The sequence below is a fragment of the Phlebotomus papatasi genome, chromosome 1 (assembly GCF_024763615.1).
Source record: "Phlebotomus papatasi isolate M1 chromosome 1, Ppap_2.1, whole genome shotgun sequence".
In the NCBI taxonomy this organism is placed as follows: Eukaryota; Metazoa; Arthropoda; class Insecta; order Diptera; family Psychodidae; genus Phlebotomus; species Phlebotomus papatasi.
The window spans coordinates 82,367,705-82,439,793 of NC_077222.1; the positions used below are offsets into that span (position 1 = coordinate 82,367,705).

General features: G+C 34.1%; 2 protein-coding genes across 5 annotated transcripts; one reads left to right on the forward strand and one right to left on the reverse strand.

Annotated features, from left to right (window-relative positions):
- The first annotated feature begins 15,286 nt into the window (after window positions 1–15,286).
- On the forward strand, window positions 15,287–27,963 carry LOC129810384 (neural/ectodermal development factor IMP-L2). Of its 2 annotated transcripts, none has more exons than XM_055860821.1 (4): window positions 15,287–15,603; window positions 24,273–24,542; window positions 27,137–27,658; window positions 27,746–27,963. In XM_055860821.1, exons 2-4 carry the CDS (start codon window positions 24,276–24,278, stop codon window positions 27,755–27,757), a joined length of 801 nt encoding a protein of 266 aa, XP_055716796.1. In that variant the 5' UTR covers window positions 15,287–15,603; window positions 24,273–24,275; the 3' UTR covers window positions 27,758–27,963. The 2 variants fall into 2 exon arrangements, with proteins under 2 accessions (XP_055716796.1, XP_055716795.1); XM_055860820.1 differs by lacking the exon at window positions 15,287–15,603 and adding an exon at window positions 21,992–22,913.
- A 1,586-nt stretch (window positions 27,964–29,549) lies between these two features.
- LOC129810387 (transmembrane GTPase Marf) lies at window positions 29,550–55,993 on the reverse strand. 3 transcript variants are annotated; one of them, XM_055860829.1, is made up of 9 exons: window positions 55,711–55,974; window positions 55,102–55,555; window positions 54,736–55,025; window positions 54,441–54,671; window positions 54,259–54,366; window positions 50,844–50,864; window positions 49,736–50,665; window positions 45,765–46,129; window positions 39,591–40,232 (listed from the first exon to the last, which is right to left on the reverse strand). In XM_055860829.1, the coding sequence occupies exons 2-9, from the start codon at window positions 55,316–55,318 to the stop codon at window positions 40,031–40,033; spliced, it is 2,364 nt and encodes a 787-aa protein (XP_055716804.1). In that variant the 5' UTR covers window positions 55,319–55,555; window positions 55,711–55,974; the 3' UTR covers window positions 39,591–40,030. The 3 variants fall into 3 exon arrangements, 2 of the variants coding, with proteins under 2 accessions (XP_055716804.1, XP_055716805.1); XM_055860830.1 differs by lacking the exon at window positions 50,844–50,864 and having other exon boundaries at window positions 55,711–55,993; XR_008752730.1 differs by lacking the exons at window positions 39,591–40,232; window positions 45,765–46,129; window positions 50,844–50,864 and adding an exon at window positions 29,550–29,584 and having other exon boundaries at window positions 48,973–50,665; window positions 55,711–55,958.
- Window positions 55,994–72,089: the final 16,096 nt, after the last annotated feature.

Genomic DNA, 72,089 nt, shown 5'->3' on the forward strand with positions numbered 1-72,089 from the left:
TATGTCATATTTCTAGATAATTTTAGTTAAATTAAGTGCTAATCTTTATTGTTAACGGTAAGTAAAGTTTTCAAATGAAATAATTACCTATTTCGTGAACAAAAAGGGTTTTTCTGTAGTGTCTGCAGATGCTTCAATACGAAACCCGGGAAATATGAAATATCTTTTTTCAATTTCTTTTAGAGAGATTTAGGTAAATTTTATATTGAATGTTGAATAGGGTAAGTTAAGCTAATTCAAAACCTGCTCCAAATGGAAATTTTTCTCTACTCCGAATGGAAACGGCATTGTTTTCATGATAAATACAGTACTAAATTATTATATTTATATATTTTCTATACCATAGTTTCATTATTTAGTTAATTTTGCTCCAAATAAAGCGAAAACCCATTCATATTCACAAATTTTAATTTGTTAATTTCTCAGAAAAATTAAAAATGTACCTTTTCACCATCAAATTTTTCATCGATCGACCATTTTTTTCAATGAAAAACACAATGAGGTGACTGTTGTTTATGCGTTTTGTTTAACATTTATGTCATATGTCTAGCTAATTTTAGTTAAATTAAGTGCCAATCTTTATTGTTACCGATAAGTGAAGTTTTCAAATGAAATAATTACCTATTTCGTGAACAAAAAGGGTTTTTCTGAAGTGTCTGCAAATGCTTCAATAGGAAACCCCGGAAAAATGATTTTTTTGGAGAGATTTTCTTATTGTTTTAGATAGGAAAGGAGAAAAGACCAGGAATAAGAACAAATCCTGCACTCAGGAGCAACTCAACAAGGTTTTGGAAGCCTTTCGTCGCGGTTTCATTTACAATGTTTGTCTCCAATTAGAAAATTTCCCTTGTCTCCATTTGGATTAATATGTTTCCAATAGAAGCATTTTACGCTCGCGTATTTTTCTTGTATTTAAGAAGTTTTCAAATTATATTTAAAGGATTTTCAATAAACAGTAAGATTCTAAAAGAGTCAAGGAGCAAATTTATGTAATTCACTTCAGAAAAAAATATGTAGGGGAAAGTCGTCTGCCTTCAAACGAAAAATGGAGTTCCAAATTTAAGATTTTTTCCTGAAGAATCCACAAAATGGATTTTATTTTCTACTACACCAAAAAATTCTCTTGTTGATTCGGCGTATATGATTACCTCATTTAGCACTTGCAAGTCCTCAGTTTTTCCTTCTGAGGAAATTAAAAAAGTGATGACGATTTGTATGAAGGCAGCTGGCATAGTCTGCCTTTAAACGCGAGGCAGCTACCTTTAAATGTTTTTTTTTCACTGAGAATATTGAATCAATAAAACTAAATGGGCTATAAATGATTAGGTTGAAGCCTAACGCACTCACTAAAATCATCGCTACAGTCAAAAGACATTACACAATAACTTTTCTTCACATTTTTCTGAACTTGACTTCTTCTGAACCTGTTTTGCACTTGAAAATTTGGAAGAAAAAGCCATTGAAGTTGAAAATTGTCAACTTGAAACATCCCGGCCGGAGCAAGATAGCAGGTTATAAGTATTTGTATGACGTTCGTCAGAGAAAAGTAGGAGTTCGATTTCACATGTTTTGATGTATGGAAAGATAGGATTTAAAGGCACACGACATTAGCATTTAAAGGCTGCTGCAGGGTGATATTTGCAAATTTTTGCCACCCACAAAAATTGTGTCATCTGAACCAAAATGTATTAACAGAAATATTAAGCCTGATTAACCTTCTATGTGTCACAATGGAAGATTTATTTGTAAAATGATTTTTACTATGAAAAATCACATGATTTGTGGAACATGAAAATTACAGTTTAGAGCTCATTTTCATTTTTTTTGATCTAGCATCTAGGAAATAGGAGCTAGGCTCTCCATTTTTTGATGATTTGTGAGGATGATGGATAGCTACCTAATAGTCAATAGAATATAATTTATGCTTTTGAGAACAACGAAAAAATCGCAACATTTGAAGGCTGCTGCATTTAAAGGCAGACGACTTTCCCCTAGTTAATGTGTTGAATCTTCTGTCAAAGTTAAAGCGTCTGGAAATGGTTTTGAATTAGGATATTTACCCTACACCAAAAAATTCTCTTGTTTGCTTCTATATTTATTCTTACCCCATTTAGCACTCACATCTTCAGTTTTTCCTGGTGAGGAAATTGAAAATTTGATGTCGATTTCTTTGAAGGCAGCCTGCATGGTGCCTTCGAATGTAGTTGAGGCAGCCTTTGAATCCTAATTTTGCACTGATAATATTCATGTAATAGCATCAAGCGGGAAGCTGTCAGATGTTTTAAGGAAAGATTCAAAGGCTGCCGCATGGTATTTGCAAATTTTTACCACACACAAGAAATATTATCCCTGATTATTCACCTTTAACGAGATGGTTTTGTCGTCCACCAAAATACAGCCTTGAAATCCTTTGAGAAGGTGATCGTTGAATTTCCTCGACCTCGTTTTAGCACTTTGACGTTATTTGTCGGTCCGATGGCGAGCAATCTGGGCTTTGTAGATTATCAGACCATTCCTCTTCTTGATTTTTTTGATAAAATTCAATCCTTTGCCACTTTTTACTGATCAATTTTCATATTTTTCGATTAATTAGCATTTTTAGTGACAAATTAGTGACCAAATTTCTTTACATTGATTTTTTGATAAAAATTTTTGCCATTATCACGTCTATAAAATGTTATCCATATGTTATTATATATAATTCTAAAGCCCGTAAAATATTTTAGTCATTTTAGTCTTGTCGTTCTCTCTGCAATTATAGCTAAAGTTAAAACTGAACTTGGCTAAAGTTTTGAAAGCTTTCAAGCTTTTAATAACAAGACGAGATGATACTAAAACATTTTAGCCCTAACCAAATTGTGTTTCTTTCCAATATATACCTATTAATAGCACATTTTAAAACTTTACAAGTGAATCTATAAAAGCATCACTGCATAGGACCTTCGAAGATCTATATCATTGGTGGTATCTCTTGGATATTTTCTAAGGATTCAATCAAGTCAGCAGACAGTTAAAATAGAGCGACGCCTAAAATGAGGATAACTGTAGGGCTTCACTTTGAAGAAAACAGGCTAGAAAATCTCATTTCCAATTCATCAAAAGTCTCATTCTCCAACATTATTCCAATTTGTTTTTGGTAGCAAAAAGGACAGAAAAAAATATAAGATTGATGGAGCAAAAAACCCAAAAGACCTTCATATCTAAAAATATCCCCAAAAGGAATTGTAATTCCCATGAATGAAGAATTGGTCGTAAAATTAATCCACGTGAATTTCTTTCATTAAATTCCCAATAAAAATCGTGCTCATTTTCCCGCGTAATTCCTACGTCGTGTATTCATGGGTATTTCTTTAAAATTCTTGAGTGTTTTGCACCTTTTGGCACCCCAAAAAATGCACAACGCCCCCAATTTTGGGGTTGAGGAGATGAATGTTTGTCAACACGAAACGCCACGCCTGGGCGGAAAAATGTGCGGGGGCGGCGATATAAACAGTCTAATCAAACGCAATAATTAATTTAATAATCGAATATATTCAGTTAAATTGGGAATGTTGGTAGAAGAAATCGCGCTGCTGCGATCCGATTGAAATACTCATCATGTGCCCTTGGGGTTGGCGGAAAATATCCTGGGAAACAACAATAACGCGTGAAAGTTCTTATTGAATTCTTTCTCGTATATGGCTTAAAGTCCTCGTTATTTAATAAACTTTGAAATGAAAGGTTAAACTGGCATTTTATTTCCAGTGAAATCCAACATAAGTGTCAAAGATCTTTGACACTTAGATTTATCAAGAAGCTGTCATGCTTGGGAAGTTACAAAAAAAATGGAAATATTACGTGATTCTTTGCACATTTTCAAATTTTGTTTTCCCGAGACACAATATGAATTCTAGGATTTAAACTTGACAATCTTGTCAACGTGATGCTGTCAAAATTTATAAATTCTATAAGATATTTTCTTTATTTTTTTTGTTTGTTTTCTGAAGTAAGAATTTTTTTGCCAAAATGCAAGCCAAAATGTCATTTAATATTAAACCTAATAAATTTATTCCTTGAAATTTTATCATTTTCTCAGGAGATTCAGTCATTGTCATTTCCAAAAACAAATATTGCCATTTCATAATGATTTAGAGGTACATTTTCTAAGATTTCTTTTTTGAAAGGCCAAGATCTGAATATCTGCGAAAGTTTTACTTTTCGAATTCAAATTCTTGTCTTACTGTCGTTACGTGCGGGTAACTGCGCTATACTCCGGGGGTGACTTTGCACTTTGCTGTCCGTAAGACTTTTATTAATTCTAGGACTTATTGATGGTCTTCGCCGACCTGGTCTACCATGTCAAAGTACACAACAGGGATGTGTTATTGGTACTACCAAGTATGTATAAAAAAAATACTTGGAGTTTCAGTAACAGTCAATTAAATGCAAATATACTTATTTATTTATTTGAAAGTCTAATAATTATAAAAGCGGTTTAGAGTTAGTAAGTTGCCTAAATCGATTCTAAATTGTAGACCTCGAGCATCTTACCCTTTTATGTTAAGATCTTCAATGTCATTTCTTACTAGAAAGTATTAATTCTTTAGAAAAAGAAAAAAACTGAAAATATCTCGGATATTAGGCACAAAAACTTAACCAATCATGATTCAAACATATTATTTTTTATTTAAATTTTGTATAAAAGTGGTAAAATGTGACTAGTGGTGTTATTTCAATGAAATATGAACACGTTTTTTTGCACTTCACTGTTCTCAAGTGCTCTTACCTATATAAGCGACTATTTTTTATATTGGTTCCTGTTTCGATTGCTTTCCTCACACGCCGTGTTCTAAAAGCATAAAAAAATCGTGACAGGAATCGAAACAAAGAAAAGTCGATAATGTAGAAGCACTTGAGAACAGTAAAGTGCTAAAAAAAACTTGTTCATTTTTCATTGGAATAGCACCATAAAGCATGTTCAAAACAGGGCTTTCAGATATAAGAAAAATACTTATCGAATTTTAACCTTTGAAAGGGTAATAATGAATTTAGCAAGTCAATTATTATTAAAAAAAACACACACACATTTAGTGTAATTTGCAATCAAAATGTAGCTTTGTAAGGTAGTGTGTCCATGCGGGATAGCCCATTGCCTGGAGTCATGATCGAGAAGTAGTAGGCTACAACATGGGCCACATCTAATAATCCAGTCACTTCTTCAGAACCCCGCGACGTTTCCTGCCCATACAAGAAGTGTTGTGGAAGAATCTCTTTTTTGTGACAGAGAAGGGACTATACAGAGATAATTTTCTTAAAGCACTACTGTATCTTATGCACACTTCCAAAATCAGTAAAAGGTGAAGTTAATTTTCACTTTAATCCTTTAAGGACGATAGGGACATCGGTGTCACAAAAAAATTCTCCTAAAGCCTTCTTAAGTTATATTTTGCTCTAAGAAGACAGAAAAGGTGATTTTTTTCTGACCCTCGTTTTTGACTATCTCGTCATTAAAAAGGGTTAATAAAGTCTCTCTTCTGATCCTTGATTTGAATTAGTTATAAAATACAAAAAATATTCTTTAAAGTTAATAGAGGACAATTAATTTGTTATACACAAAGCTATTTACTTTTCTCCAGGTTTATAAAATTTAAAAAGTTTATGTTTGGATATTTAGTCTTTTTTCCAAGTCTTTGTCTTTTCAATTATTCTTTAACTTTATGAACCAGAATTTAATGTGAAAAATTATAAGATTATACTTTGCAATATGATTCATTTTCTTTGCAAAGGCTAACCATAAAGTATAAGATACATTTCTTATAAAGGAATCTTCAATAACTGGTCTTAGGGTAAGATGGGGTAATTTGGAATCATGTCTAATTTGGAACTTTGAGATTTCATAACAGTTTTAAATGACAAAAGGGAAAAACAACGGAAAAGCATTCCCGAGTGTAAGTCTTGTACTTCTTTGTTATTATCTTTTCTTATTTGATCATCAGAAATAGTGTGAAAATCTCAGAATTCCAAAATAGACATGATTTTGAATTATCCCATCTTACCCTACATGAACAAATTTTCAAATGATAATTTATTGACAACCATCTATTTTTATAAACCCTATTAATTTAAATTCTAGTTTTAATACTAAACTTAAAGGTATTAAACTGTTTGGACCACAGTTTTATTCGAAAATCTTTATTAAAGATATGCTGATTATGCCGTATTCAACCTGAAATTTTTTTTTGGAAAATGGTATACTAGCAAGGGGTAACTCATTTCCATTTTTTCTTACAAGGGTTCCTGGTTTCTCGGGTTTCGCGATGCAAAAAGAGGGTTTTTCGGATCCTTTGGATACTGGTTAATATTAGGGGAGACTGGGGCAAAAAGTCACAAAACGGATATTTTATATTTTTACAAACTACTCGAACACCCCAGAAATTTCTAATTAGCGCAGTTTTATAGGAAATTTACCGCTCTACAACTTTGTGAAAGTCATTTTCCTCTATTTTGTAAGGAAATACATTTATCGAGTCGTTTTCTAAAAGGTAATTTTGTGACTATTCTCAAAAATGCTGGGGAAAATTGTATCAGGCATGGGATATTATCACATTTTGATTCGCTTTATTACGGGATTCCGTAAATTAAAAAAAAAAATACCTAGATAACATATTTTCAAAGGAAATTTATTCCTCTATACCTTTGTAAAACACCGTTTTCTCTATCTGAACGATAAAACGCTTTTCAAGCTATTTTAGAAAAAAAAAACACACACAAAAGACTGCAAATCGTTTGACCAATGCAAACAACAAGCGGCGACACATAGCATTGACGTTTTTTTGCCGTGAGACATCATAAATTGTTTCGGTTTTTCTTTATTTTTGCTCCATACCTTTTGTTACTTTTTACCCCAAATGGTTGTTTTTAATAAAAAGATTTCTTGAGAAAAGAATTTCGGCTTCGTATTCAAAGAATCCTGCTCATTTAGGAAATAATCATCAGTGCATAAATTTTGAATAATATAAGTACGTAATAATTGATATATTCTAAAAATTTGCAAATTTCTAAAAATTTTCATATTTATTATTTTCTAAATTTCTTGATCGAATTCTAAGAAGCATACAACACCGAAGAAGGTCTATGGAAGCTATCTATGGAAAAAAATTTAAGCCGCTATCTTATTTATCTTGGAAGATATTGAATTTTGAAATTTTTGATTTGTGACTTTTTGCCCCAGTTTCCCCTATACTTTCCTGAAAAATGATTTTTTGAAAAATAATTGCAATATCCGTCAAAAATTTCTGTAAAACACTATTAGGAAGCCCATATTAATTTAAATATTAAAGGTGATAAAGTTTGATTTGTATTGTTTTAAAATCAAAGTTTAATTTTATAATCATAATTTTATGGTAGGGGGAAATGGGGCACCTTTGAATTGGGGTACCTTTGAAATAAAGTTTTTTCGTCAATTTTTAAATGGAACTGGACGCTACCACGATATAATTTAAGTTTCATAAATAAATTGTGAAGCTAAATTACATGATAAGCCTTTCCCAGGTTGTAGAAATTTTAATAAGCAGAATTTTACTAATACAATATTGTACAATGAGATACAACAGTATAGCTGATCAATTAGATCTTGAAAAATTAAATATTTATATATTGAAAAAAAAATTAGATGGGCTTAAATGTGTAAAGTAGTTATTAACATTTTAAATAAGAAAAGCACTCAGAATAAGAAAACATTATTCTGTGACTATATTACCTTAAATCATTAGGCCTTCGTTATCTCAGAATAGAAGAGTAAATTTGAGAATTTGCAATATTTTGCGGAAAACTTTCAAAGTTGTCCAATTTGAAACCATTATGATAACTTCCAGAGCTGAGAAATCTGTCCAATAATTGACTCTGTTTTTTACAATTTTATTTTCAATAGGACTTTTACTTTATTGCATAGAACTAAGATGTTTTACATTTACAGATGTTGTATAAAAAATGCATTAGAGATGTGAATAAATATACGATGGAACACATCTTGATGAATTCAATGTCAATGTGAAGGTTGAACGTGTTTGAAGGTAAAAGCAGAAGTTCAAACACGTGGATTTTAAGTGAAGGGTTTCCCATCCCAGAGGACCGGGGAACTCTTTCATTCGAGTACAAACCAAAAATTTGTTTAAGGTTTGCAGCGAAACGATGTAAAAGTCTTTAAATCAATCTTGTTTGGGGAAATCCCAGGCTTAAATTTCTTTCGATACGATCCAGAAATGAGGCTGAAAATTATTTTCTTCATTTGAAACTTATTCAAGCAACTGTTTAATCCATTAAATTTGAATAAATGAATATTTCGTGGGATTTTACGTATAGACTTGGTAAATTAGATTAAAATTCTAGACAAACAAGTAAAGAATTCGATCGATATTGATTGCATGGGTACAATTGGGTGACATTTTTTCCACCTGAAAAATAATACTTTTTTGTGCGAAATCGCTGTAGAATTGCACATATATTAGCATTATCTAGAATTTTACGAAACATAGAAGATATTCTCGTTACAATTGGAATTCCGCAATTGTCATCTCAAGGAGGATTATTTCCTTAGTCTAACCCCAGTGGAAAAATTTCTCCTTGTAAAGCTGATCGAGAGCAATTTCCTGCAGATGTTACGTAAACTTCTTGAATAAAAACTATCGACACGCGAGAAAATTGATGAATCACGAGACCAATGGAAAGATAAAAAAAAAAGATCCAATTTAATTCGATGCAATTGACAGAGAGAGAGAGTGAGAAAGAGATGCAGTTTAAATTCCACGAAGTGATAATTGATGCAAGAATGTCGTCAATAATTAAGCCATTGATTGATGTTGGCATTCGCTTTGAGAGACTTGGAGGAGCCTACGTGACACTCAACATGATCTCCGCATAAGAAACGGCCGGAAAAACCACGATAGTGTTGCACTGTTCCACCAAGAAAATTTCACAGATTTCCTCTTTTTCACTTCGTCTCGTGAAACTGCTTCTCCGAGAAAGAGGTTGATTGTGCAAATTGGCTTATACGTGATCTTTTACTCGTTGGCTCATCCACGATGATTGCCATCGTGACGATCTTCACGTGAAGTTAAATTTACATTCACAATTCATCATAAAGTCAATGGGAAAATCATAAGTTAATTGGGGTGATTAACTTTTTGTCGAGCTAGAAAATTTCCCAAGGCAATGACTCAGAATTGGAACTGCAAGACAAAATCTTAAGAGATTGTAGAAAAATTTCCATCATAAGTAGACAAATTGGTCAAATAGGTAGGGAATTAAAATTGATATACTCAAGTAGCTAAATTATTATAGATTCATAGAGTTCTGAAGAATTAATTTTGATGCATAATATTTTATTAAATATTCAGTTTCCTAAATTTTTTTTAGTAAGATCATCTTAAGCTTTGAATAATTAGAATACTTTTAAACCTTGGAATCGGACAACGTGATATATAAATAAATCTATTTAAATATATGTTTGACACTTCATCTCCTTATTCTGAGATAAAGAAGATTTAAAAGTTTAAGTTTAAAGTTTAAATTTAAATTTAAAGATTTCATATTCTCAGTTAAAGGCTAATGAGGTTCATCTTTCATCTATTCCAATACTGTCTCAATATTTTCTGCAAGGGGAAGTGGGGCATCTTTGAATTGGGACACCTTAAAAATTAGGCTTTTTTCTTCCTTAGCAATGCATAGTATTTGTAGAAGTCTAGCATAAGATTGGTCATAATTTAGTGCCATGTTCCAATTAACGCTACCTTGAATAAATTAATATTTTGTATTGAAATTCTGAAATAGGGTATCGTGTGGTATTTCTGGACAACGTGCTTTTTGGGACATAATATGGGTATTTTTGGACACATCAAAAATCCTATAAATATTTGTTTTCTTATTATTTCTAAATTGTATATTAAATATTAAATATTAAGCTCTTTACGTATCAGATAAACATAAAACTTCTGAATTTTTATTTAATTTAAAGCGTGAAATACGCGTGAGATGTGAGTGTTACATTCAACTTTTTACAAAACCTTCAGTGTGGTCAATTTCGCAGATGTACACAAACAGTTCTGAGTTTTTTTTCGATTTAAATCACTTTATAAGTGAAATTTAAACAAAATTTTCATGAAAGTGTGAAGTTTAGACCTTATTTTTAGAGGTAAATAATCAGGCTCAGTGAAATTTATTTGCATAATAGCCACTTTGGCTGTCCCGAAATACCCAACTGTCCCAAAATATGCCATTTTTACTGCTTTATAAATATTTTTTGCTATTTTGAATAAAAAATGATGCATTTTTCAACATTTTTCGGTAAGAATCTTATTCTGGATAGATACTCCGGTCTTCGATGACCCCCCTCCATAAGTCAATATTATCTACCCTGAAAAAAATATCTTGTTAAACGAACAAATGGATTTTGATGAAATTTTGTCAAAAAGACGTTGTTTACGAATTTGACAAAACTTTTTCTTGCATTTTATTTGGAAAAACATCCTTTTGACAAACTTTTAACAAGATCCAGTTGGACGCCGATTTGACAAAACTTTTCCATATTCTGTCTGGAAGAACATCCTTTTTACAAACTTATCTTGATAATTTTGCAAAACATTTTTTTCAGAGTGGATAGTCTTTTTTTCTTTTTCCTTCCACGCCCTCCTTTCCTTCCAAAACCATGTTTTCTGGTTTATTTCGAAAACAGCTAATACTATTTCTTTAATTTTCAAATATGATTTGTAGGTGGTCAAGGCGAATATTTCGTCCTTGGACTTGGACATCCATGTTCAAAAACCATTTTGATATCGAATTTTCGAAGATCAAAGTTTATCCACTTTGGAGGGCCTATTTTTCAACCGATTTGCTTAAATTTTGATTTTTTGAAAGATCTTGAAATTTCCAATCCGACTGCTTCGGACTTAAATCGGTAGTGGATCGGTAATATACCCGTAAATAATTTATGTTTCTCGTATTTACTTTTTCATTAGTTCGAGAACTTGTTACCCATGCTAAAATATTCTAAAACCTAGTTTTCTTAAGAAATTTCTTATTGTAGACCTGACCCAACCGAAATGACATTTAAACTGACGATTTGACGGACTTTCCGCGAGGCGGCGCACCACGACGGACGAGGACTGACGAACCAACGGACGGCGACACAACAAGAGTGGACGTGGACGCGTTCAGACCTAATAAAACAGAGAGTCCAAAGTATTGAACGATTTTTTTTAATTGAGTTAGTCGAGTGAAAAATGAGGAGGACTACATTATTTCGGAATGGTTTTTCAAATTTATAAGTAAAGCGGTTTTGGATTTTTTAAATTTTTAAGTAAAGCGGTATGCACCAAAAAAGCATGCGAAAAGATAATACAGGGATAACTCTTTCTCGTCAGTTCGAGAGCACTCCGCAAAGCTGAGACGCTTTGCCATGTCTTTTTGTTTTTGATTTTTAGTTATCGCTTGACACCCTCTATCTTTTTTGTGAATATTACACTTGAAAATTAATCATTTTCAAATTTATAGGCTTTTTGAATCCTTAAAACCCCTATCCTCAGCATATAAAATCTCACCTTAACCCTTTAACGACGAGAAGGTCAAAAATCGAGGGTCAGAAAAAATCATTTTTTCTAACTTTTTTGTGCAAGCATTAGAAGGCCGTAGGAAAAATTTCATTTTCGGGTAACGGGTGACTCTATCGTCCTTAAAGGGTTAAAATCACTCTCCCGTAAAGCTGATTTATTTGCGAGTTGTGCGTGTCCTATTCCGAGTCATCGAATTTATTTAAGATAGTGCAAACTTAGGCATGGCACTAAGGGATGCCATTACCCTATATACGTATAGGGACTGCGCGGAAAGTCAGGGTAAATGAGAGATTGACGGCGGGAAGTATGTTTTTACTCCCTCTGTGTTCCACTCAAGGAACGTCTATTGACCATCAAAAACCAAAATAAACCGCATATTTGTGAAATCCATTGTCACATGATCTTAAAGAGCTACCGATGATTCGCACAGAAGAGAAGTCGGAACTGGTTTTCAAGACACGGATCCTACGTAGGATTTTTGGGAACCCTAAAATGAGTTGTACGGGAAACTCAACATTATGACTTCTATCCAGGCGAGAAGAATGAGCTGGCTGGATGCCTAATGAAAGAATATTCAGAGAACTTTGGGATTTGGAACTGGAGGGAAATGCTTGAGAGCCAAGTCATGATTCCATTCCAGAAGGAGATGAAAAGACGTAGTGGTAGATGTACTTGAAGAAGTGGATGTGATTTGATAATGGTGAGCGATTGCTGTGGATGTCCGACAGTGGAGCGGTACGGTGGCAGAGGCCTTGTCCCTCGCGATATGCGGGCTTTAGACCTAATGCCGAAAATAGACACAGGCTGATCCTCGAGATTACTCAGCTCGAAAAATTTGGCGGTAAAGGATCAGCCCAAACTATCATACACTGATTAATTAGATGATACAATGATTAATTAGAGATTACCCAAGAAGCAAAATAGCTGCCTTATAAAACCAAGTATTATACAAGTCTTTTAGTGCACTCTTAATATATATATAGATATTCTCAGTATACTCAGAAAAAATCAATTCAAAATCATATAACATTGTAAAACAATCAACAGTTTTTTTTAAAATAATGTTTGTGACTTTGCTTATGAACCGATCAATATAAAATTTTCAGGGTTTATTATGTTTTGAGGGACACAAAATATTATTTATTTCAATATTTCTTAATTGTCCTATGTACTTTTCTCTGTATTCATCTACCTTGAAAATTTCAAGAAAATCGAATAAAAATTTTATTCGAGTTCTGCTGCAAGTTACGGTTGAAAACATAGTTTAGAGAAAAGCATATTGAAAGTTCGGCAATATTTAGAAAACACATAGGGGAGGGTAGGGTGGTTACACGTATGAATGACTTTCGAAAGTACATATTTTTGAGATAATAAATAATTATATAGGAATTATTCTGCTTATCTTTAAACTTCAAATACTCAAGAGAAACGAAACTAGTTACAATTAGGGGAGACTGCGGTAAAATTTGTCAAAACAAAAATTTCAATATACACTATATTCTAAAAAAAAAGAGACTGAGGCTTGAAATTTTTTATTATAGAAAGCCTTCATGAACCTTCTTAAAGTTACAAAGTATCAAGGGATTCGAGGAAGGATTATGTAAAATATAAAATATTGAAATTTTGATCCCTATTTTCGGAATATTTGGCTTACAGAAAATATCAATACTGATTAGCTCAATTTAAGCACATTTCTCGTTAAGATAGAGAAAAATTATCTTCGACAAAGTTGTAGAGGAATAAATTTCCTACAAAAATATGTCTATTTGATATTTTTAACGATTGCGAGAGTAAAATATTACAAATTATCCGAAGACTGACAAAATTTGCCCCGGCAATTTTGAGAATCTCCACAAAATCGACTTTTTAAAAATGATTCGAAAATCACATTTCTTTCGAAATAGAGGAAAATTGTCTTCTGCAATGTTGTAGAGCAGTAATTTTCCTAAAAGAATATGCTCATTATAAAACGTTTAAGTTTTCTCAGAGCTCGTGAAAGAATTAAATATGCGTTTTGACAAGTTTTGCCCCAGCCTCCCCTAATTTAAATATAGTTCATATTCGTTTGACAAATAAATTTTGCAAAAAAAGTTTAACCTTCCCCTATGCATTCATTCGGAGTGCTTGAAAAATTCATTGTTTCCGGAAAAAAGTCGATTTTAGTTGTTTGGCTAAATTCGGTTTTCAAAGCTATAATAAATCGAAAGAATAAGATCGCGAATGCAAGTTGTCGAGATGAAGAAATATCGTCGAGAAAAGCGCTGTGAATTATTATGTATGTGGTTGACTTTGCCTCCCGAGCATGTACCCTCTGCTATTCGTAAGTTTTTCTTTAATTTTATAGAGCTTTAGGGCGGTCTCCATAGATTGGACATGGTATATATCGGATTGCTGAAGACCTTAAGTTCTAATTACCTTATTGAGCTTACAAAAAGCTTACCAAAAGCAGGAGGTACAGTTACTTCCGGAGGTTAAAGTCACCCGGCGCATCTACACTGAGAAAAAAGGGGGTGCGATTAACTTTTTTTCCTCGTAACTTTAGCACTTTTTAGGTGTAAAAATATATCAACATTTTTAATGTTAATTTTACACCTTTTTAAGGGTAAAATTAACATATAAAAGGGTAACTTTAACCCCTAATACACCTAAAGAGCATAATATTTACACCGATTTCGGATCAATACTGCAGGGTAAAATAAACATTTCCGGAATGTTATTTTAACTGTTTCGGATTTCTCTCAGTGTACGGTACCAAGGTAAAGTTCAGTTCGGTATTTTTGTTTTTACAAAAATACCAAATGACAAAGGATCAACTTGCTTGAGTTAGTCCATGTTTCACAAAAATTTGAACGATTTTAGAACAATGCATCGTGGATTCGTTGAAATTTTATCAAAGTTCCTATTTGAGTAATGTCATTAATAATGTAGTCAATTATCGTATCCATGCTCGCTGGGATAGAAGACGTTACTTGAGGTGTTGACGTCTTGAGGGGAGCTGTGCGCACATCCTTTTCTATCAGTCAGTCTATCGTTGCCTTTTGTTAAGTGCAGTGGATTTGTGCAGAAGTGCAGCTCTCCAATGGGTAATGATAATTCTCCCGCGAGTATCGGAATTTGCGTGGTGGTACATCGCGATTTAATGGATAAAATTGTCTCAATTAATTATCCCTGTTTCACGATAAATTTATTTTGTGCCCCTTTAATCCAAATTTTGCAAGCAATCACAAAGAGTAAAATTTTGAAAAACTTGTTTAATAACGAAATTTAATGACTTTATATGATTTGAAAATTTATTAAATTATCTTTCTAAATATGTATGAAAATTTCAAAATCGCAATAAAATGAGTATTTATTTTTGTAATTTCCAAGGAGCGATATTAATGATAAGGCAGATATTCAAGTTTATAAATTATGTATAGGGTATCTTTTTTGGGAAAGTCTCTCCTTGCGATAGTATCTAAGGAATTTTCCACAATAAGAATCATATTTCCAGGAAAGTAGCGGGTGAGAATCGATGCAAAATTGCCGGCTCCCTATTGACCACCCGTAGCTACCCACCCTCATCACCCACTGATCTGCGCGCGATGTTGGATGCTAATTGGTCATTGCAAATGCTTCTCTCAGCGACTCCCCGGATGGCCAAACAATTCCGCAGTATATCTTCAAAGCAGACACCAGAGCGTATCATCTTCGATTTCAACCGACTCCTGGGCGACAATCGCCGGCGTTGCGTATATAAAAGGAGTTGAGCTTTCCGCCACCAGCGGAAGTTCTTTTCGCAGTGTCCAGCAAACACCACACCAAGTTCAAGTGACTGTGCTCAAGAGTTGTACCCCAGGAGACTTTTCCTACTAAAGGATTTTTCTACCATCTTCTGGATACTTTTGTTTTATCTTTAATTTATTTTCCTCACAAAGTGATTTAACTGAAGACATTTTCTGTGTAATTTTCCCTGTTTTTTCCTCCATCTGTTTGCATCCTTCTACTCTACGTTCACAAATAATTTTCACACTTCAAGGTAAGTACATTTCAGAGGGATGCCCTTTTTGGCGGGAGTTTGTCATGCCACATGATTAAAGATAATATCCGTGAATTTCGTGCGCAAATTTCTTGGCATTCAGGCAAAATACAATTTTCTTACCCAAGTGAAAATCGTGACGGATGAAGTTGAAGAGACGCTTGGTGCCTTTTAGTCTCTGTCGGCAAAACTTGCATTATGTGTGGATTGTCTCAATGACTCGCGGACTTACATCAATAGAATTAAGCGTGAAAAATCATCGCGAAAGAGACCGCAATTCAAGTCAGACACTGACCACTTCTGGCACCATGTCAGAAATTTCCTCACATTTCTTTCAAAGATGAAAGGGAGGCAATGTGACGAGACAGACCGCAGATCTCATGACATCTACCAAGTGAGATGGTATAGAGGGGAAAAAAAAGTTAGCATCTGGTGACGGTCAAAGATGATCGCCCAAAATAGAAATCTCTTGTTCCCAAGGAGTATAATTTAATCAATTTTTCTTGCCAGACGATCAGGTAGCTATACCAAAAAATGAATTATATATTGCTTCAGTCTGAGCCAGTGTGAGCAGGTTCCAACTGAGCTATCGAAATCTCCAATAAATCGTCTTTCATTTCAATACAATGTGTTTTTCCACCATGTGATTAGTCGTGGAATTTTATAAAGTTACAGAAAGGATTATTTTAACTGAAAAAATAACTCTTATTATAATTCATGGTGTCGAATTCGCAACCATACTCAGACAAAACGAAAAAAAACTGTTAACTGGTTATTGTCTATTCATTTTTGCGCGTATATTTAGGGGGAAGTGGGGCACTTTTGAAAGTAGGGCGCCTTTGCAATTAGGATTTTTCTTCTACTCTAAAAAATAATTTTTTGTCAAATTAACAAGACAAGTTTGTAAAAAGGATGTTCTTCCATAAAGGATATGGAAAAGTTTTGTCAAATCGGCAGCCAACTGGATCTTGCTAAAAGTATGTCAAAAGGGTGTTTTTCCATATAAAATGCAAGGAAAAGTCTTGTCAAATTGGAAAAAACATCCTTTTGACAAAATTTCAACAAAATCCGTTTGTTCGTTTAACAAGACATTTTTTCAGAGTATGTTTAAGTGGATCTGAGCCATATCGTAATGTAATTTAGCTTCTCAATCTGTTTGTGCAGTTAAATTATATCACGGTAAGGCTCAACTTTATTTAAAAATAGGTGAAAATCCCAATTTCAAAGGTACCCCATTTTCAAAGGTCCCCCACTTTCCCCTAGTTGTATAAGTTTAGCAACGGACACCACCAATTATTGTGCACAATACACAATTTCTCATTTATCCAAGACACTTTTCCATTTTTCTAAGATCAAAACAATATTTACCCTAAAAATACATAAACAGTAAGGGATCTTGAGGCAAAATATAAGAAATATTTTATAATTAAATATAAAAGAGAAATAAAAAACAATTAAAATAAGTACACGGTGTCTTATGCCCTCATTCTTCTTGTCTCCAGTTCGCTTTTTCCGATTTTCTTAAGCCAGCAAAAGACGAATGTGGTTTCTTTAAAAAAAATCTTTTGGACACTAGCTTAAAAAGAATACTTATTGTTATTGGATTGCAGTCCTACTCCGATTTTGGAAATTTTTGAGAAATCTATGGTTCAAATTGATTAAATAGTTTCATCCGATTACAGTCGTTGGGCTTGCAGATCGGCACCCTGAATCGTTTTTGGTCTTTCGATCCTCAATGTCGAAATTGTCTTTTTTAAAGTTCTTTCTTAATTTTATTTATTTTTTTTCTTAATTTCTTAATTTTCAAATGCATTGTTTTTTTTTAATGTAAATGGTTTTTTTTGTTACTTCTTTTTAAGGAGTGTTGCTTGGAACCTTCTAGATACTTTATTGTCTTTGTTTTTTCTAAAATCAGTATTGGTGATACTTCGGTCACCTTGATATTCATAGTTCCTTGCCCATCAGGAATTCTTCTAAAGTCTTTTTCACATCACATCGTTCGTCAAAACGACAATTTTATGTTTTTTTTCATTGTATATTATCGGTATAATCTCTGGAGTATGCAAAAATTAAAAATTCATAGAAATTTGAGGAACAAAAGAAGTGGTCAAAAGTAAAAGCTGACCGAAATTTTGAACAATTTCCCTATAGCAGAAAAATAAAACATTCAGCAGTAATTAAAATAACTGCAATTGAAGAGGCTTTTACTAGTTAATACTTTCCTTTAAGGAAAAAGGGAGAAGAAACGCACTATACAAAGGCTAACGACATTCGATTCGAAAGTTGGGGTGACATGATAACTGCTTTTCGATAGTATCGATTGTCGATCCTGAAAAACTGTAATGATAGCTGCACTTCTTGTAGCGTGTATAAATATTTATCAACAGTCACATTCTTTTAAGAATGGTACAAGAATGGTCCGATACTGCTAAAAAATTTGTCATTCACTACATCTAAGAGATACAGATTTATCGATACTATAGAAAAGTTATCATTCCATCCCTGATTAACTTCATCTAAATAAACTAAATTGTTTTGCTATTATTATAGTACTGTATTGCAAATGAGTAATAAAAATTTGGTCAGTAATGACATCGGCACACCATTTAGATCAGAAAAATTTCATAAAGTCGTAATTCACATACCTTTCTTTCTTAAAGGCTTTGCATATGTCTATCCTACTCTTTCGCACTCTCTTTCTTCTATTGAACATAATGCGAAAGAATAAGATAAACAAATGCAAAACATTTGAGAATAAAAGAGATGTTAACTTTGATTTCAAGAAATTTTCCCGATCTAAAAGGTGTGCCTGAGACTTAAAAAAAAAACAAATTTGAGAAGTACTTAATAAGACCTATAAAAGGGATTTTTTTTTTTAATTTTACCTGCAACCATATTAAAAGCTTTTTTTTGTAAGAATTTGGATTTTTTATTAAACCAAATTTGATATTTTATGCCTCTGACACACCTTTTAGATTGGTAAAATCTTATAAAATGCAAATTCACGTCCCTTCTCAAAAGATTTGCGTAAGTCTGTTCCACTCTTTCGGCCTCAAAATTGGATTGAACTAAATTGAATTTGCTATGACATTCAAAAGAAGAAATAGAATCCGAAAGAGTGAGATAGACAAATGAAAAGCTTCTAAGAAAGAAAGAGATGTGAATTTCATTTATGCGAAATTTTCCTGATCTAAAAGGTGTGCCAGAGCCATTACTAATCATTTTTTTCAAAATAATTGTTTTCTAATTTATTTTGTTGCTGTTCAAATGTTTTTACTTATTGTATATATTCATAACGTACTCTACGTAATTGGACAAAGGATCGAACCCAGGGTTATACGATACAAAGGCAGCGTTTTGCCCAAGTTGTTAATTGTAACGGTTACCCTCAGAACCCGCATAAGTTTCAAGTGAATTTCCCTTAGTTATTTTTCTATACTACATTTTATTATGCAGATTAACCATAAAATATCACAATCTGTGATTTTGTTAGTGACTTTAGAAAAGACAGTTCTTTTGCAGTTTTTATCCCCGAAAGCCATCAAATAGAAAAAATGGCGTCTTTCCGTTTGCTCTGCCTTTTCGCATGAATATTTCATTTCTTGCAAAAAAATACCTCCTTGTCAATTGACTTGTAAATCCTATGTGTCTCCCGCGATATTTCGGACTGTCTTTAGAGTCAGGAAATTGAGATTCAGCCACGACCAATCTTTCCAAGTGTCTCGACGACAGAGTCAAAATTAGATGTGCATAGTATTTAAATTTATAAATAAATCAATCACCACAACCAATATTTCATGTTGTCGCTCGATCATGATCGAGACATCCATTGGCTGATGTAAGACATCCATGTGAATCAGTAAGATTCCTTTTTCTGTGTCGACATCTTTTCACACCTCATTTTCAGCATTATGTCTGTGGAAAAATGTCCTCATATTGTCCGAAAAAACAGAACGCTGTTTTTAACAGTGAGTTTTTTTCATCGACTGTCGACGATTCACCGTTTTAATCGATAAGCAACCAAATTTGGATTTTCTAGCAGTTCTATGTCAACTTTTTGAGCACTTGAAATTATAAGTTATGGCCATTGTTAAGTGTATCGCGTATCGCAATTTGAGGGACAATTTTGAGAATCGTGACGATAAGCACGAAAGCACAAAGACAAAAAATCTATTTCTCCTTCGTGAGCAAACCAAGCCTTGACATTGATGGTCTCAAATTTTCCGTCTATACCCCACATTTTGCCACATATTAGCAAGACGCTATGTTGGAGTGCTTATAAGTGTCATTTCTTTTCTGAGAGGAAAAACTTTAGAAACTGTCACTCAATTTTTCGTCTAACTGAAAAATCTGTGTTGTGAAATACCAAAAAAAAATTGTAGTGAAAAGTTCCATTCGAGAACAATCTTCGAGAATAGATTTAAAAACCAAATTGACCCATTTTAACATATAAATTTGCAATAGCCTGTCCGCCACCACCGCACGTCAACCTATATATGTAGATATTAGTAACAGTATAACTGCATTTACAAGATTTTGTATATAATTTGAAATGATAATGATGGGGGAAAAAAGTGCAATAAAATCCAATTTGTCTAATTTAAATACCATGGGACAGAATATGAATTTTTCACTGTTGGACGCATTTGAGATGTAAGGTGCTCCTTTGCAATTCTTATTGAGTGCGTGATTGATTTTCAGAATCAGGCTAAGTCACAAAGTTGAACTGTGCGAAAGAGTTGAGAAAAAGGCATAAGAAAAGCTGTGAAAAAGAACTGATATTCTTTAATTATCGGCATTTTTCACTCAACCAGCCAAACCACACACACGCACACACATATCACCAAGTTAATATTGAAAATATAGGGGGAGGCTTTGAACTTTCGCACACAAAAATGATGTTCAAGTTCAGTGATTTTTTCTGACTACCATGCAAACCGTATGGATTCTCCAACTATGCCAAAAAAATGTCTTACTTATAAGGTTCATAATTCCACCAAACAAAATCCCAGGAAATCCTTAGATTTTCCTCCAGAGGAAAATGAAAATTTAATGGCGATTTGTCCGATAGATGAATCAAGTTTCTATTATCGCACACGATTCACGCCATCATTGAACACCCCATTTTCACCGTAAATTTTGCACCGGACACTAAAAGTTGCACATCATTGTTTAAAGGGAACTCTAATCTACTTGATTAAACCATTTTTATAAGGAATAAAACATTTTAATATCACTTTTTTGGAACTTTTCTGAGAGATGTTTTATTGACATTAAAAACCATTTTTTTGCTTGATTCTACGAGAATTTCACTCCGGAAACGGTTAAATCTGATGAATACTTTCTTGAAAAGTCCAAATATCACCAAATTTACACGAATCAATAAGTTTTTAAAGCTAAAAATTGACTAAAACTCTGCAAGCGAGAAGACCACACAAGATTCCACCATTCCTCCACGGAGCCGGATATGCACAAAAACGTTTGAATGCGCATCATTGAAGATTTCTCTGTTCCTGCAGCTGCAGGAATCGGGATTTAGCACAGATATTGAGCTTCAGCAGGTGAACAAGCTAAAATTTTCACAAAACATCTTCTTACGGACAATTTCTTTTCTTTGTCATGCAAAACAACACAATAGTGAGGTTATGTCAAAGATTGTCAAAAACCAGTTGTAAACTGTATGAGCTTATTGCAGATGTGATTCTTTCATTGCACATTCAGTTTGTGCAAGCTTGAAAAATATTTTTATATCAAAGAAATGCAAAATTGCTTAATAATTACTCAACTGCAACCTATTTGAGTCAAATTACTTCTTGTTTATCAACTTTAATTTTTGTAAGTTTTATTTTTTAGTGGTAGATTAAATCGGTAGATTACAATAGATGTGAATATGAGGGATCGTATCTAAAATGAAGTTTCCTGGAAAATGTCTGAAAGAAGCAGTCTTCTATGTGCGATCGATGAATCTGAGTCAAATTTGTGAATTTTGTTCCACCCACAAAAAGTGCCTGTTCAGCCTAAAAGATTTTTACTTAAATCTGATTCCTAATAACCCTTCTACCCTCTGTGATAGTAGTTTTTCAGAAAAGTGATATTAATTCTGCACAATCGTATGAAATATTGCACAGCAAAATTACAGTTTTGGACCTGTTTTTAATTTTTGTTTCCTAAAACTAGGGGAAAAGGATTAGACTCCCAATTTTTTCAGGAAAGGTGTGATTTAAGACTAGCTACTAAAATATATAGCCATCAGTGAAAGTTATAAAGTAATACCGGAGAAATTCGAAGTGTCCGATGGTAGCGTATGTGCGAAACATCAAAGCCTCCCCCTACACTCAATCTCTGTACAATTTATTTATCACTGCCATGCGAGGCGAATGAATATAAATAATAAAATCGAAGCCGCTTCATTCATTTAGTTTCTGACCGTCTTACGATCTTCTCAGCCAAAACGTCTCAGTCTCGTGAGAGGGAAGGAATAAGTGAGTCGCGCAGCAATATAAAGTATTCAAAGAATATTAAAAAAAAAACCGTGCAAAGTATCAAAAAAAAATCCGTTTTCGGTAAATTTTTCCACTCTTTATGTAGAAAATAATCAGTGTACATAAAACAGCGTATTTCATGACCAAAGTGTATCTGCAGCAAAAAATAGGTTCAACGAGAGGAAAAATTAATTTAAAAAAAAATCATTGCAATAATATCTGGTGTTAATTGCCGAAATAATCACTGCAATAACTCAATGATAAGCAATAGCGGCAGAAATTAATCAAGAAAGAAAGAATCACGTGTAATTGGTGTGTCGGAAAGTCGCGAAATAAAATAAAAAATCTCAAAAATCCGAAAGAAGTGCTTAAAATAGCCTGCAGCAGTTGGAAATAAATTATAACAGCAAAAAAAAAGTCTCAAAATTGGAGTTAAAGATTACTTGAAATAGTGACCAAAGTCAGAGACTACCATACTTATGTTGATTAAAAAATCTGCTTCAACCTGCACGCGAAATTGCATCAAAGTCATTGCTGAACTTGATAACTGCAAGAACTGTGTGAATTTTGTGACATAACATTTAGCCCTGTGGAACAGTCCACTGGTTTTTCCCCCTTTCCAATTTTAACTCTTACAACAAATTGCATTTGTTACCAATTAAGTAACTGGTCGAGGAAGAAAAGTTTAAAGAAAATTGTAAAAGGACCAAAAAAATTATAGCAGTTGTGAGGGACTCTGTTGTCCAATCTGCTAGAAATTACCAAGGACATTTTCGAGTAGTTTCAGAGGAAATTAGCAATCTTGCCGAATCAACTATGAGAGAGATGGTGAGTCTCTTAATTTAAGATGATCATACATTTTAATTTACAGCGCAATTAAGTTGTGGGATTTTTTTTTGCCCTATTGCAATCTCTCCCGATGTTATCAAATTGCGTAATTTTAGCATATTTGAGATGTAGTACTCGTACTTCCGCTCCAAACCATCTCACTGGAGGGAAGAGTCTTTTGAGGGCGACAGAAGCAAAAAAAAAAAAAACGAGGCCGTAAAGACAAATCACCTTATAAATGTGCAATCATTTCACATTTCTTTGCAATATCCATGCAAAATAGTTTAATAAATGCTGAAATACTCAGATTACCCATTGGATAGATTGAACGACACGTGATACAATGCGGCTTTTGCTAGTAAATTAATCGGATACATCGATGTCTCACGTCCCGATCACATACTGTATGGCTGAGAGACACCGAAAGTGGAACTTTAAATCTCTTGCCTCACGATAATCTCACGTGAATTCCCACGCATGGTACACATACAGCATCTCGTCGGCTGATGTGACGGAGGAGAATTTATACTTTGGATTTCCTGTCGCGAGTCCACGGAACTTGGTCTTTTTCCTTTACTTTTCTTTTTTGCTCCCGCGCACATGCAGCTGACGACAAATCGATCAATCAAATAGAAATGGAGACAGGCAAATGGCATGATCGATAAATTGCCAATTTCCATACTTAATGGGGATCTCAGGCGTATGGTTGTTGTGGGGTTCATTTGCTCAAGATTATAGCTATTTCGCCTCGGAGACAGGCCTCCAGAGAAAATTTCTGTGCTACAATTTTTTTGTTCTTTCGTTTGGTGACTTGTCGGTGGGCACATACTGTAATGGCTGTTAGCGCCGCCATTAATTTTCTCAATGAAAATTTTCGACAAGGGAAAAATGATAAAGGAGTCACATTAGAGATAGGGAACAAAAATAGAAAATTGCCGAGATGACGTCTAGGGAGTGTGACCTCTTTTGATTTTATTGGACAATCACAAAACACCATGTCAGAATGGAAGAAAAAAAAATCATACTCCTCTGTCATCCATTATCAGTATGGATGACCGGACTTGAGTATCTTGCCACGAACTAAAAAGAGAGAAGAAAGAAAAGAAAAGATCCGCTCTTCAATATTTATAAACAGACTTAATCGAAGGATGATGGCAAAAAAAGATGCTCACGTCGTACGAGCTTTTCATAGAAATTAAATAATTTTACACAACAAGAGTATACGATAAGATTGCTTCTCATCTTAAACATAAACATCTCATATGGAGATGTTGATATCGTGAAAGACAAGCCTCACAATTGAATGAAAAGACAATTATTTTTGAATGAAACAAAAAAAAAATTATCTACTCTCCGTAGGAAATGGGTTCATCGCTCCTGTTTGCGATTGGGATTTTTCTGGTGTGCGGCCTAACCAGTGCCCGAAGTATTAGTGAGCCTAATAACTCACTTCAGTCCAATGGGGACTCGGGCAAGTTCATCGAGGCTCAGGACTGGGTGAAGGTGACGGCTGCACCACCAGTTCGTATTACTCATGAGGTTGGAGCTACGGTTGAACTAGAATGTGAAGTTGCAGGATCACCACCACCTACAATCCATTGGGTTCGAGGCAATACACCCCTTAATTTGGTGAGTAATCTTAATTTTTTTGAATTTTTGCTACACAGAAATATTTGCATTTCTCAAAATTTCAACTCTCCTTGATTCACACCTGTCTGATACTGAGTAAGCATGTTTTCACTCTAAGGCCTTAATTAAGTCCTTACTCTTCAGGTGTTTAAATTCTAGCCCATACCTGAACAACAAATTAAATTGCTTTTTTTGGTAAACGACAAGAGCACTATGAATAGGGGAGGGTGGTCAGCCTTCGAATATCGTTAGCTATTTGAATTTCGAATATTTTACATTTTTCCTAAAGCAAAAAAACAAAAAAAAACTATTCTATCAATAGAACAAAAAAGATTAGGATGAAAAGTAAACAAAAGAATAGTTAGAGTAGATTTTTTGCATTGAGAACAACTTACAATATTCAAAAGCTGCTAACATTAGAGAGATCACCACCTTCCCCTATTCGGAAACATATGAGCGAAAGCATGCTAGTTTCTTTTAGTTTCGGTAATGTCCGTTGCGAAGATAAAACAGTGTCCCTTACATATATAGGGAAAGGGTTGATTGCTAAGTTTTTAACACTTACCCTTAACTCTTTCGTCTCTTTTGGGACTCTGAGTGAGTACCCAAAGAAGCATGAAAAACAATGTTTTTTAATTATTCAGAACTGATAAAAACCCAATTCTTATGGATGATTACAAACTATAAGGATGTCCAAATGTAAGATATTTTTTGTAGGACCTCAATTGATTCCTGAGCTTAGATATTTTTGATTAAAAAATGATGAAATTGGCTTGCAGCATATGCTACGGTCCGAAAAGAGTTAAATACTTAGTGTCTACTCTACTCTTAGTTTAAGGGTAATCGGTTTCATCTATTCTAATTTTACCTCAAAATTTTCTGTTCATAAAAGTTCAAAAGGTACTACCGACCATCTTTAAAATTAAAAAAATCTTAAAGTAGTTTGACCGTGGTGTCACATATAAGATAAATATTTATTAATATTAAGAAAAGCCGGAAAGAGAGATATATAGTATGCAAAACTTCAAATGGAAAATCACGTGTGTTAGAAAGAGTACACTCTAGTGGAGTAATACGTTGAGAAAGATATTACTGTTCGTATTAATTGCTTTGTGAATCGTATTACAGGCAATTCGAGCAATTTTCCATGTATGCCAACTGTGATTCGGTCAGTTTTCGAACGAAACGCGAGAGAGAGGCAAAATAAAACACTTGCTATCTTTTTTTGGCATTCTCGCAGTTTAGAAAGTATTAATCTTATATGTGACATGATCATGAATCGTATTACAGGCAATTCGAGCAATTTTCCATGTATGCCAACTGTGATTCGGTCAGTTTTCGAACGAAACGCGAGAGAGAGGCAAGATAAAACACTTGCTATCTTTTTTTGACATTCTCGCAGTTCAGAAAGTATTAATCTTATATGTGACAGAAATTTGAAATTTGAAGAAATTTGACAGTATGAAATTAAAGAATTGGAGAATATAAGTCAGCCTGGAAAGACCGATTTAACACTGAAAGATTATTCACAGAATAGAGGGGATAGTTCCTTAACTCTTTCCTGACTATTAACAGTTTATTTTTATCATTATAAAGGAAGAGCACTCCGGATCAGAATGTTAAGAGATTTGCTCGATATTTAATTGAAATTATAAGCCTCAAAATACTATTTGGTATTTTTGTGTATGTTAATCGATATATTAGTGATCCATTTAACTCTGTACCTCGGATCGTCACGAATTTAATCATATATCTCACGGAAAATTGGTTTTATAAATTAAATCTGAGCTGATACACTGCATTCTTGTGAGAGTTAAATGGTAAAAAGTAGCTAATAATTTTTTAAAATTTGATTTGAATTGGTGCAATAATATTGTAATAACCTGACGATCCGAGGAACACTGCCGATCGCTGGTGCTCTTTCCTTAAATAAGGCATAAAATATAGGGTTAATTGAATCTTCAATAAGGTCCTCCTGATCAGACGGGTACTTCTTTTTCAAAAAATAGACGTTAAAGCAGCCATTTTTCCAAACTCCTAGAATGAAAGCTTCTTATTTAAGAGACTTTCTCTACATCCGCGATCAAAGTATTACGGCATTTCCCATGTTTAGAAACCTTGAGAAAGTGCCAAAAAAAGAGTATTTGGACTTCTTGAGAAACCACACGTTGTGGAATTCCAAGAAAATAACGCTATATCTCTTATTAAATTTGGATGAGCATGCAAAAACTATGACTATGTTTTATTTTAAACAAAAAAAAAAGCCTAAAAAGCCATACAATGAGTTCATTCTGAGAAAGTGTTAATTAATGAAGACACTTGAGTGATAGTGTCTTCCGTTGGGGAAAGATTAGGATTTCTAATGGTCCGAAAATAGTCTGTGCAAAAAGTCACTGATTTCTCAGAAAAGCACCATGAAGAGATATTTCTTTGTTCGGCCTCTTGTACCCTGAGCTGTTATGACAAAAAAAGGGATTGACGTCAGTGATTCGGGGATTTCTTTCTTCATAATAAATTCAATTGCTAATTAAGAAGTTGTTTAAGTTGTATGGTGAGAATCAATTGAATGAGGACGTTCTCTTTTCTCCCAACAGCTCAATGAAATTGAAGCAAATGTTGTGTCAGAGGCGAGTCCCAATGCTTTGGCACGTGTTCGATCGCGTCTGATACTGGAGCACGCTGCACCCACGGAACGGACATATACTTGTGTTGGACGTTCAGGGAGTCAGACAGCATTTGCCAGCACCACTGTCATCGCTTCACCTCATCACGGACGCCCAAAGCACAATCTCACATCGGACATTATTAACACACTTCTGAGCCCAGGAGGTGGTGCCCAGAAACCACGGATTGTGCTGTATTACACAGTTGTGCTCGAATTATTGGGATCAGACATAGTGCTTCCATGCAACACAATTGGACGCCCAAGGCCTGACATTTACTGGCTGGACGGCAATGATAATCTCATCAGTGGTCAGGAGCCACGTTACAGAGTTCTCCCCACGGGAGAACTAATCATCACTAATCTCAAGTGGAGCGATATGGGTGGCTTCACCTGTGTCGCCCGAAATGCCCTCGCCAAAGACACCATCACCACATTCGTTTACCCCGTACTTGTAAGTATCTTTACACCGTTTCTAGCAGTTACTGCTAGAATGGCTAGAACGAAAACAAACTAATCACCGCCATTTTTTTTCTTACAGAATGAAGAGTGAATCTCTCGAGAGACCCTGTCAAAAAAGGACACAACGAGAAACCTAGGCACATTTTTTTCAATTACAAGACGTAAACTACTAGAAATTCACAAAAGTGAATTTTATAAATGGAAAAAAAGAGTTCAAAGAAATAATTGAAAAAAAAATTATACGTATGTGTATATAATTTAAGAACATTAAATGTATAACATCCCTATTTATTGTCACTTGAATGGCTTTTATTTCACATCTACACCATGTTAACATTTTCTCTTTCACTGGAAAAAGACATTTCCACAGACCGACACTTGTGTCAACAACTGTTATAACTGCATATTGTGTATTGTCGCGGAAAATGTTTCTATTATCATTATAGAACAACTCATTTCTCTGACATTTTCCTGCATTATTATTACCATTTTTTCTTTCAATTTTTTTATATCCCTACCTATCCCTCTCTATAACCAGGGTAGGAATTCTCTAACTCTGTGAACGTTTTACTAGTGAACGATTCACTAGTGATAGGTTCACGAGCTTTCTTTCACGACTGCTAGAAAAGTTATTCTGTAATTTTTCGTGAAGCACAGAGGGGAAGTGTGTTGAAATTTTCATTAAATTTAAGATTTTCATCAATATTTGAACTAAATAACTATGGAAAACACTAGAATTGAGTATTAGAAATGATGTAGGGTAAGTGTGCCTAATTCCGGCCAGCTTGCAATTTCGGCCACCTTTTTTGTTCCTCGAATTTCCATGAACTTTTAGATTTTACGTACACTAGATATTATACAATGCAAAAGAATAACAAAAAGTGTAGCTTCGACAAACGAGATGACGTGAAAAAGATATTGGAAGAATTCCCGAAGGGCAAGGAACTATGAGAATGAAGGTGGCCGAAATAGGGTACTAAAGCTGTGTCTATATTTTTATTAATTTTAAAATGTATTAAGAATGATTTTAGAGTAAATAAACACGATAAACTCTTTACAAGGTTCCAAGTAACACTCTTTCAGAAGAAAGAAAAAAATCAATTTGTATTTAAAATATTATATTTCAAACTTGAGACTTTGACGCTTGCATGCAACTATGCCTAAATTTGGCACACTTACCCTAGTGTTATTTTTCAAGCTGAGTAAGGAAAAATTTTCACTGGCTTCACCGAGTGATAACATCATCTTCACTGAAAAATTGACAAGTGAAACACATAACCTCAAAGTGACTCTTTCACGTGAAGCTATCGCAAGTTACAGAATCTCTTTTGCTATCACTTCAGTGAAGCGTTAACCAATTTTGACAGGTGATCACTTCACAGAGTTACAGAATTCCTACCCAGGTCTCAGGCCCTAGGCCTATCATGACCGAAAACTTACACGGATAAACAACTGTTACTAACTCACAGTCACTTATATAAAAATAAGTAAATAAATAACATAAATCTGTAACCTGCACGCACACTTTTAAGCACTCCTATGAGTGATACAGCCAGCCCGGGAATTCTGTAACGATTTGACAATGTCATGTGACAAATTTTCGTGATGGATTTGGGAATAGGACAACATTAAAGGGTCAGTAAGCTTCGAATAGACATTGCAAGGATCTCTGTGAAGTTTTTAGCAAGTAGTATGAATCTGATTTTTAATTAATTTTTCCTTATTTTCTACGTAAAAATTCTCAAATTTGTCATATGACATTGCCACACTGTTACAGAATTCCCGGGCAGGCTTCTTTTAGAAATATCAAATTTGAATGCCATTTTTCTTTCAATATTTAGTTAATTTTATTTTGGCTAAAATTATTTATTCTTTTGGTATTTTTGTGATTTAAAATATCGCATTCCGAGTTCACTTACTATTAAAAAAAATGTTTAATGAAAAAAAGTTAGTTAGCACGATTGTTGATACAAGCGACGATATACAGCAAAAATATGTGCTAGGAAGAATGTCACGTTCGTAATGAGACCAATCGAAATATTTGTGTTTTTTGCTGTCGTTCACCTCCTGATTACATTGAAATCAATATAACGTGTTCTTCGTTGGAAATTAAAAAAAAAAACATAATTAGTGAATGGTGGGGCAGGTTCATGCATGCATTACTTTCGAAAATTCATATTTTTGGGATGATGAGTATTACCTAGGAATGTCTTACATATTTTTAGATAGCCAATACTGAAGAGGTACTAACGACGTTAAATTTTATTTGAATATGGTTCATTTTCGTTTATCAAATGAGTCTTGAAAAAACTTTAACTGCGTGAAACTGCCCCATCCTTTCCTATTAAAGGAGCAAGAGAGATAATCGGAAGAACATTCAACAGGGAAATCATGTGGATGTCACTATCACCCACACTTGAAGCATCTCTGATGACATGATAACTCTTTATCTCTAATTACCAAAATAAATCAACAGAGTATTATTAATAATGTGCTTCGTAAGTGTCAGATAATTAGCCAGTTAATTTTAATTAATCCCAAGAATGCACAAGTAATCACGCTGTAAATTTATTGAAATGGGAAAAAAAAATTGAACTATTCCTATCTAAACTAATCTAAGCAAAATCTTAGAGATAAATCACGCGCGTCGTGAGGCACAAGGGGTTAATTTTATTTATAAAACACAGCCGATTAATTTCGCACACACCACACATCGCAGTCTAATTGGTAGATTGATTGGGAACCTCACAAATTTGTCTCATTCAAACAATAAATTAAACTGCTATTGTCGCGTCAATTTTGGGGGTAAGAGTCCGCTGATTTTGAAAATCCTCTTAGACATTTCTATACCCCTTTTATTTATTAGTTTTTTGATAATTATCACTTATGTACTCTTGTATTTTTTTTAATACCTTCTACCTTGACTTTCATTCAGTGAACGTAGGAATTTCGCGTCAAAAAAGAGATTGATGAGACTTTTTGCACATCACGTATGCGATAAATGAGCAATTTGTATGCCAATTGAAGAAGAATTATCTTTTATGATACCCATAATTTATATATAGAATGACATGTTAAAGTTAGTAACAAGTGTGATGCTATCGTCAATCAAGAATAGTTAGGATCAGTTTAAATTTTTGATGGTAATTTTATAAATATTATTAGTGGAGAATTCCTCTGGATGCCTTCCGCGGAAGCTCAAGTTGATAGGAATGCAACTAATAATTAAATTATATCATGAAATCGCTTTTAACATGATTTAGTAGAAAAAACTGCATTCTAAAAACCCTAAAAATTATTGTTGGATCTCATGTTGAGTTGTGTAACTCAACTTCCTTAATTTCTTATCAGGCAAGATTTCTTGGAAATTTTTAGCTTAGGCTTGGATTAAGGGCAACCGATTTATTATATTTAAAAAAAAACTTAAAGACCAAACGGTAAGAGATATCATCTTCGTGTCGTCAGCGATCCCCTCTTAATGAACTTTCTTTTCTCTTCGATGCATGTAAATTTCAAAATTTAAAAATTACTTTATGTACAGATTTGCTATCGCTAAAAATTATGCTAGATTAGGGAAGCGCATCATCGTTTACGTCGACTGTTATCTGTATTTATTCGCATGGAAGACGAAGATATGTCATCTTCCGGGTGGAAGTGATTGCCGAATTGTGATTTTAAATTAATCAGGGTACAGAGTCTTAACCTCTTGCTATCACACTGCCCATTAAAATTTTATGTTGTTACTCGGTAATTGTCGCTAATATATACGTTAAGACATGATATATAGTGCTTTCGTTTTTAATCTCACTTAAAATTTTGCATCATTTAAAGTAAAATGTCGAACTTGGCCCACAAAACATTGGATTAGACGAATTTAGTCCATTCAGACAATGTATTAGAAAAATTCTTTGAAATTTCTCTTATTATTTATCGTTTCGCGGCAATTTCAAAAGTAAAATTTAGACATGCCAGAGTCGGGTCACGTTAATCGCATTTGAGTTTGCGTTTAAAAAATTACCAACTCCACAGGGACAATGGACCATTGGACAAATGTTAGATGGTCCGTACTTCCTCACAGTCACTTTCTCATGTTATCTTTCGTTTGCGCCGCGCTACTCCTCAAACGGTTGAGCATTCTCTATGGCTTTCAATTCAGGTCGTTCCCGGGAGGAAGGTCTTCTTTTCTCTTCTCTGCACAAGTCGAATCTTTCGTTATGCCCTAAAGACACCCTTACGACTTAAGCTAAGAGACGGCTTAACGCAATTATAATCAGACTAATGATTTGACTAAATTCCCATTAGTTTCCCACCTACTAAACCGTTTCTTGACTTAAGCCAAGGAGATGGATTAGTCAGAAAGAGATGGAAATGTAATCTGATCATTATTTTAATTATAATTACATCCAGCCGTTTCTCGGCTTAAATTGTAAGTGTGTCTAAGGAATTATGGATATTATAATAAGCGGTTTGCTGAGATTCTTTACAATCTAAGCTTTTGTGGTCCTAGGTGAAATCCGACCTCGTCAGATTGGGCCCAAATTTTGGATGTACACGTTTTGACACTCATAGATCACGAAAATCATGTGTGCTAAAAACCGATTTTCGTGGACGTCCGTCCCGTCCGCCCCGTCCGGAGTACAAACGCTTCTGGAGAGAGAAGGGAAAGAGATATCGACAAGAGGTTTTCGGCACAGGTTAAATATCGATGGGCCGCTAAAAGTAGGTGATGTCAGATCCACCCCCCCCCACCCCGCCTTCCGTCATTTTTGAACATCCCCAAATTTTGTTTTCTCAATAACTCAGCCCTTATGGCAACAATTGGGCTCAAATTTTAGTATGTTATAGATGGGCCTAAGAGCTTTCGATCAATACCAAACTTAAGGTCCCCGACCCCCCTGACCCGAGCTAGAGGGTCAAAAATTCAATTTTCAAATGGTCATATCTCCGCTTCTATTATCTCTATTCGATAAACGGTGAGCAAAAAAAAACTGTACGAGAAGATAATCGTTTAGTTTTGTTGCTCACCGTTTATCGCATTTTCGTTTGATTTTTTCAATTTTCTTATATTATTTTCACCTAGTGCCACCGTGTATGAGATAAGATAATACGGTAATAGAAAATTTACGTAATGCCGAAAATAGACACAGGCTGATCCTCGAGAATTCTCAGCTCGAAAAATTTTGCGGTAAAGGATCAACCCAAACTATCATACAGTGAGGATTTAGGATCAAGGATTAGCGTTTTCAGCGTAAATTTCTATTAAATCTCCACACTTTAATTGCTGAAAGACTTCTTGAGCGCATATGAATGGATTTTTCGTACAGGAAGGAGCACTTTGACCTTCCCATCACTCCAATTAGTGCATTTTAAGATTTTGCGACATTGCGTACCATTACTCTCCATGTTTTTTCACCCAATTTACATTTCGAAAAACATCCAAAAATACCCAAAGTGAAGCTATTTATTTTCAGCACTGGCGCTGATGTCGTCTAATGTCCGTAATTTCACTAGACCTCACGAATTTAGAAGATCAGCCTGATCCTCCAAATTTTAGGCTGATCCGTGAGTGTATCGACACCAATCCTTATTTTTCGGGCTGATCACTAAGCCGATCCCTGTGTCTATATTGGGAATAAGAATTGCAATGAAAATGCGTAAATTAACGAAATAAGGCGCGGCTACGGCGAGCATTTTACTGTAAATGTGATTCTGCCCTAAATGATACGTAATTACTTTTTTGACGTAAGTGTCTAAGCTAAGGGCAGAATCACATTGACAATTAAATGCTCGTCGTAGCCTCACCGTATTTCGTTAATTTACGCATTTTCATTGCAATTCTTACGCAAATTTTCCATTGCCGTATTACCTTATCTCATACACGGTGGCACTAGGTGAAAATAATATAAGAAAATTGAAAAAATAAAACGAAAATTCGATTAATGGGAACCAAAAAAGCTGTAAGAGAAATTAATCGTACAGTTTTTTTGTTCATGGTTTATCGCATTTTCTTTTTATTTCTTCAATGTTCTTATATTATTTTCACCTAGTGCCACCGAGTATGAGATAAGGTAATACGGTAATCGAGAATTTACGTAAGAATCGCAATGAAAATGCGTAAATTAACGAAATACGGTGAGCATTTAACTGTCAATGTGATTCTGCTCTAATTCGTAAGATCCCGCATCCTGCAAAGCTGGGACATATACCACCCTTTTTTTTTAATACAAGCAACAAAAAAAGTTATTAAAATAGTAGTTCAAATCCCATGAAATTCCAGCCCTCTCTGCAATCAAGTCTTTTAAAATAGCATTCAGCATCTAAATCTAAATGGATTTGAAAGTGATGCAAAGTGAAAACGGGAAAAAATGTAGAATAGTATTAGTGGAAACTGGATGTAGTTGAACAGAGCGCAAAAGTCACATTTTAAAATTTGGAGGGTAATTACTGTTTCAAAACAGCAAGTTGTTACTTGAAAATTTTCTGTATAAACTGCCCCTAAAGAATTCCAACTCGCTCTTCACGTATATGGCAGAGATATGAAATTCTCAAATACAAGATAAAAACTCGAGCAATGAAAAAGAATGGGGAACGTAAGTGAAATTTCTGAGAGCTGAAAGAATGATTCTCTGGCAAATCCAGTCGTTTCCCGATTCAGCTCGACATAACTTGGGAGACTTCAATAAAAAAAAAATAAATGTGTGAATGTGAAGGAGCTTTTCTTGCTGTTGCAATCAATTTTGCTGAATATTTCCAACATATATATTGAGACAGAATAACGTCAAGAGTTTCAAGTGGAGATCCCTCTAGTTGCATGGGAGATCGACGTATTTTTTTTTGGACTTTTGTCGCGACAGAAAAATTTCGTCTCAACGTACTTTCAATATTTGCTATGGAATTTAACACTTATGCTTCTCTATTTGATCAATATCTATCAACAGTCAATCATGATTGTGACTCATGATCGATAGTAGCAGGAAATTTGTATTTTTTCTTCGACATTCTTAATACCACTTTGAAACATTGACTTTGGCTCCAGTCTCGCAGTCTTTTACACTAGACTGATGCAATATATTCGAGTCATTTCACCGAATGCGGCACTATATGTCCATTCATCGCAATTACTATCTATTTCCTTCACACGTTTTATCTTTCGCTTTAAAATTCAAAGAAGACCCCGTGATAAGCTCTTCCCGCCTAGAGCAGGTGAGATTTTAAATGTGGGCCAACAATACGTGGGATTTTTTAAATAAGTATTCTTTTAATACATAAATAATATTTGTGCGACATACGTAGGGGAAAGCGCGGTACCCTCGGACAACTCAAGCCTCGAACAAATTACTTTTTTTCAACACATTTTTAATTAATTTGATTCATTACAATGTGATATTTTAATAGCTGATCCAATGCCCTAAATTTCAAAAAATAAGTTCTTCGAAGCTTGAATCGACCGAAGGTAGTGAACTTTCCCCTATATACTTCTACAAATTAATCAAGTACTCTAGCATTTCAAGTCTTTTGGAAAACAATGTGTTCATGAGTACAAATAGTTTACAAATTTTATTTCTATAGGGTAAGTGCACCAAATTTCGGCCAGCTTATAATTTAGGTTACTTTTTTTGTTCTTAAAATTTCCATGAATTTTTAGTTTCTAAATACTCTAGCTAGATATTATAACGCAAAATGTTACAAAAAATGACGTTTCTGTGAACGAAGTGATGTGAAATAAAGACTTTGGAAGAATTCCGAAAGGGCAAGGAACTATGAGTATGAAAGTGGCTGAAATATGCCACCAAAGCTATGTCCACATTTTTATTCATTTAGGTGTGATTCCTTCATAATGACACCTATTTAAAATGTAAGGGCCTTTGAATGCGGCAGCCAGGGGCATGACGTCTCCTGTTTCCCATATTTTCTAGCGCACCGAAAAAACTTTTGAGTTTATTAGCTATTTTCTATCATTATAGAACGAATTAGAAAATAATACAAATGTAGAATAAAAGGCATTTTAATATAGAATAGGTAACCGAAAACCCCAAATTGGCAACCTACGTAGTTTTGAAGATATCGCGTGAAATGTGTCCGAAAACAGGAAAAAATTTACACTAAAACTGGTCGCATTTTTCACAGCTAATGTCACCCCCTTGGCGGCAGCCTTTGAATGCTTCAATTTTTTTTTTATTTCCCAAAGCTAAAACTCCATTTTGTTAATTGAAGTTACTAGAAAATAGTTAATAGTATTAACTACAGTTCACAAAATAGAATTTTTGCTTTGAGAAATAAGAGTAAAATTGAAACATTCAAAGGCAGAAATTTCAGAAGGCTTTCCCCTATTAAGAATGATTTAAGAGAAAATAAAGACGATAAATTGTCTACAAAAGGTTCTAAGCAACACACCTTAAAAACAAGTAACAGAAAAATGTAATTTATATTAAAAATATTACATTTCAAACTTGAGACTTTGGTACTTTCATGCTAACCCTAGTGGAGTTTTACTGCTCGAACTCAAAGAGAGAGTAGTCATATAATCGTCTTCTTTTTCAACTTGTCACTGTTATGGAGCTTGAACGGTAAGAGATATCGACTTCCAGTCTTCGATGAACCCCAATAAAAAAACAATATATTTTCTCAAAATTGGCCCAAGATTTTTCAATGATTTTCGGATATGTTTTAAAGATAGTCCAGGCAAACATTTCGTCCTAACATACTTATGACCACAATATTCGCCATTTTTTAATGTTTTTCTTTTATTTCTATCGACATACAATCGATCAATGTATAGATCACATAAAGAGATGCTCAAAATTTCTGAGAGTAGAGGACAATATGGGGTAATTTGGAATCAAACACATAGGAGAGACTGGGGCACATGTAAACATTTTCAATAGATGCGAATTTGAGGTGATTTTCCAAGCACACAGTGATTTTTTGGAAAATCTTTCTTAGCTTCTTGGCAATTCATCGAGGGTAATGCGGATGCTAGAAAACAATTGAGTTTTCCATAAAAATAAAATTTGTGTCACTGTGCATTTTTCTCTTTTCACAAAATACCTGGGGTAGAAGTAAACACTTTCTGGGGAGGATGTAAACACCCTTTTTCCACCCTTGAAATTAACTTTGCACCACTTTCAATTATTTTAATTACTTAAGAGATATACAAAGACTGTTTATTTTTCAAAAAATCACTACACTTTTTACAAGGAATAATTAAAATAGCGAAAAAAACTAAAAGCATGCAAATCAAAGACATTTTTCAATGGATTTTCCCCATATTTTGACATCATGTGACTTCTTATTGAACACAACGAAAAATTTCCCACCATGAGATGCAGCTGTCATACGAATGAAATGAAGAAGAAGAAGATAAAATATTTTGCCATTCATTCTACACTCGCGACATTTACAATTACGGGGAAATTGCCTGTTTACATCTACCCCAAATGCTGTTTTCTGACCAATTATTATTTCTTTTAAAATAATGGGAATCTCAATTTCTCTAGTAAATGCATTAATATAATCCTAAAAGATGTAGGAAAGAACTGGTATTTTCGATTATTTTACACAGTTTTTAATTTCCAGGTGGAGATTCAAATGACCAAAATAATCGAAATATCAACATTTTCGGGAAAAATGACTTTTATTTTTAAAGTATTAGGATTTTATTGACCATTTCATCTGTGGACATATATCTCCATAATATCTATGAATGTTTATGGGTTTTATCCTCTGGAGTCTTAAAATTAATGAAAAAAATCACAGTGTTTACAACTACCCCAGTTTACTACTGCCCGAGTTCCCCCCATTGAAGTTCTGGGAATTCCTCATTGATTTAAAAAGGCGAATAGAGAAGGAAGATCAGTAAGTCCTAAACAGAAAATTACTTCTTCTTCGCCGTAGTTTCTTTTGCCCGACTGAAAATAAAATGTAAGAAAATCTCAATATTTCAATATACATACAGTGGGTGTCAAAAGTTTGTTGCCTCATGTATGTTCGGGAAACCAGGTGCAAGAAATGATAGAAAAGATTACTTTTTAAAATTTTTCTTTTTGCAAATTAGTAGCCTGTTATCCGTAGATCTTATTTATATATTTCGAAAAAATTATTGCATTTTATTTCATATAAAAAATTATTGTTTTACAAAAGTTGTTCATTTTTGAAAAATCAAAAGTTTGTTGCCTCATTTGAAAAGTTACTCAAAAGGATCAAAAACATGCAACTAACTTAAAATAAACCGACCATATTTTGAGTTTATGTCATTTGAGAGGCCAATGGTGCGTTTGGACATTTCTAAAGTTGTATATGATAAATACATGTGTTTAAAAGTGATAATAAATAACAAGAAATAATCTGTTTTTTGATAATTCATAAATTAGGTTAAAATGGCATGTTAGACGGAGTTAAAAGGTGGGAAATCATCCAGAGATACTGCCGGAATGAATCTGCGTCGTTAATTGCCAACCCAAAGAGCCCAAAGAGCCCAAAGAGCCACCCAAACATTCTTACCATTTTCTTTCAATATGAGCTCGTTTTTGTAACTGTAGGGACCTCTGTTCCTTCAGTAACCAACTATCTTTTAATTTATGAAGCAGACATCATTGGGTCACTATCAGATATACTTACAATGCTGTTATCACCACTCTGAGTCGATACCCTAGGTCTGCCAGTAGCGTTTTAGAGATATACTCGTACCTCATTAATATAATATTTCAATATTTTATGTCTAACCTTTCGTAATTTTCTATTAAATTTGGCAATTAACTACGCAGATTCATTCCGGCAGTATCTCTGGACGATTTCCCACCTTTTAACTTTTTGTAATTTGCCATTTTTAACCTAAATTATAAATAATCAAAAAACAGATTATTTCTTGTTTTCTATAATCACTTTATATACATATATTTACCATTAACAACTTCAAAAATGTCCAAACGCACCATTGGCCTCTCAAAAGACATAAACCCAAAATGTAACCGGTTTACATTAGGTTGGTTGCATGTTTTGATCATTTCAAATTAGTTTTTTTAATGAGGCAACAAACTTTTGATTTTTCAAAAATGACCAACTTTTGGAAAACAATTATTTTTGATATGAAATAAAATTAATTTTTTTTTGAAAAATATAAATAATATCTACGGATTACAGGGAACTCACCTGCAAAAAGCAAAATTTGTAAAAGTAATTTTTTCAATAATTTTTTTCACTTGATTTCTCAAAAATGCATTAGGCAACAAACTATTGACACCCACTGTAGGTCCTGTTCCAACTTACCCCATTTTGTATCCTGGTTTCGGCACACTTCTTAGAAAAAGCCCAAAATGATCCAAATTGGATTAAACTTTTGGGAAATTTGATTAACGTTTCTCAAAGAAAGTTACAATGTCGTCTTAAAAGAGTTATAAGGAAATCTTTAAATTTAAAGCTTTCTAAATATAACTGCCTAAAATAATCAAAATCGGTTAAGCATTGCTTTTTTGCCGAACTTTTTAAACAATTAATTTTTGATCAATTTCTCGGCATTTACTTTAAGTAAATGTTTTCTTGGTGTCTTTAGCTAGCTTTAAAGCTTACAAAGTTCGCCACATTAATCAAAAATGGGTTTCAATTAGATCTTTTAAGACATTAAAGAACTTTTTTTATCGGAATATCCATCCAAGAGAAGAGCATTTAGAAATGGTTTAGAACTGAAAATTTCATTTGCAAAAATTATTTTTTTCTCAAGAATTGGTCGGTTCTTTTTTGTGGTTTCTACTTTTGTGAAGTATAATAGTCATGTTTTTGAATTTCCTCAAATTACTTCAACTGTCCATGATGATTCCAATAGACGAGATTTGTTTTGGGAATATCACCTAATATTTGGAGAATAAATATTGCGAAATATGTGTGAAGGATTTTGTTGGGAATGATTCATCACCAAAAGAAAATCATACTTTTATTCCGTCTAACATACGTTTAATTTATTTAAAGATATTCTTTTTGACTTAAAAGGTTTTTTTCTTAGTACAATTCTACATTGGGAATTATCTACAATTTATAATCATTTCAATATCATTTAAAATTATTCAATCTCTAAGCTGCATTCTGCAGAAATTCAAGGAGTTCTTTTGCACCCTTGAAAAATCACACGTGATTTTATTTATTTTCCTAATTTCTGCATTAATTAAAATATGAATTGCCCTTTAAAAGCAATACACATATTATCTTGACAAATATCCTTCCCGGTATCAACAGGACAAATAGTTGTTTTTCTTTACATTATTTTTTTAGTGCTTTTGTATTGTTTTTCGTAAAAGAAATAAGCTATTTTTTTTAAATGATTTACCTAATAAGGAGGAGTCTCTCACTTCGTAACGGTTTGGTTTCTTCCATCTCAGTTGGATTTGATGTAGTTATTCTCAAAGATTTCCAATTCATTCGTTATATAATTAGCCTTATTGCGAAGCAACTTCATTTGCTTCTGATTTGCCTCCAATTGATTAAGGAGACTTTCCACAGAACGCAAGTCCTCATTCATCTCAGTTGATGCAGCATCCACAGTACGACATAAACGAGCAAATGTGCTCGACAATTCTCTAAAAAAAAGAAAAACGCAATGAAATTACATTAATCGACACGTAAAATGTGTCATCAGAATCAAAAAAATCCATTGGCACGTGAATTAGTGCTTAATAAGCCAAAATTTGTAGACGAAGAAAGTTTGCAGAAAATTGAATTGCTAAATTCATATTTTGGCGGCATTTAATGTCTCATACGGCAAAAAGACAAAGCTTTAAAATATTCATTGAAGTCATTAAAGTATATTAGAGAAGTTTGCATTAAATTACATTCTGGTGTAATATACTTGAAAGGTGATATCCAAAGGAATGCCTGCAGCTTAATAGGTCGTCTACTTGATATATATAGTCTCTTAATTGACTTAATTACGTGACTTATACAAAGTAATCTCTCCCATACTTATGAATCATTAATTAAGAGGAAATGGTTTTAGTGGAAAAGTTTCAGCAAATTATTTTACAAATCTAAACTTTGTTGCTAAAATGTTGGTATCTGCATTATGCATAACATTTGGGTATACCAAAATATGTAGCAGAGAATACTAGGAAGTCATAGTCAAAGTTATACTACAGAACGAATACCTAAAAAAAATTTGTGGTACTTTTTATATGAAATAATTCGCCTCAAATTAAACAAAATAAATGTAAACGGAACCTATCAATTTTATCACTTCACGCATTTTTGATTGATAACTTGATATTAAATTGATGTCCAATTTCCTGAGACACACGAAAGAAACAGGAATTGTATCCTCCTTCTTTATTGCAATCCTCCCTCAGTGATTGGACATCAAAAACGAAAGTTTAAGAAGTACTCACAGGGAAGGTCTCACATTTGAACTCTTTTCAATGATCACAAAAATTTATATTTACACACTCTATCACTGCACTTTATCACTGAACACTATTCACTTCAGTTCTTGGTCAAAAAGTTCATCCTGGCCTTAAGAACTCTTCACCAAAATTTATTTGCATTCTGAAGAACAATTAAAAAGACATGAATCGAGAAAACTCGATTTGATGTCAATTTTTGATGTCACATCATTTTCTTTTTAAAAAGTTATTCTATGCATCCTCTCTGTTATTACGATGAGTATTATTGGCAAACTACAGTAGGAATCATAAGTTTGTTACGGTGGGCTTTAAAAAACTATTGTAAATATTTTTTTAAAAATTAAGTTTTTGATTCAAACACATTTTATGATTATTATTACTCTTTCTAATTGAGATTTGGAACAAATAAATTTTCATTACTAATAAAAAAAATGATGCAACATTTCATCGATCAAAAGTTTGTTACGGTGTAAGAATGAAGATACCGTCTGGGCCAAGAAACACTGGTACATCCAGATCATCCAGATGATTGGATTTTGTGTTTAATTTTAACATCTTCTCATGAGTTTATGATCGTTTTCAAGGATTCTTTTGGTAAAAACTGATTTTTGCGAGAAAATAAAGTTTTGCGAGATCGTGTGAAGAATTACATTATTTATTTCACACAAATACTATCCAGGATGTGTCCTTAGCGTAAACTGAACTTTCTGGAGCAAAAGGATATCATAAAGAGGTTCAGTAAAGGCAAATCAATACCAAAAATTGTTGAGTTCAATGAAAAATCATGGCCTTACATTCAGCAAAGTGTTTAAGGTCTATGAAAGATTTGATAAAGACATACTAATCAATCTCTGATAGAGATCCGTTGATAACAGCCCCAAAGATCCAATCCTAGCTAGGTTCTGAGGGCAAACAGGACCTTTCTGTTTGCAAAATTCGACGGAGACTGTTTGAAGCGGGAAAGAATGGGAGAATCACCATGGAAGTTCCCCTTTTCAATAAGATCTGTACACAGAAAAAGCTTCAATTCGATTTGGTTCACGTTTTTAAAAGCTACGAATACTACAGGGAAAAAAATGCAACAAACTACAACGTAATATTATCCTCATTTTTTGTTTAACTTTCTTGAAATAAAGATAAAATGGTAGTAAATACATCAAAATTTTAGAATAATATCGGTCTTGTTCAATATGATCTCCTTTTTACTTAGCTATGGTCTTAAGTTTGTCGGAAGCGCCATCGCAGTTTGTATGAATGTCAGCCTTCTGAAAGGCCTCCTATTCACGAGGAAGGGCTGCCTTCAACTCATTGACACTTTTCTACTTTTTAGTCCTAACATTGACCAAAATGAAGTGCGAAAGTTGTTTTCAGCCAAATCTTGTTCGACGCGTAATTTCTGCGACGTTGTCGAGTCTTGATCGAACTTCCATTACTTCTTACTAAATTTTTTATTTGTCCAGGACTCCAAGACTTCTTCCAGGAGAATTTCCAGAAACACATTGGCATTCATTTTGACGGTATAGCCTAAAAACCTTAGTGGAAAGCGATAATTTGTCTTCAAGGAAGGCCAGACCTTTAAATAGGTGATCCTTGACTTCCGGTGGTCATTCGAACGTCTAAATTATCGTATGATCTTTCCTTCAGATAGACACAAACATTTTGTTTGCACATCAATTGCTCAATTGAAAATTTTTCTTATCAGAAAAAATGACATTCGGGAACTGACCATGAACGTGCAAGCGAATTTACTCCTTCGTCGATCGAGCATAACTTCTTTATAAGGATCGACGATGTCTCTTCCTTTTCAGGACTTTTAAGGCTTCATACAGAGTTCCTTTAACAATATTTATTTCATGATTATTTGCGATCTATGTGTCTCAGAGATCATTTGTTTGCAGATGTGACGCAGATTTCGTTCAATTTGCTTCTTCACTTTAAGGACGATAACTAGCGATGAAACAATTTCTCTAGACCTTCACCAAAGCATTTTAAAATGCTACTAGTATCCCTGTACCAAGTTATGTTTCGAAAAATGGAAAGTTTAATTACATTCAGGGTTTTGAAGAGCCCTAATGATAGCTGCTTTCGCATTTCCTGCAAAATATAGCGACATTAAATTGTCATGTTTGAGCTCCATTACGGTTTAAAAAAAACTTTTACAAAATATTATAGGAAATGCTTTTGTAGGCTTGTAGCCAATAAACACAACTACCACTATGCAAAATATGAAACCGCTGATACCAGCGGTTTGACAGCTATGCGCTCTGAAACTTGTTGCATTTTTTTCAGCCAATCTGAAGAAAACGATCCTCTGAACGGATGAATCGATGGTCGAGAGCACGTGTGGCGTCGATAGAGAAAAAAAAAATTCAAATTTTAAAGGATTAGGGCAGGATGTCAGAGTATAGGACTGTTTGAAGGTTAATTTGGTGGAAAGATTGGTGCTTTTGGATGGGATGGACAATGCTGCAGTATATTTTGAAGTCATTCGAAAGGTGATAACACCAAAAGGAAATCGTCTAATTGGTGCTGATTTTATCAAAAACAAAATACCTTCAGAATGAAGGCATTAAGGCTACAGGTCACACAAAAGTACAGACTTCCCAACCATCGAAAATTCTTTGTTAAAAATCATAATCACCACTCAGAAACCTCATTGTTTGAAGGATTTGAACGTTGCGTTGGAAATACTAAATTATTAGTGCAGACGACCGTAACAAACTTTTGATCGTGATGTGACATTTTTTTTTAAATTAATTTTATTAGTAAGTGAAAATTTAAAAATAATCAACTGAATAGAATCAAAAATTATATATTTTTTTTAAATATGTAGAATAGTTTTGTAAAACTTCTTTCACTAGAAATGACCACCGTAACAAAATGATGATTCCTACTGTATATATTAAGAGACGAAAATGAGATTCAAATTCAAAATAACTTGTTAATTAGATGTGATTCTTTCATTATCATACTTATTGTAATGCTTCGATTTTCTCAATATCCTAAAATCGGTCAGGAATTCACAAGGTTATGCTTTGAACATTCTTGATGCCGAAAATGACCAGCCGCCACTTTCCGGTCCGGCCGTCTGTAGTATGCAAAATCTCTGTTTTAAATAACTAATATACAATAGGCAAGAAAAACTCAATTAAGGATGAAACATGGAGATTGTAGTGTAGGAACATGGGGAAAAATTCGATATTTTCAAGCCAAGAGAGATCGAATCTTTAGTTTAAAATGTACTAAAATTTCAATATTTTGGATAAAATAAATCTCACTCTTTTTAATTTTTTTTCCTATAATTGATATAATTCTTGACGATGCCGGTCAAAATTCCGAAAAACTAAAAACCCGAAGAGACCAAATCCTGAACACCAAAATCCGGAAGAGACAAAGTCCTGTACGCGAAAATCTCAAATGATCAAAATCTTGACAGGGACGAAATTATACGAAGAATAATGTGTGTAGAGCAATTTTCCAAAACACAGAAAATTTCTGTTTGCCTCCAACAAACGCAAGTGCAATTGTGAGACTAACTATGACATTTTTAAGAATTCGAGATTTTGGTTTTTTCGGGTTTTTAACTTTTGGGATTTTGCCTTTTCGGGATTTTGTGTTTCAGAATTTTGGCGTTCGGGATTTTGCCTTTCTGGAATTTTAGCTATCGGGATTTTGGCTTTTTTTTTTACGAGATTTTGACTTTTCAGTATTTTGGGTTTCAGGATTTTGCGTTCGGGATTTTGTTTTAGCGGGATTTTGTCGTTAGGGATTTTGGCTTTTCGAGGTTTTAGCTTTTTCGTGATTTTGCTTTTTCAGGAAATAAAGTCAACTTTTATAAAATGGCCTGAAAAGCAACTTTCTTTTCGAGATAAACGGAAATAATCTTGGGAAACGTTGAAGAGCAATAAAACTCTCAAAGGACAGTGTTAAACAGCTCTCAGCTTTTCTAGGATTTGATTTCTCTTGTCACATTTTGCCCCATGTTCTCCTACAATATACAATTCGTCAGTTGGATCAGCATTTGTCGTAACTTTCTCAGCGCCTCATCAGCACTTCTTGTATAGTGTGTATATTTCCATGGTGTTAGAAGAAGTGCTAATGAGGCGCTGAGAAAGTTACGACAAATGCTGATCCAACTGACGAATTGTTCAAGCATATATTAAGAATTTCCTCATGCTGATTCGTCCAAGCAATCCAATCGATTTTAAGATTTAAAAGTAACCCAGATGTTATCGATCTAGGCCTTTAATTACCTTTAATTTTTCCTATGATTGGTTTTTCGAGGTAAATTATTACAGTTCTTTCGAGAATTTATACAAACCATTTTTAATTATTTCGTATTATTTTTATGAAGGGAAATCTGTATAAAATTAGTTTTACGTTTTATTAAAAAATTAGCGCTTTTTGGCATTAATGAACTGGTTAAAAACGCTATTGAACCAGTAAAGATATAAAACAAAAGACGAAGGAAATTTCCCAAATATTCATTTTTTTTGCGTCCTGATTTCTACGATTTTGTTTTTCGTAGAATAAGGTTTTTATTCTCATTTCCAAAGAAGGTCATTTGCTAATGATTTTTTCTGAGGATTACTCTTATTTATCCCAATTAGCAACGACCTATTTGGTTGTCTGGCAAATATTAGCGTGGAAGACTTTCCAGCGAGATAAAAGCAATTCTGTATGGTGAGAAAAAATTATTAAAGAACAAAGACTTACTGTTGAACTTGATGGCTGCAGTTGGCAGACGTGAGATCTACGATGAGCTTTAGTTTCTTGGTAGCGTGTTTGACGTATTGGCTCTTGAAGCGCCTCTTTTTGGCTGAATTTGTGTAGGACAGACGCTCATAGAGATACACACAGCCATAGGCCACACCAATGCCCACGAGGACTCGCCAACCGATGGCTTTAAACAGAAGGCCAGACACAATAATACCACCGACAGTGCCATGGGAGCCCATTGTGGCTACCATCATGTTGGAGATTAACGAGAGTTGCTCAGGAGTGATGCTGGAGCCTCCATAAGGCACGACACAATTTGCTCCATCCGGTTGGTCTGAGATTGGTGACATCACAGGTGGCAACTGCAAATATCACACCAAATCCATTTTCACTATTTTCACTATGTTCAATTTTTACTTGGTTAGGTTTTTCACAGTGAAAATTTATTAAAAATTTTAATAAAATCCTTCTTTTTCTTTTATTGCTTTAGTAATTAAGGGAAGACTTTCAGGCTTCGCAAAAAAAAAAATTGAAAAAGAATCCTTATGGCTCCGGCACACCTTTTAAATCAGGAAAATTCGAAACCCTTTCTTTCTCACATGTTTTGCATATGACTATCTCATTCTTACCAAATACCAAATTCTATTGAGCTAAATTGAATTTAGAGTGATGTTTAAAGGAAGAAGAAGAGTGCGAGAGAATGAGATAGACATTATGTAAAACATGTGAGAAAGAAAGGGATCCGAAATTCGACTTCATGAAATTTTCTTGATCTAAAAGGTGTGCCCGTGCCATTATGCCTCCGGCACACCTTTTCGATCAGGAAAATTTCATAAAGTCAAAATTCACATCCCTTTCTTTTTTAAAAGTTTCGCATATGTCTATCTTACTTTTTCACACTCTTCTTCTTTTTTTGAACGTCACACCAAATTAAATTTAGTTCAGTCCAATTTCGAGACCGATTTTTTTTTTTAATTTTTTACCAGTTTTTTTACTGACCAAATTTTATTACAATTTATTGTCCAAATTTAAATATTTCATTAACCCTTTTTTGTAATAAATTTCTGTCCATTCTGCAAAAATTATGGATTCACCACGGCTTTTAGGTTAGGAAAATTTCATGAAATCGAAATTCACATCCCTTTCTCAAGTTTCTCAATTTCATTCTTTCGCACTCAAAATTCGATTGAACAAAATTTAATTTGGAGTGATGTTCAAAAGAAGAAAAAGGGTCCAAAAGAGTGGGGAAGACATATGCAAATCTATTAAGAAAGAAAAGGACGCGAATATTGATTTCATGAAATTATACCGATCTAATAGGTATGCCGGAGGCGTTATGGCTTTGACATACCTTTTAGATCGGAAAAGGCGAATTTTGATTTTATGATATTATACCGACCTAAAAGGTGTGCCAGAGGCATTACTGACCTTATTTTTATTTCTTTCCTAGCGAATTTGATTTTTTATTTTGAATTTTAACCAGTTTTTTTTTACTGAACAAATTTTATTACACTTTATTGTCTAAATTTAAATATTTCATTGGCCCTTTTTTTGTAATATATTTCTGTCCATTCTGCAAAAAATTATGGCTTCACCACGGCTTTTAAATTTTTACATTTCACATGTAAAAAACATGTAAAGATGTAAAAAATATGTAAAATGTAAAAAAAAAGAAGATTACGCATTTTTAAATCTTTTCAATATTTCCTGTAAGCAATACCAATATTGATATTGTTTATAAGAAATATCAAAGAAACATTTTTGGGAAAACCATGAACTAAATTTCGTTTTGAGAACCCATAAATGTTAAGTAATTCAACGATTTTGTACACACAAAACATACTCTCTGTGGTAAAAAAAACGTTATTTTTTCTAATTAAAAAGAACTTTGCCCTTCTTTTGCAGATAGATATTTCAGAATGTTTTCTATATTAAATCCTCAACAAATTGAATTTTTTGATCGTTAACGAAAAATAGAATTAAAATTAATAATATTAGTAAACATGTAAAGTAATAAGACATAAAAATATGATTTTTTTTCACTATTCGTAAATATGAAAATGACTTGACTTGATCAATCAATTTTTAAAATATAAGAAAATACTTTTTAATAATTTTTTATAGTAATTATATAGATTATTTTTAAGAGACTTTGATATAATGATACGTAAAAGAACCTGTCATTTGGTATATTTGTATTAATTTCAATGCAAATAATACAGTGATACCTATATTTTCTATATTTTTTATCACCATTTAACCAGAAATTAAAATGTTTCAAATAGAAGAGTTGATGAAGAATTATTTAGCTGTCTTTGTGTATTGGAAAAGCCAATAAAAACTCCAGAAGCGCAGGAAAAATTAAGGATTTTATGTTCTTAAGAGGTGAAACACATTACGCAAAGTATAAAGTAAATTAATTTTCAGTAAAAACGATCATAATTGTGCATAAAACCCGCACAGCTTAAGTTAAGAAAGGTTGTCACAGAACCGGCACTTGTTCAGCATAAAACGGTTAATATTGTATTCAAATTGCGCGCAACTTAAGCTTAAAATGATTTCACTTGTATGTAATACACTCATAGCTTCAACACGAAAAGGACAAATTACAAGTAAAAAACGCACAGCTTCAGCACAAGACGATTAAAACTGAATATAAAATCGTCACAGCTTCCGAACGCTTAGCAATTTTGATCGTTTTATTCGGATTCTGTGCAGATTTTGTTAAAAATCGATAGAATATCGTAATTTTTGTATGAATTTTTGTTTAATACGTTAGTTTCAGTTTAATAGCAAAGGACGATGGTTTCTAGAACATTTAAAAAATATTTTTGTAAACATTCATTACTACAGAATCAGTGTTAGAAAGGAGAGACTGATTCTCTTCATGAACATTGCTTTGTGGGATGTGATGTCTTGGAAATGGTATATAGCAACATAAAAAAATGTTAAGAAGGGAAATAAGTCTTAATTTGAATGATTTTCACAATATTGATGACTAATGGAAACCACAGAACAATTGGAAAACTCTTTGAGAATATAGGTTAAAAAATTATGCGTCATTTATATGGTTTGTTCAACCGGGTAGAGGAAAATTTGAACTGGGGTTGCCTGTAAATTTCACCATGCATTTTCGACGACAAGTTTTACGGCAAAAAACCGCAAAATATTTTACTGATTACAGAGAAATCTTTGAGTGAAAAACATAAATTTAAATTTGAAATTTGATGCATATTAAATCAATTTTAAATTTTTTACATTTTAACTTAACGTGATAAAAGTGTAGCACATGTTAAAGTTTTTGTTACTACACAGAAAAAAATATTTTGTAAAAATGTTCGTAAATGTTTGTGAACTCCTATGGGAGAGTTACAAAATGCTCGTTAATCGTATAAACCACAAACAAGTTCGTAAAAGTTTGTACTTTTTTCACAAACATTGTTCGTAACATAATCACTTGACGAGCATTTTTTTTGTATTTTTACAAACATTTGTTCGTAAATGTTCGTAACCACACAAAAAATGTTCGTAAAATATTGTCATTTGTTCGTAAATGTTTGTTTTCCTGTCGAACATTTTACGATTTTTTACGAACAAATGACAAAATTTTACGAACATTTTTTGTATGTTTACGAACATTTACGAACAAATGTTTGTAAAAGTACAAAAAAAATGCTCGTCAAGTGATCATTTTATGAACAATATTTGTGAAAAAAGTACAAACTTTTACGAACTTGTTTCTGGGTTATACGATTCACGAGCATTTTGTAACTCCCCCATAGAAATTCATAAACATTTACGAACATTTTTACAAAATATTTTTTCTGTGTATGTAAAAAATGATGTAAAATGTAAAAAATTCGCCCAACCCTGCTTATGATAAGTTTTTTCAAAGAATATTTAAAACCAAAATAATTAAGATTTTCTGATCTTTTTTTAATCAAATTAAGAAAAAATTGGAAACTTACACTGTTCTGGCTGCTCTGGCGAGTGATCATGAGAGTTTTGTCATTGCCCTTCTTGTCTTTCATGCGATTGCTGATCTTCTGCAGAATAGCCGTGATGCCCCAGGAGAATCTAAACTCTAAATCCTCCTGGAAGTCTGCACATAAATTCTGACAATTCAGCGTGTAGAACATTTCAAAGGGCTGTTGACGAACGGCAAATGACGAAACTTTCTGGTTTAGCATATCACTGGGCAGGAGGGAATGCATCTTCTCTGTCATCTCCCGCTGGGCTGTTTCCATATTCATGGCCATGGCCGTCGATAGGCGTGCCCTCAAATTGGATCCTAGACCTTGTTCCACATGGCTATTCATTTCGCGTTTGTAGATATTAAGCACCACGGGATCCGTGTGGAAGGGCAGTGGGAATTCATCAACCAGTACACCTAGACGCCAGATCTCTTCATTTAGAGCTTTGGACACTTTCTGTTCCACCTCCTCCACCATCGAATGAATCTTCGATTTCATCTCTCGCGTCACTTGAGCCAGCTGCTGATCCGTATTATTGATACGTTCAATCAGAATTCGCCGATGATCGAGTTTTTGCGTCTTCAGACAGGAAGCTCTATCGTAGATATTGTCCAGCATTGAAATCATATCTTTAGCAATTTGCTTCCCTCCTCGACTGTGCTGTTCGAATTTTGTCTTGACTGCACTCTTTGAGATGCACTCTTCGAACTTTCGCTCAAAGTCCTGGAACTCAAAATAGCGATTCTGAAAGCCATCGGCAATGGCTCCTAAATGAGCTGGTTGCCCCTGAGCTTCCTTGAGACGTGCCTGAAGGGTCTCCCTGGCAGACACGAAAAATACCCGTTCTTCGGCCTCCTTCTGCAGCGATACCTTCAACTCTTTCGTAAGGAAATCAATGCACCTTTCTGTATGCTGAGCTTTAACCTGTTCCCAAAAAATTTCCCCAAAATAAATTTGCATAAAATAACAGAAAGAGTTTTTTATGCAAAAGAATAAGCACATAGAAGCCAAAATAAACCCAATTGCGTGAGCATTAATATTCTCATCTCTCTATAGTCTCACTCAAAAGTGCTCTTGAAACATCATTTTTAACTCTTCTCACCTTTTCAAGGAATTCCTTTGGCTTTATGATATTTTTAGAATTACAGAAAAATACACCGTTTAGTCTCTATCTTTCTCTCAACTTTTTAACTTCTCTTTAAAAATATTTCAAGACTATAAGTTGCTATTCTGGAGATTCTAGTGAAAATATTCGCTATAGTATTTTTTAAAGAATTTTCATTACTTTTGAAGTACTTTTTTTATTTCAAGATTCATTTATATAATAAAGGTTTTTGTAAGATTTAAAAGATATCATGAACGAGTTAAAATTTCTCAACTAAAGTCATTTGTGTGAAGAATAATAGAGGATAGGATGCACCCTACATAAGAAGTCCATTACAAAAATTGAATTTATAAGAGGGTCTTCAATTTGAAAAATATAGCCCTTGCCCTATATAAAACTGAAACAACAGGACTGCAAATTTTTCAAAACCTAATACTTTCAATTCAATTATTCTATCTTCAAATTTTGCGACTGCCGACCGATTTCACACGTGAGAGAAATCCGAAAAATTTAAAATAACATTCCGGAAATGTTAATTTCCTGCCAAAATCCCGAAAACAAAAATTTTGAATGACCAAAATCCTGAAAGTGACGAAATTATATGGAGAATAATGTGTAGAATAATTTACCAAAACACAGAAAATTTCCCTTTGCATTCAGTGAGCGCGGGTGCAATCGTGAGAGTAGTTTTGAGACTCTTAAGAATTCGACATTTTGGCGTTCGGATTTTTGCCGTTAAGAATTAATTCTTAAAGAGAACTTAACGAAAATTGCTTCATTTTCCTGTCATTTTTCAGATTTTCTTATAAAAGCATTGAGTATTCTTCAACTTCATGAAAAGGATTACATATAAGGACGTGTCTCCTATACAAAAATATTCTCTTTGGAAAAATAGATAGGGTTCTGAAGATCGTAGTATCCTAAAAAAATACTAATTATCCAAAAAAACTTTAATACATTCGCAATAAAATATATTCTCATAAAGGCATTATACTCTAAACTTTTTGTTAAAAATTTCTTTACAACAGAACTGTTTTTACTGCTCGATCGCAAAGAGAGTGCAATTATATAATCGACTTTTTCCAAATTGTCACCGTTTCTGGAGCTTAAAGGGTAAAAGGGGTAAAAGATATCAACTTTCCGTCTTTGGCGACCCCAATAAAAAAACGGTATCTTTAGACTTTTTTTTATTTTCCCACCAAAACCAAGTTTTTTCGATTTTTCTCAAAATTGCCTCAAGCTTTTTCAATGAATTTCGGATATGTTTTAGAGCTAGTCCAGGAAAACATTTCGCCCAAAAATACCTACGACCGGAAAATTCGGCATTTTGAATTATTGAAGGTCAAAGATCAACAACTTTGGGGGCCCATTTTTCCACCGATTTGATTGGATTTGAGTTTTTTGGAAAGGTATTGAAATTTCGAATCCAGCTGCATCGGTCTTCATTGCTAATGAATCGGTTAAGTACCGATTTATGAATATCGGAAATTTGTTTGTTCCCGAACTAGAGGTCAAACGGTAATACGGGCTTCAGACCTAAGGCTTAGCCATCTGGCTTAACTCCTCTAATTCCTTATCAGGCATGATTTTTTTTAGGAAATTGTTCTTTAGAATTGGAGATTAAAGGCAAATGATTCATTAGATTTTGAAAAATCATTAAAATTGCTTGTTATTTAGATTTTTGAGACCTTCGGGAACTGGGCTAAACCTCCAGTCTGAAGCCGGCATAAGAGATATAGACTTCCGGTCTTCGACGATTCTCTCATAAGTGGACGGACATTATCTCGGACGGTATTTTGTCTTTTTCCGCTATCCCCCTCCATCACCACCAAAACCATGTTTTTTGGGATTGACCGAGAACACGTCGTGCGATTTTTTTTAACATTTGGTCATGTTTTACAGATTACTCAGACGAATATTTCGTTATTATACAAAAATCCTGTTGAATCATTCTTCATCAAGGTTTTTCAAGGTCAAAAGTTGAAATTTATCAACCGAATGGTATAATGTTTGAACTCATTGGAAAGGTCTTGGAATTCTTGGCAAGTCGGAATCGGTTCAAATCGGTTCTGAACCGGTAATAACCGGTTTAAAACTGATAAGTAATTATTTTTTTCTGAAAACCAATTTTATCATTCTTCAAACTATTTCGTGGAATTTTTAAGATATTTATTAATCGGTTCAAATCGGTTAAGAAGCGGTAAATGGTAAATTATGCGAAAGAACTTTTGAGTTTAATATTTCCTTTTTAGGTTAATTCTTTGGAAATAAAGCCTTAAGATATTTGAGGATTTTAAATTTAAGGTCTCTGTCAGAGAATATGAATCGACCTTTAACCCTTTAAGGACGATTGGAACACCGGTGTCTCATGAAGAAAATAATTTTTCCTGACTACCTAAAGTTACCTTTTCCTTATGTTTGTATGTAATTGTAAAGTAGAAGATTGAAGGAATCTAGAATATTTTTTGCAAGTCTCTAGCTATTTGCTATTTAATAAATATTTAAGCTCAAAAATGGCGATTTTTAAATTCTCACATTCATAATTGATTTTATTTATTTTTTATACTTCCAATTTTTTTTAAGCAAAACCCTTTTGGAAATAAAAACTACAATACTCATACATAATATTTTTCATTAAAGCGAAAAATATTATTCATTGGTATTGTCAGAAAAATTAATTAAATTTTTGAGCTATTTTTGTTCATATCGTTCATAGAAGCACAAAATACACCGAATCAAACTCTGTTGAACTTTCCAAGGTTACATGTAAAACTTTTCAGTGATTTATGTTTCTCAGATTAATTTTTATTGTTGATTTTCAGTCCGTAAATAGTGTCTCGTCGTTAAAGGGTTAAGATATTTGAGGATTTTAAATTTAAGGTCTCTGTCAGAGAATATAAATCGACTTTTCAAGGTAATTTAAAGCTTTTATACTTAAAGATTTATTTCAGAAATTAAGGGAAGTTTTTTACATTTTAGAAATTACAGCTCAAAGATGCAGAAAACGCAGTGTATTTAATATTTCAACGCATTGACTTTAATATAATAAATAAATAGTAAATAGCTAATGTTTTTCGTTACAATTACGCAGAGAAGATTTCTAAAGTAAATAAACTCCTAAATATTTTCTGATGTGAAGTCCAAAATTATATTCAGCAATTTTTGAAAATTAAATTACAATTTTCAATTATAAAAATTGTAAAAATTACACAGGCGACTAATTCTTTTTCTCTTGGTTTTGATTACTTTAACCAGAATAGCAACCGTTATACGATGGAGAAATTCTTATGTCCAATTGTGAAATATTAATAAACATGATTCAAACTCTGTAAATCAGTGCTAATTTAGCTGCAGAGCAGCATCACGCGAGACGAAATACTGCACTACCCTGAGAGAATTGACAGTAACTCACCGATTCCTGAAACTCTGGTTCATTGGCTGAGGCATCCCATCGATTGTTGAGGATGAAAATATTGGGCTTGGAGAGTCGTTGAGAGACTTCGTGGAAAAATGATTTTTCCTGCGTATCGAGAAAGAAGTAAAAAAAGTTGTTTTGGGGTGCAATCAGAGAAGGGGGGGAGGAGGGTGACTTACGGCGATCGTCATTGTGGACTCTGCATTGAGAACAAGGACAAAGACATCGGCATTGAGACAGTGGTTGTCGATCCAATCGTCTAAATTGGGTGAAACATCGACTCCTGGGGAGTCCATAAATACCACATCATCCCGTAGGAGACTGCAACGTTCCCGTGGCCAGAAGATCCGTATCAGGGAGGATTCATTCAACTTTTCCTGGCTCAGGGCATTTGCCAATTGCTGAACGGACTGCAGAGGGAGAGAAGCATTTAGGAACGGGGCATTGGGATGGATATAGAGAGGAAAATCCTACCACTACATTGAGTTTCTCTTCAGATCCTTCCTTCACCAGGTACGCTTCGTGACCATCAACACCTTCCACTTGGCAGAAGCAGTTGGTAGTGTGACCAATTCCACTGGGCAGGACTTTTTCGCGCAGCATGGCATTGATTACTGAACTCTTGCCATTGGATGTGCGTCCGAAAAAAGCCACCTTCATATGATCCCGCGCTAGGACTTCCCGAATCCCAGACACTTTGTGCACGTAGCTACTAAAAGCTTCCTTCTCGTACTTATCGATAATATCCAGCTCTCCGGGCTGGTCTGTAAGTCAACCGAGGGAATATCTCTCTCTCTGGTTTGAAGGGGGGCTACATGGGTATTTCTTTGGGGTACTTACCGCTATCGACGAATCTTGTGGTCTCCACAACATACTCCTCAATTTCGCCGAAGATGTCGTTGATTTTCTTCTTGGCGCGCACGAAGATCTGCAAGGGGGACACATCGTTGGCCGTATTGTGCAGGCCCCGTGTTTCCGCCAGCGAAGATGTATCGTAGGACGAGATGGATCCATTTCCCGTCACCATCGATAGTGTGCGATTTAAGTAAGCAGCCATTAACTTTATTTCTTTTCCCTTTCAATGCCCAGAAAAATTGTGATAGAAACAACTAAAAGGTAATTGCAAGGAGACACACCGAAAGATTTCCCTCCTTTTGCCCTTTTTCACGCTACAACCGAGAAAATCAACAAGAAAATCAGGTAAAAATAAAACAAATCAACAATTTCCGTGCCCCCTTTTTTTTCAAAACACTCGCGGACTCGTGAAAGGAATCAGTGCAACTTTTGGGAAGAACTGCAAAATAAACCAAAATAAAGCATAATTACAATCAAATGGGCAAACGCAAAAGAGGCAGGAGGGAGTATTGCAATTCTTTGAGACGCAAAAGTAGCTAAAATTAACAAATAAGAGGAAAAAAAAGTGCGAAGAAAGTGAGCCCCTCTTCTAACCTTCTTATCATTTGACATTTCTCTCCTCAACACACCACACGTCCAATTTTTAGCACCCTTTTCCGAGCACTTTTCACACTTTTCCTGGTCACTTTCACCCACTGCCACTACCACATGCAATCACCTGACCACTAATTGATCAATTTATCACATTAAATGGGATTTTTGAGTGAAAATCCGTGAAAATTTGACTCCAAAACAAATTTATGATGTAACAATATTCGGACAAAAAGACTGCTTTCGGTAAGAACTTCAGCGGAGTTCGATTCAATTCGTCTCTTCTTAGTTATCACAGCTATTGCATTCAGCGAAGATATTCTATCTCATCGTTTAATAATAATCATATCAAAAATTTAGAAGATAGACGTCACTTTTAAACAAAACGAGCAGGGAATCCTAAAAATTAAATGAAATCCAGTGCCCTTATTTCGAAATTGTACAATTTTTTTATCATACGGAAAAAGTTTAAATTAAAAGGTGTTCTCGCTGTTAGTTTTTCAAAAACATGTCTTTTTTCTTATATATTATTACAACTATTGCATAAAGAAGTGCTGTGTTCGTTGCATTACTGGATCTACAAATAAATCCCACTGGATAGAGAAAACCTCGTGTCTGTAACTTTCGCAGGTAGGTGAGTACATCTTGATCTTTTTTAATGCCTGTCCATTGTGGATTAATTTCACAAAAGGAAAATGATGAAAGTGAAAGTCTTTGACAGGAGCGTCAAAACTTGTTGGAATGCCTTAAGACTTTGAAACCCGAGCCAAAAATCACGTAAAAATACCAAACTGGCATAAAATGCCAGGTCAGTTTAAATATTCTCAACAAAAAAGCAATTTTGCAATAGTTTTTCGTTCCGGAAAACTTCTACAGCAGTTCTAGGACTCATAAATTCATTTCCCAATAAATATTTTCCCATTTTCCTGTCATTTTTATATAAATTTTCTGAAAATGGACTAAAAATGCCAAAGTGAATTTTTACAGATTTTTGTAGCAAAAAGCCAATTTCTATTGAATTTCCTTTTTCCTAGCAATTTGGCAAGAATCTTAGAACACATATCTATATATTTTCCTGTAAAATTTTCAAATTCTCATATAGTTTGCGCTTTTATTTAAGAAAATTTTATGTGAAATAAAGTAATTTCAATCGATCTTTTGGTCAATTCAAATTTACTCAAGTTTCTTTCGCAAAAGGATGCAAAAGTTTGCTAATTTGCACGCGCCAAATAAGCAATTTCCAGTGGCTTCCACTTTCGGGGTTGCCTAGAATTTCCAAATGGCAGACAAAATAATAATTCACAGTGCAGTTAATTAGCAAAGTGGTGATAGTTTTCGCGTGTTTTCTCAATAATTGTAATTGTTGAAAAATGGGAGGAATAGCTCCTGAGGTAGAGATTTGTGTTGTGATTCGGAAAAATATAGTGCCGAAAGAAATAAGGTGAAAATTGAAAAGCGTTTTGCATGAAAATTGCACTTTTTTTTTGGAAAATAAAATTTTGTGGTTCAGAAGTTCAGAGATTTTGAAGTGTTGTGTGAAAAGTATTTTGTGATGAAAAGAGCTAAATAATGAAATCCCTCCCGGAACAAAGTCGGAGTTATAACATGTTCATATGGTACTAGTCTGACAAAAATCTGAGTCCGTTGTTTTAAATGTGTCATATATAAATATATGATGTTCGATCCTTGACATTGTCCGAGATAAGTTTCACTCGTTCTACAGTGTTTTTGTTATATTCTAAAACAGCAACAATAAATGTGTAAATTTTTTATCCTTTTGCAAAGGATTATACGAAAATAAGTTATTAAAGTAGTCACGAAAGCTTGAGACATACCTTTCATGGAAGAAAATTGCCTCATCAGGTGCAAAAATATAATATTTGTGATACACACGTACACGGCAGTTTCACTAATACTCATGCTGCATGCTGCCAAAAAGTCTCTTTCTAAAATCGCACATTACTATCCCGAATCCCGAAGACCTACTCTTCCTATTCGTATATAATATTTATGTAATATTGTATAACATTTGTTCCTGCCGGAATGTTTAGAAGATTTGTTCGGGAGGTTGTATCCCAATGTAAAAAAAATTTTGGCGTGTTGGATGGTTCACTATATTACCGATTTATGTGTATTCCTCATATTCATAGTTGATTATATGATGCAAAAAAATAATGTTTTAGAAAAATGTAAAGTATTACATATTTCTTTGTAAAGGCCTCTATACACTCTGGGAGACATTTTTGTTAAAAAATAATTTGTTTTAAGGAAATTCTCTGTACTGCTGTACGGCGTGTATTTGAAAAGAATTTCTTTTCTACTTCTTCCTTAAATGTTTGACAAATGTAAATGTTCTTCCAAATAAAATACAAGAAAAGCTTTATCGATTTGGGAAAGAAAATTATTTTAACGAAATTTTTTAATAAGATTTATTTGAATGCGTTGTCATGAACTTTCCTTTCATACTGTCTATGTAAAATTCGTGTATTGAGTCGCTTATAGTAAAGTTAGCATTATATTGTGGTTGCTATTTTTTCTGACTGAATTTTACCTGAAAAGTATTGCATAATGGTGCATATTCGGCATACACTAGATCCCGGCATTATGCACATTTTCGGGACCGAAAAAAACGCGCGAAATGGCATTATGCATCGAGAAAATTTGCATACCTACAGGGGCTTTCTTTTGAATAAATTGACCGTTGAACGAATTTCGCGCAGAGTAAAAGTCGGTAAAAGTAGTTCAAACAAAAAGATTCAAATGTTTCAACTAATTCAACAATATAAATGCATTAACAAACAGTACATGGCCAGAGTTCTTCAATAAATGGTTAGAATAATAAAAAAAAACCTTAAAAAAAAAGAAATTAAAATTTTGTCTGAAAAAGTAGCAAAATATTTTCAAATTTCCCGCGTCGCAACATAGTATGCATTCAGGCGTATTTCAAAAATGATTTCATAAATTGACCCCCGATGGTAGGCAAATTTGCATAATTGTGTGTGCATAATTCCGTCAGGTGCATAATCCCGAAGGACTTAATGCCGGGACTGAGTGTAGTCATAAATGATTTATACCAGATACGCATTGATTATTTACATAGAATTGTCTACATTAGAATCATTACTCCTATAACTATATAAGGGCTTATCTTTAATTTTCTGTCTCTTCGCAAACGCAAGTGCCCTCTTTTAACAGGTTCTGGTAATTTTGTTTATTTATTGATTTTCCCGCTCATTTTCATTGAATATCTTGAAACAACCCTTGAAACGCTTTTGAAACATGAGATAGATAAATAAAATATTCACTTTTAATTTAATTGCGAACTATTTTTTTGTTTTGCTTGCATTTCAAAAAGGATATTTTCCATTTGACTGGTTTTAAGCTTTTCAGGATAATTAGGATAATTAAGATTAAGAATATTCCTTGACTTGAGAAAATTGAAAAAAAGCAAATCCAAGAAAAAATGTTTTATTATTCCTTCACTAGAAGTAGTTTTAAAACTTTAAAATCTTCTGAAAACAAATCTTTTGATATGTTGAATATTAATAAATTAATAAAAAATATTTTTGCATTTTGAGACATCCAAAAAATAATGAAAGGAAGCAAGTAAGGGCAATGTTACTCATTCCAAGTCTTGAGTGATGGGATAAACGTTTTTTCAAAGAACTTGAGATTACTAACTCTCATAGTTTCACTATCTCTCATATCAGATAAATATCAAAATGCCATTTGTTTAGTGAACTTACATCAAAATATTCCACTGAGAATATTTTAAAAGTACATGAGTGCCTTCAATAAGTCTGACGTCGCTTGGATCAGCAATTGACCTAACTTACTCGTCAGTTAAATCAGCATTTTTGTATAGTCTGTGTATTTCGAAACCATCGCTCTATAGTCCACAATTTATCGACCGTTGATTTCAAAACACTGATTTTAAGTTAGGTTATGTTTTTTAGTATGCGACATGTATAATTATTTTAATATTTTTGGCAAACTTTATTAAGTAGTTGTGATAATTGTGATCCACAATGAAGAGAGCAAGGACAAGTACCACAATCGCAAAGAAAGTGGAAGCCGTCGAGCAATTTCAATACTAAAAAAAATTACATGGACTATAGTGCGACCCAAGTGTCAATTTGAAACCAAATATGGACTATAGCGAGACTCTACTGTACTTCATGACTGAAAAAACATTCTTGTGATCATAATTCTTTCTATTATTGCTAATACAAATTGGATCACAAAACAACTTTATTAGTCTAGATAAGTATAATGTAGTAAATTTAGCTTTGGGATAAATTTGGATGTAGGATCAAAGTTATGAGCTCAAGCATTTCTCAAAGCTGGAGTGCTTTGTCGCATCTTTTGAGTTAGCATTCCATATAATATCACGAACTCACATTTATTTATTTCTCTCTTGAGAGTTTTAGCTATAAAAGACAGATGATAATTATTTCCAGCGTATACATATTTTCGTGTGAGCTTTTCTTGGAAAATCCTGTTGACGCAAAAGATTTTCAGCAGTATAAAGTTTCCAGTATATCTTTTGGTTTCGCTCTGTAATTGTTGCATTACAAAAGGATCTTATAGATCAAGGAAATTCTGCAAAGGATAATTCTATATACTTATGTTCTTAAAAAAACTGACGTATAAATTTCCTTCAATGAAGAATGTATATATGTGAAATTCTTTAATACTCATCATTACTTCAACGTGAGCTAAGAACTGAAAATCTTTATTAAAATTCAGTTCTCTTTTGATTAAATAATTTAATTACTTAAGTTTTAAAAGGGAAGTCAGGAAAAGGGTACAACTTTATAGTATGACATGGATTTCTTATGATTTTGTCATGCTTATAGGTGGTACAAAATGGTGTATGAAGTGAAGTTTTCAATTTGAACGAATAACACTTGAAACTTTCTGATTAGTCAAAGAAAATTGATTTTAATTTTGAACCGCAATTTGCATGATGTTTGAATTGATTTTCATTTTAAATATTCTTCTATCTGCAAGCAAAACACGCTCCATGGAGACTGAAATCAAAATGAATTTGGGCAGTGCGGGACTAAATTAACTTATAAATGAAGTTTTATTTGACCTAAAATTTAATAAAAGGAAAAAATGAGAAATTTTGAAAAAAAAATCCACTCGGATATTAACGATGGATTCCACTCGGATGGAAACGCGTGAACTGTAATATTCTCAGCATTTTATGATTAAAAAATATAAAAAAAATAAGACAATTTCACTAAATAAGCTTCAAGCAGAATTGGCTGATTTAGTGAATTTGATTAATTATCCTCCCTGATTATTTACTACTCAAAGTTAAATATTTGCAGTGGATGTATAATTTCTGTTATATTTCGACTTAATTAAAGCTCTGAGGGGATGGGGCTGTTCAAGTTATATAACTTCGAATACCTATATGAGATTTTGAGATAATAAATAAATATCATATGAGAAGTAATAGAAATACTTCCTGAAATGGTCCCACCGTCCCCTACCTATCTTACATGTATGACTTTTAGCTGAGATTCTTTACAATCTCAGCTTTTGTGGTCTGAATTCGACCTCGTCAGATCGCGCTCAAACTCGTTTTGATATTTCTAGATCACGAATATGATGTACGCTAAACGATTTTCGTGGACGTCCCATTCCTCCCGCTCCCGTCCCATCCGTCGTATAAGCACTTCTGGAGTGAGAACGGAAAGAGATATCGACAAGCGGTTTTCAGCAAAGGTTATATGTCGATGGGTCGCTAGAAGTAGGCGATGTCTGATCCACCCCATACACCACTACCCTTCCGCCATTTTGGATTACACCTAAATGTTGTTTTCTTAATAACTCAGCCCCTATGGCATCGAACGATCTCAAATTTTAGTATGTTATAGCTGAGCCTGAGACCTTTCGAATAAAAATAAAATTAAGCCCCTTAGACTCCCCGACCTGAGCTATAAGAGATCAAAAATTTTATTTTCAAATAGCTATACCTCCGATTCTCATTATCAAAATTAAAATTTTTTTTAGTGATTTGGAACGCTGTTGTTAAGTGCTACAACATGAACACTTCATTTTCATCCGGTTTAATCGAAAAATACATTTTCGAAATTTCGATTTGAAATATTTCGAACAGTAGATGATGCTTTTTCTGTAAATTGTAGCACGTTGTAGCAGGTGTCAAGACCTTTCCAACGGTAGGTCACACTCCTCCTTCGATATTCCCTCACCTGAGTTATAATCAAAAATGTCTTGACCGGACTGTATTTTCGGTGTTTATGAAGGGATTTCGATGAAATTTTAGTACATCGTCGGTTGCGTCTACCTCTGTCGTATCTGAATTTTGAATCTGCATTCGGTGCAAGCTACAATTCAGACATCCCCTCTTGGCCCTCTTGCGTGAAATGCTGACACAAAAGAAATGCAGATACGACAGAGGTAGACGCAACCGATGATATATTGGATCTGAAATCGAGATCTTTCTAACGATAGGTCGCATCGTCGACACTTTAACATTTAAACTTGATTGAACTGCTTTTCACATTTAAGACACATGCCTTCCGGAGATCACGAAATACTACTTCTTGAGTCTCTAATTTGTAAAGGAGGGCGTGAAGGTAGAGAGTAACTCTTTGACTTTCTTCGCACTGAGTTCCCCTAACCTCATTTCGGGAAGCCTGCAAAGGTGCTTGCTTTTCTTATTTGAAAACAATTAACGGCACTCGGGAGTGTTTTTTAATCACAAATCAGGATTCTCCAGGGTTCAAAGTCCTCTAGGCATGGTTCATTCTCCCTCCTCTCGATAAACCAACAACTTTTCCCGCGCTCTCACATATCTGGTCTGATAGTGTTCACTTCTTAGTCATTTGCCTGCAGTTTTAATTTGAAAGAAGAATAATTTTCTGACAAAGATCGGAAAAATTGGGCAGGGGTACCTGTTCCCTTTTTTCTCTTATCCTTATGTTTTGGAGGTAGCCCAAGCGGATGTATCGTCCATACACCAACGCTAAGAGGAATCCGAAAAAGTTAAAATAACGTTCCTGAAATGTTAATTTTACCCTGCAGGTAAAATTAACAGATACCCTAAAAAGGGTTAATATTACCCTTTTTAGGTGTATTGGGGATTAAAGTTACCTTTTTTCATGCTAATTTTATCCTTAATAAGGTGTAAAATTAACTTTAAAAATGTTGATATATTTTTACACCTAAAAAGTGTTAAATTTCTGAGGAAAAAATGTTAATCGTACTCTCTTTTTTTTCTCAGTGTATAACCAGAAAATTCATACACTGAGAAAAAAAAGAGGCTGCGATTAACTTTTTTTCGTCATTACTTAAACACTTTTTGGGTGTAAAAATATATCAACATTTTTTAATGTAAATTTTACACCTTTTAAGGGTAAAATTAACATGATAAAGGGTAACTTTAACCCCTAATACACCTAAAAAACATATTATTTACACCGATTTTGGATCAATACTGCAGGGTAAAATTAACATTTCCGGAATGTTATTTTAACTTTTTCGGATTTCTCTCAGTGTAATTTTGAGTTTATTTAAAGACTTAAGTTCAACCATTTCTGGAGGACTCATTTTTAACCAATTTGCTTGAACTTAGATTTTTTGGAAAGGTCTTGAAATTCCGAAACCGACTATATCAGTCCCAATCAGTAATGACCGTAATGAGAGTAATGAATTGGTCAAGTCAAAAATATTCTAAAATCCGTACTTTTTAACTAATTTTCTATTTTAAAACACTTTTTTTGGTTTGTGAATCAATTTAATCACAGGAGAGCTTTATCTGATGAGTTCGAGAACTTCGCAAAGTTGAGACGGTTTGATCTTTTCCTTAGTATTGCGTTTCTTTTTTATGTCTAAAGGACATTTTACTCCCATATTAATCTTGTGTCTGATAGTTTTGAAAATCTTGCTAGAAATATTAAATTTTCAAGACTTTGGAGCAATAAAGTCGTTTTTCTTTGCTGTAAATTAGAATAAAAAAATATAAAGTGTAAGAGATTTCCAAGTAATTCATATTTCCTGAAAGAAATTTCATTCTCCTTTTGGTATATCCGCTAAAAGTCGAGCTATTTTATTAATATGCATTCCTTAAGTGATTTTTTCCTCTGTTCTACTCATTAAATTTACTTGGTGTACAGCACTTTAAATTCTTTTGTTAGTCTACTGAATAAGCTAAAAACGAAGGAAACTTTCTCACTTGGGAAATTTTTAACTCATGGAAAATTCTTTTGTCTTACTTTTTCATTATATTGTATAAGAGAACAGATAGTTTGCAGAGAGCAATAAAAGTAAATTTTTACGATTTCTCTATAAATTCCAGCCAAGAGGTTTATTTCAATTAGTGCCGAAGGAAGTGCTCATAATGTGGAGACTTTTTTATATACATTTCCCACTGATTAAACCCTGGGAAAGTTTTTTTTCCCGCATTTTATGCTACTCGATGTCCACTTTTTATTGCTTCTGGAAAAAGTTGAGTGAAATGCCTTATTTGACTCACGATAATTGCACAAAGATGCTCATTTACCCCGATGTCTAGAAAATTCTATATAGGACAAAAGACAGAAAATCCCATGAGCAATGGGAAAATGCGAGAAAATGAAAAGAAAATGTTTGAAATGTGTCAGTTTTTCGCCCACCCATTTGCCTTCTGTCTCGCAGCATCAAAGTGGATGGTAAATAAGACCAAGTGTTTTTTTTTTCAGGGTGGGTGCGAGAAAAAGTAGGTGGATAAAAGGAAATAATGTGGCGAAGTAAATTTTGTGGTTACGTTGTAAATTGGTTGGGATATTTTACTCACTCTCGACCGCACTTCCCTCACGTCGAAGGATAATAATAATGAAAAGAAGAAACGTCGTAATTTACAAATTGCCTTCCAACTCTGACTAAAAAACAAATATACCGCACTCTCCAATCGCTCACACAGTAAATAACGACGATAATCTTCTATAAGAGATGAATTAAAATTATTCGTGTTTCCTTTTGAGCTTAATTTATTTTCAAAGAACTCAAAAATAGAATAGCGTAATCCGTAGATTATAAGAGTTGTACATATCATTCATTTAGAATTACAGGGACTTGGACAGTTTGTTTTTTGTAAGAAGATAACATCAAAGATCTCTTTCCTAAAGCTGCTCTGTCCTGAAGGTCTTTGCTATTTGGCTGCAGCAGATTGATAAGTATTTTGGTAAAAATAATGATAATAATAATAAGTTTATTGGTTCATGCCCAGGATACAGAAAGTAACATGTAGGACTATACAATATTAATAATTGTAAGTAAAAAAATGAGAATTGGTTAATAAGGGGAAAGTACTCTCCCTCGAACGTTCATGCCTTCAAATAATGTGAATTTATTTTATTTTTCCTAAGAGATTTGCACATGATTATCACATAATTACCAATAATTGATAATAAACTAAGAAATATTTAATAAAAATGTGTAAGTCTTTTAGGAAAACTAAGAGAAAATTCATATTATTCGAAGGCATGCACGTTCAAAAGGAGAGTACTTTCCCCTAGTGCAATATTATTGGCAAAGGGAAAATCAAGATGTTATGAACCATTTTCATTTTTATTTATTTATTTATTTCGATGTACCGGGCTTTTATTGCCATTTTGTACATTGTTCGGTTTACAAATGTTTTATTCGGTTTACAATGTTGCGTGAAAAATGTCCATTCAGACGCTTCAATCATTTGCACCGGGCGGGACTCGAACTCACAATTGTGACAGTCGAGCCAGGGGTCACACCGCCCAAGAGCCGCACGCTCTTACCAATTGCACCACGGACCCCCTGAACCATTTTCATATTTTACTTACCAAATTTGTTAATTTACTTGGCCATTTACGTCCCTTTAAGATACAAGACCTCCTGCACAAACCTCGCCATGTTTTGAGGACATCGTCCACTGTGTTTTTCCATTTCGTCCGGGGCGTCCCCTCCTCCTCGTCCTCTCCGGATTTCGCTCATAGAGTTTCCTGAGCATTCTCTTCTCTGGCATACGGTAAATGTAATGTAATCGAATCAGCACAATCTTCTCGCCCAAATAGAGACGACAATGTCGTCCTCTCCATAAAGCTCTTCCAGTTCGTGGTTCATCATCCTTATTCGGAAATCCCTTGTAGTTTTCTCATGGAAAGGCCCGTAGATTCGTCGTAGGATCCGTTTCTCAAAGATCAACAGCTTTCTCTCTTCTGTACGGGTCAGAGGTACTGTTTTCAGATCATACGTTATTAGTTTACAGTGCCCGCTTCGTTATCCGGATAATTGGGAGACAATATGACAGATGTCCGCTTCATAATCGGGATGGATTTTTTGAATTTGTTCAACGTCTCGAAAATATAATACAAGTTTTTTTTTGTAGAATTAGAATAAAGTTTTAAAGAAAATTAAAAACACATAATTAGAGCATTCTATGCTATTATACTTCATTTATTAAACAAAAACATCACAGGATAATTCATTTTCATTGCTGAACGCATATGCATACATGACCTCAAAATTATTTTAAATGTAACCGTCGATAACTCGTCCGGATTATGGCGATCCGGATTAGAGAGCTGGCACTGTACTTACCTATTTTATTTTTTTATTTAGGGGAGACCGGGGAGGTTTGGGACACTTTTTCATGTTTTGACTTTGAGACACTATTCCAAAAAACCACGATAGTGTATTACAATTTTATGCGGTCTATAGGATACTTATGGGTATTGACTTTATAAAAAGTACTCGATAGAACTTGGAAAACAACTGAGTTTTCTTGGAGAAGATAAAACATTTTACTTGACGCTTTGTCCCAAACCTCCCCGATGTGGGGCAGTATGGGACGCAAAAGGGGATATTTGGGACGCGTTTTTTCTCGCATAATTTGTATTACTGGAACACGTTAATTAATTTTAAATACCAGATCAAAAATATTTCTGATAGAAATAAAAATATTTCATCTTTTATTTACACTTAGAAATTAATATCAATTTTATTTGTACAGTAGAGTCATTTATTGTCAATCAATTATTTAAAGTATTTTCTTCTTATTTTCCATTTACCTTTCTTTGCTTTTCTTTATTCTAAATATTGCAATCATGATTATCAAATTCCTCAGGCGAGTAGATTTTCTTAAAACTTTTAGTTTTGAAGTCATTGGCGGATTCCTGTTTAATTTTACGACAACTGCATGGTACCTGTTTTCTCATTATTTCTCTGAATTATCTCTCGCCTTGCCTTTTCTGGAGAACTTGTTCGAGAAATTTTCGAAAAAAAATAGTTTCTAACTAAATTGGGCAAAGATCGAATATCTTCTGAGAAGGAATTATTGATTCCCAAGACAATGATGGTTTAATTGTCCCTGTAGTTAGAGATTTCTGCTGCACTGATAAACTTTGCACAAGAGGTAGATTTCCAGTAGAAACTGGGCATTACTCTTCATTTTGACAATAAACAATTGCATACCACCTACAATCTTGTCGAATATCAATGTCCCATTCATCCCCGTTCAGGTGTCCCAAACATCCCCGCGTGTAGTTTTGGTATTTAAAACCTTTATGTAAAAAACAAGAGCGTATAATCTCTGAAACTTATATAAAAATATGTTCCCAGATTACACTGCTACCTAATGAGATAAAAAAGTTTTGATTATATATCGCTGATATAAAATACAAAGAGGAAAACTGAGACGTCAAAATATACGATTTTTATCAATTTTTAAAAAAATGTTCATAGAATTAAAACAATAAAACTGAGGATATCCATTCTTTTAGTCAAGATACATCTTAATATTGCCTACGCTACAGTAATGGTTAAATCCCATTTATTTCAAAAATGAATTGAAAAAATCGCCTTGTCCCACACTACCCCTGTCCCAAACCTCCCCGGTCTCCCCTACTAAATTTACTAATTTTCTTTCCAAAAAGATTTTTCTTTTACTATATTATAGTGTTATCACTTAATCATTAAAATTTTACAATTTGTCACTGATGAACGTTAAAATGTTTGGTTTGTGCTTTTGAATCACCTCGAATTTAATTTATTGATGAAAAGTAGATACTCGTTACACAAAATTAAGTTTTCAACTTTAAATATATTTTAGAAAAATTGCATGGAATAATATTAATAATGGTTTTCCAAGGTCAAAGTTTAGAGACCCTAAAGAGCGTATATCTCAACCGAACGTAACCATGTTTAGTATCGTTGAAAAGGTCTTGGATCATATGAAGTTTGAATTAATTATAATCGATTACAATTCAGTAAAGAGGAGAGGTTTTGAACCAACATTTATTTATTGTTTAAATTATTAAATCGTGTCGCTTCTGTGATATTATATGTAATCTTATAAACCGTTTATGGGTTAAAATAAGTTGTGAATGAATCGGTAAACCTGATAAAGTGAAAAAGATTTATGAAAAGCTCGAACGAAGTTGATTTAGGTGAACAATTCGAGACTACGATGAGGTAGAGCATCATTTTCACCAGCTTTCGTATTTGGGTGTATCATAGTGAATGCTATGCTGTCGGAGCCAATATATTTCATTTTTCTTTAGCTGATCTTGAGCCACATCTCTTTCGTCTCTAGCATCTAGATCTCTTCCGTATAGCACCTTATGTACCGGCAGTATATCGTCAGAGACAAGTGGATCTTTGAAGTGGTCATACACTTCAAATACCTGGGCTCGATTTTGACTGCGGGAAATAAAGTCAGGATATAGGTAAATGAGAGACTGGTGACGGGATAGAGGGAAGTGGGACACCTTTGAAAGTGGGGCACCTTTGAAATTTTGATTTTCCTCCTATGTTTAAGTGGAACTGAGCTATATCATAATGTAATTTAGCTTCTCAATCTGTTTACGCAGCTAAATTATATCACGATTAGGCACAATTTTATTTAAAGATAGATGAAAAATCCCAATTCCAAAGGTACCCCACTTTCAAAGGTGCCCCACTTCTCCCTACAGGTGTTTTTACACACTCTCATCTCATCAGTTTTTCGCACAAAGAACGTGTCTTGGCCATCGAAAACCAAAGTATAAAGGACAATTCTGAAACACATTGTCACATACGGTCTTTGTAGTGGAACCGCTAACGCGCATAAAAGAGAGACTACTACTGGTTTTCGAGAGATGGATTCTATGTAAGTTTTTTGAAATCGTGAAGGATGTTGGAACGGGGGAATTCGGAATCAGAATGAACCATTAATTGGAGCAGCTGTAAGAGGAACCCAACATTCTGGTCTTTACCCAGGCGAGAAGAATGAGCTGACTCGGTCATGTGTACTGGATGCCAGATGAGAAAATGTTCAGAAAACTATGTAATCTGGAATCGGAGGGGAAAAGTTCGGGAGGTCATCTTAGAAGGAGATGTAAAGACAGAGTGGATGATGTCTTTAAGTCTTTAAAGAATTGGGTGTGCCTCGATGCTAGCAGACCATGGCTACGGATTGCCGGTAATGAAGAGGTTTGGTGGTAGATGTCTTGTCCGTCCTTTCGAGCTTCATTCGTACATTTGTTTTCGAATTATATATTTGTAACGCGGTACCTTTTAATGGTATCCTTTACCTTTCGTTGTGGCTAGTGGCAGTGTTTGGTCACACTGAAAAAACTACATAGCAGCCGTTTCTATAACCTGGGAATACACGGCACCAAAATCCAGAATATTCATCATTATGGGTCACCTTATGGGAATCGGTTCACGGAAACCTCGTATTTTACATTTCGTATTTTACATCTTCGTATTGCACATTTCGTATTGCGGAAACTTCGTATTTCAGCACATTTCGTATTTTACCATTTCGTATTTCACATTTCGTCTTTCATACATTTTGTACAAAAATTGAACAATTAGTCTGCCATACATTTCATACAAGCATATCAACCAATAAAATAATAGAATTGTAGTTTTATAAGGTCAAGGGCGCTATGCGCCTCGGGTCTAAGTTTGAAGTCGAACATCATGCTTTTTAATTATTCATTTATTTAAAATTTTTATGAAAATTTCCAACTGCTTCAGCAAATATTTCAAATTTTACCACCAAGTCTGAGAAATATTGGTAAATGTTTACAATATGCTCTTAAAACCCATTTGAGCCTTTTATTCATAACTTTATCAAGACATTAGATGGAGATTTTATAAAAGGGAAACGTGACCATTAAAATGGATTTTATAATAATTCCTTAAGTTTTTTTTTGTAGATATATCTTGTGTAGCCGGGCTTTTGCCCTGAAAAATTCCTTATGGAGACCAAAGCTTTTCGCGGCCAATTGCCCAGCACCGCCCAGGCTCTGTGCCTCCATCCGATCTCTTCCAGGCCATGTTACCGACTGACTGACAGTTATCTCTGGTCTTATCTCCTGTTATCCTGTTAACCAAGGCCAAGCTCACAGACGACGAGCAACCGAACCAGTAAAAGGCATTACTTGGAGCGGGAGGAGGAAAATATGAAGTTGCTGCGAACAGGGAAGGGATAGCCGAGCCATTGCCCTTAATTCGGGTCTACCCCCAGCAACGAAAGTTCCCTGTTTGAACACCATTCATCAAACGCGTTCGGAACAGGGTTCGCTTCAATGTAAATCCTTACGGCGTGGGAAAAAACGAACGCGGTTGAAGCAATAGTTCTCCTTGGTGGCCACCACTTTCTGAACATTTGGGAGGCCGCGACCGTCGGGAAATGTGGAACAGGGAACTCTTTCGTTGCTGGGCCGCTCAGACCTTGCCGATGAGGGCTAAAATAGTTCCTAAACCAGGGAGTTAATTAATGGCTCAATGCTGGGTCCCCTTACCCTGTGTCAGACGTGTCGTTTTTATTTTTTTTTAATTTTATATTCTTTTTATTTCTTTCGTTTTGTTTTTCTATATTTTTGTTTCCGTGCCTTTGGTATTTTTCATATCTGAATGCGGAATACGACGAAGTTGAAAGAAAATAAAATTCGTAAATTTTACTTTATATAGAAAAATTTTATTGCTAAGATAGTGAAAACTGAAAATTTTGAGAAATTCCGCGCAAAAATTTAATTATAGATCGGTTCGAATAGTCGTTTACGACTACTTTAATGCAACTTCCGACAGCCGCATACTTTTTCTTGCACGGATTTCATAAAAAAAAAATGTTTGGCAAAAAAAACGTAATATATAAATAGGCTGCAGTTTTATGTGATAAAAAATAGAAATTTTTAAGTGTTAGAGAAACTTTCCTCCTGATAACGAAATTGAGCTCGGCCATTGCCGCTCTGAATAAGGATAGGGAAGTGAGCGTGTATGACAGCCTGCTGATGACAGCTGCGTTAGTGTGCGACTTTGAGAATGCTCAGTTGTTTGCATGCGAAATGCTCCCACATTTTCTTAGTTTTTCGATAATTTTTTAAGTTTTTGTGAAAAAATAACATTCAAATGTGGAGGTAAAATCCACTTTTGCCCGCCTATAGGCAGAACTGGGGCTTGCTCTCGCTTGCTCGCAACCCCTCCTCGCTTGTTCCCGAAACTAATCTGACTGAATGGGCAGTAAGAGAACTCCTTTCTCGAACTTTTGGAGAGAATGTCTTCTTCTCTCGCTGTCTTGTGATCGACTAACACTGAGGGTGAGCGAGGATCGAACCGAGCAAGTGGCGCTAGCCGGTGATGATAACATCACAAAAGGGAAGAATGCCACAAGCGGGAGATTTTAAGCTTTAGGTGTCGGGGGAACTACCACACAAATTCCTTAAAACAAGTAATTTTTTAACATATAGTGATGAAAAACTAGTGAAAACAGTCCAAGAAATGATTAAAATCGCTAAAAGAACGAAACATAACCTAAATTTTGAAATGTCAAATGGACTCCGATATTTTGCTTCGAAAATGGGACCTAAGTTATTAAATGGGGCTTCGAAATTGGTAAAACTTGGTTCTGTGATTCATGTCCAATTAGTCTTCAGTGATTTTTGCTCGAAATCTAGTCAATTTTTAATAGTTTTAACGAAATCAAAATGCACGGTGTCAAAGGACGAAATGTTCACTTGGACCACCTCTATCACATATCCAATAATAATAATACAGAGCGGCAATGGCTCGGCTATCCCTTCCCTGTTCGCAGCAACTTCATATTTCCCTCCTCCCGCTCCAAGCAAGGCCTTTTACTGGTTCGGTTGCTCGTCGTCTGTGAGCTTGGCCTTGGTTAACAGGATAACAGGAGATAAGACCAGAGATAACTGTCAGTCAGTCGGTAACATGGCCTGGAAGAGATCGGATGGAGGCACAGAGCCTGGGCGGTGCTGGGCAATTGGCCGCGAAAAGCTTTGGTCTCCATAAGGAATCTTTCAGGGCAAAAGCCCGGCTACACAAGATATATCTACAAAAAAAAACTTAAGGAATTATTATAAAATCCATTTTAATGGTCACGTTTC

What these genes read in the sequence shown, in the direction of transcription:
- LOC129810384 (XM_055860820.1), top strand. An exon ending in GCAATACACCCCTTAATTTG is followed by an intron (nt 24,543 to 27,136) that starts GTGAGTAATCTT and finishes TTCTCCCAACAG; the next exon opens with CTCAATGAAATTGAAGCAAA.
- LOC129810387 (XM_055860829.1), bottom strand. Translation starts at nt 55,318, where the DNA reads ATGGCTGCTTACTTAAATCGCACACTATCGATGGTGACGGGAAATGGA. An exon ending in AGTCCACAATGACGATCGCC is followed by an intron (nt 54,367 to 54,440) that starts GTAAGTCACCCT and finishes CTCGATACGCAG; the next exon opens with GAAAAATCATTTTTCCACGA. An exon ending in GCCAGAGCAGCCAGAACAGT is followed by an intron (nt 46,130 to 49,735) that starts GTAAGTTTCCAA and finishes TGATATTTGCAG; the next exon opens with TTGCCACCTGTGATGTCACC.